The 71793-nt window shown below is 31.9% G+C and overlaps 8 protein-coding genes and 1 pseudogene across 13 annotated transcripts in view; all 9 read right to left on the reverse strand.

The window, feature by feature from the left end:
* The window catches only part of LOC114749114 (phosphatidylinositol-3-phosphatase myotubularin-1), a gene marked incomplete at its 3' end in the record, with an annotated part of 10528 nt that extends 3935 nt beyond the window's left edge, over positions 1-6593 (reverse strand). Inside the window, exons 1-8 of the mRNA XM_028937592.1 lie at positions 6356-6593; positions 6176-6244; positions 4278-4352; positions 3097-3168; positions 2669-2738; positions 1096-1145; positions 161-450; positions 1-70 (exon numbers count right to left, since the gene is read on the reverse strand). The exon at positions 1-70 is cut by the window's left edge and continues 4 nt beyond it. Coding sequence (XP_028793425.1) covers positions 1-70; positions 161-450; positions 1096-1145; positions 2669-2738; positions 3097-3168; positions 4278-4352; positions 6176-6244; positions 6356-6469 — 810 coding nt within the window. The remainder of the gene's footprint in view (positions 71-160; positions 451-1095; positions 1146-2668; positions 2739-3096; positions 3169-4277; positions 4353-6175; positions 6245-6355) is intronic.
* A 2237-nt stretch (positions 6594-8830) lies between these two features.
* On the reverse strand, positions 8831-12876 carry LOC114749121 (uncharacterized). Of its 3 annotated transcripts, XR_003740527.1 has the most exons (4): positions 12755-12876; positions 12466-12599; positions 9297-11452; positions 8831-9177 (listed from the first exon to the last, which is right to left on the reverse strand). XR_003740527.1 is itself a non-coding variant. In XM_028937600.1 (3 exons), the coding sequence occupies exon 3, from the start codon at positions 11392-11394 to the stop codon at positions 9595-9597; it is 1800 nt and encodes a 599-aa protein (XP_028793433.1). In that variant the 5' UTR covers positions 11395-11452; positions 12466-12599; positions 12755-12876; the 3' UTR covers positions 8831-9594. The 3 variants fall into 3 exon arrangements, 2 of the variants coding, with proteins under 2 accessions (XP_028793433.1, XP_028793434.1); XM_028937600.1 differs by having other exon boundaries at positions 8831-11452; XM_028937601.1 differs by lacking the exon at positions 12466-12599 and having other exon boundaries at positions 8831-11452; positions 12755-12865.
* A 6392-nt stretch (positions 12877-19268) lies between these two features.
* LOC114749115 (mRNA cap guanine-N7 methyltransferase 2) lies at positions 19269-25130 on the reverse strand. 2 transcript variants are annotated; one of them, XM_028937593.1, is made up of 11 exons: positions 24922-25128; positions 24716-24794; positions 24535-24629; positions 22965-23036; positions 21952-22061; positions 21195-21317; positions 21006-21098; positions 20550-20618; positions 20311-20399; positions 20110-20207; positions 19269-19800 (listed from the first exon to the last, which is right to left on the reverse strand). In XM_028937593.1, the coding sequence occupies exons 1-11, from the start codon at positions 25021-25023 to the stop codon at positions 19549-19551; spliced, it is 1182 nt and encodes a 393-aa protein (XP_028793426.1). In that variant the 5' UTR covers positions 25024-25128; the 3' UTR covers positions 19269-19548. The 2 variants fall into 2 exon arrangements, with proteins under 2 accessions (XP_028793426.1, XP_028793427.1); XM_028937594.1 differs by lacking the exon at positions 19269-19800 and having other exon boundaries at positions 20121-20207; positions 20311-20436; positions 24922-25130.
* Positions 25131-29097: 3967 nt separating this feature from the next.
* Positions 29098-34387, reverse strand: LOC114749117 (uncharacterized). Its single transcript, XM_028937597.1, has 6 exons — positions 34282-34387; positions 34084-34151; positions 33483-33656; positions 30972-33026; positions 30513-30603; positions 29098-29534 (listed from the first exon to the last, which is right to left on the reverse strand). Exons 1-6 carry the CDS (start codon positions 34385-34387, stop codon positions 29341-29343), a joined length of 2688 nt encoding a protein of 895 aa, XP_028793430.1. The 3' UTR covers positions 29098-29340.
* A 436-nt stretch (positions 34388-34823) lies between these two features.
* Positions 34824-39047, reverse strand: LOC114749116 (bark storage protein A-like). The gene is made up of 6 exons (XM_028937595.1): positions 38771-39047; positions 38321-38388; positions 36579-36734; positions 35961-36176; positions 35673-35852; positions 34824-35079 (listed from the first exon to the last, which is right to left on the reverse strand). Exons 1-6 carry the CDS (start codon positions 39009-39011, stop codon positions 34900-34902), a joined length of 1041 nt encoding a protein of 346 aa, XP_028793428.1. The 5' UTR covers positions 39012-39047; the 3' UTR covers positions 34824-34899.
* A 2149-nt stretch (positions 39048-41196) lies between these two features.
* Positions 41197-43205, reverse strand: LOC114749118 (bark storage protein A-like; annotated as a pseudogene).
* Positions 43206-45740: 2535 nt separating this feature from the next.
* Positions 45741-47399, reverse strand: LOC114749120 (glucan endo-1,3-beta-glucosidase-like). The gene is made up of 2 exons (XM_028937599.1): positions 47298-47399; positions 45741-46841 (listed from the first exon to the last, which is right to left on the reverse strand). The coding sequence occupies exons 1-2, from the start codon at positions 47353-47355 to the stop codon at positions 45901-45903; spliced, it is 999 nt and encodes a 332-aa protein (XP_028793432.1). The 5' UTR covers positions 47356-47399; the 3' UTR covers positions 45741-45900.
* Positions 47400-62970: 15571 nt separating this feature from the next.
* LOC114749119 (glucan endo-1,3-beta-glucosidase-like) lies at positions 62971-68178 on the reverse strand. Its single transcript, XM_028937598.1, has 3 exons — positions 68162-68178; positions 64561-64640; positions 62971-64088 (listed from the first exon to the last, which is right to left on the reverse strand). Exons 1-3 carry the CDS (start codon positions 68176-68178, stop codon positions 63148-63150), a joined length of 1038 nt encoding a protein of 345 aa, XP_028793431.1. The 3' UTR covers positions 62971-63147.
* A 2357-nt stretch (positions 68179-70535) lies between these two features.
* Positions 70536-71793, reverse strand: part of LOC114749122 (bark storage protein A-like) — a 4272-nt gene continuing 3014 nt past the window's right edge. For all 3 annotated transcript variants that reach the window (XM_028937602.1, XM_028937605.1, XM_028937604.1), the window contains 2 exons: positions 71513-71692; positions 70536-70814 (listed from right to left, as the gene is read on the reverse strand). In XM_028937602.1, coding sequence (XP_028793435.1) covers positions 70557-70814; positions 71513-71692 — 438 coding nt within the window. In that variant the 3' untranslated portion in view covers positions 70536-70556. The remainder of the gene's footprint in view (positions 70815-71512; positions 71693-71793) is intronic.

Here is a 71793-nt window from a genome sequence, read left to right on the forward strand (position 1 = left end):
GTGGCACCATGAAACTACAGGAACCCGACATCTACCACGAAAGCTGGAAGCTTGTTGCACTTCATCATCACTAGCATCAAGATCATGTAAAGTTGTCGAACAAATGGTTCAGCAAAATAAATCTTGGAAAAAATAGAACATTTGTATATTAGTGATATACCTTATGGTCTTTGGTACAATCAAAGCGAAAGGATAACTCTGGCACACGTTGTAGTTAGAGTTCACTTTACTTATTCTCCACAAGTCATTTGACAAGGTAAAGGATCCACTTTCAATCATATTGCTTGAAGCACGGTAAAAGCGTTTTCCAAGAAGCCGGAAATACTCATCTAGTAGGCGCACCTTTGGGTTAGAGTTAGTAAACTTAGAAGGTCCACATATAAATGCATAAAGATCCCATAGTACAGCTGGCTTTGTACTTCTTAGTAAGGCATCAAATATGACACGCCTCTGTAAAATTTAATAACAAAAATTAAAACCTTCACATCAAGGAAGAACGTGACAGCATCCACTCGTAGTTCACAACACAATCTCAGCAACTAAAAACAATTTACCAATGTAAGATCATGTAACTATTTCTTGAGGAATCCTTTTATGTTAACCATAACAAGTAACCTTACCATAAGAGTTCAGTTAGACTATTAAGAAACGGAAATTATTGACTATTTGAGCAAAAATGCCACTCATGCATGATGGTTAGCTGTTTCATGCTTCAAAACTCAAAACAAATGTTTAGGGGATGTAACTCATTCAACTCATTTGAGGTCAGGAACTGGGGCTTTATAATGCTAGCATTTTGAAACACCATCCGTACTTTCAGAAGCATCTAAGATGGGCCAAGCGCGTGTTGCAGTGGCACATTTTGAGGCACAAAAAGCTAACCGTTTGGCTTGTGATGACAGAAGATGACATAGGTAATCCTATGGTTTAAAATTTGCATGCAGAGCCAAGCAGGGGAAAGCATAATTGTACTTCTACACGAAAAATATGCGCCATTTGTAGAGAATAAGGGCTACAAAGAATGCCTTCAGGATTTAAAAAAAAAAAGAAAAAGAATCTGTTATGAATGCCATGATTACTGTCCAGTAGAATTACCTGCTTTGTACGAGGCCTGAAACCAAAAACGATAATTCTCATATCTTTTCCTACACAGAAGAGAAAATATAAATAATCAGACAAAGCTAACAAAGAATAAAGCAAAACATTAAATAGAGAACAGAATATAATAGGAAGACGAATGGTAAGGATGTTGCAAGGATTTACAAAGTAGTGCATTATTTGCAGTATTATGGTAGCTTATACTAGAGATCAATGACCAGAGTTCTACATCAAAGATTTTAAGCCATGGAAGTTCTGGAGGATAAGTCAGTTTTTCTAGGTTTGTCCTGGGCCCCTACAAGATTAAGATTTTTTAAGGGTTATATCTGTTTCCATAGTAAAAAATTGGAAGGCTCTTTGGGCTGATGTATTGTTTCATTTTGTTTTTTTCCCAGTTTGTCATGTGCTTTTTACTTCTATCCTCCTCTAATCAATATTTTTTTTTTTTAATTATAAGCAACATTAAGATAACAAACCAAAACTGGCAGAAGTTCAGGGATAAATAACCACCTTTGTTCTGCATTATGAAGTGGCTCAGCAGATTTTGAATAAGCCGTTTGATTGAAGAAGCAGACAAGAAGGAGGAGGAGGAGGAGGAGGAGACTTAAACTAATTGGGAACTTAAGATGAGTGGTGGAAAAATAAACTATCCAATTATAAATACCCTAACAAATAATATTTCTTATTCAAACACCATTATAATAAAATTCCCTCCACTCATTGTCAAAGTTCTAACTCTGGGCATATTGTAAATCTCATTGATGTCAGCTTATTTTTAGCTGTTTAACGATCATGTAGATTATTTGTTGTTGGGAGAGAGAATTTCAAGGATTGCATTGAAAACATCATCTCTACACCAAGAACCATTCTCTTGACAAGGAAATAATCTCATAAAAGAATAAAATCTATAATAACTTGTCATTCATTGTTAGCCGCCACCACATTCGTCCATCAAACTAACTTTAACTGCAACAAAACGTAATCAGATTGGAAATAAATATGAATTTGTAGCATGCCATAACTTATAACACCCCCAAATTCCAATTAATTAAAAGATCATTCTTCCATTTTATCATTTTGATAAACCTACAAGCATTATATTGCGCCAATCTAATCCATAAACATCATGTAAGTTTATTTGCTTCAACACTTTAAAGCAGCAACTTCTTGATGGAATAATAATTCTCAGTTCTTGTTATGCATTGGGTCAGTACTAACTTCCACAGCAATTTCACATGGAATGTGATTTTCATCACAATGAAGAGGCCCAATTTGATGGTGTTGTGCATGCTTAGAAATCCTTTAGCATATTAGGTTTAAAGGAAATGCTCAAATTTTCAAGGACTCTCATAGGGTATAACTATATAATTTCTCAAGATCTCAGCCAATGCTTTTCTTATAATGTTACTATCTCCAACATACAAAGGGATTCATTGACTTTGTTGTATTTTTACCCTCTTCAGCAGTAGTCTTTCTCTATGCTCACTTGGAGGAGATTTTGCATAGTGGTCTCAATAATTCGAGAATGTAAAGGAAACTTTTATTTAGAGAAACTTATTTGAGATCATACCAATAACCTGGAGCAGTCTTTGTGGGGGTGTCTTGTCTAATTGACGATTGGCTGACTGCATCTTTACAGCCTACAGGTAAAGGACAGCGAAAAGCTTTAAATCAAGTAAAAGTAGAATGCAAACACGATAAAAGAGGAAAACAACATGGAATTCGATGCATAAATAGATCACCTGGTTGAAATTTGAAAAATACATCATAGATAATGATTAATAATATTACACAAATCAATATGGAAAAAAAAGATAATATGAACATCCATTCCCTGTGGCTCTGCTTATATGAACATACAAAACCAGTAGCAAAAATAATGTACTTAGCATATGTGAAATAGGCTAAAAAGGAAAGATGGTTATGCTTAATATAACTGAGCACATGCAGAATAAAGAAATCTACAGCATAAATTGTACATTTGATTTGAAAACTTACTATCTTGTTAAACTTCTCAATTGTTGCAAGTGCAATCGTTCCAAGGGCAATAATATTTCTAGTTCGATCACTCTAGAAAAAGTAAGAGCACATCAGAGGACATTACTCAGTAAAGTAAACATGCAGATGGAAAAAAAAAAAAAAATCTAGCACCTCAGACATGGATTACAAAAATATAAAAGCTAATATATTCAGCAACAAATGCTCAGAAACTGAATATTTTTATTTTATCAGGACTCATGCGCTTCAATAAAGGCGAATGCAATGATATTAACAGGAACACAATAAAAGTTAGTGTCAGAATCAGATCAGATCAGATCAGATCAAATCAAATCAAATCTCTTCTAGCCGTTAGAATCAGATCCCCAATTACCTGTTGTTTCTATTTTTAATCCCTAGAATCACGGTCCCATATCAATGGGATTTCTCTCCCTTAATTTTCATTTAATGTGATCAGAATTCCAAATATATTATGAGGAAATCTGATCCTATTTATGTACTGCTCTCCTATTGGAATCATCTATCAATTACATTCGAATTATTCACAATAGTTAGGAAAATAGAATCGAAAGTCAGAGATGAGTTGTAGAATTGTGTGACATAGTGACTAAATGACAGAGGAAAACACGCCAGAAAATAGAGCACAGGAGAATTCTGTCATAATGGGTTTGGCCCATGGGGAAGCAATCAGGGAACAGCATAATCATTATTAATGGTAGGTCAAACCATATCACTATGGTGTGTTAATCAGAATGAGTCGGTTGTAAAATACAAGGCTTATTTATGATGCATATAGATGTATATAAATACCTAGGCTACTGTGTATTGTTCAGAGTGGAAATTCAATTCATTTATAGTTAACAGGAGTTCTGCAATCATCCTTCATTGCAGCTTCATTTCTGAATCTCCACAGAGGTTCCTTCTTCTGTTTTCTTGCTAATAAAGGAAAAAAAAGTCTCAGGTACTAACATAATAGTCCTGTTTTCATATTTGTTCTTGGTCTTCGAAGCTTTTCATTCTCCCAAAATTACTAAGCAAGAATTTCAGACAAACATTATTATGTTTATCACCTTACTGGGGGGTGGGTGATTCTAAGTCACACCTCTAGGTCCTGTCCTAACATCATAATGCCTAATCAAAATCTAAATTTCAGATGACGAAATATTATCTGAAGGACTTACCAGAAAAACAAGACGAAAATTTGTGACCACCAATGTGCCTGCATCATCTGAATTAATAAGAACAACGCCATGTCCCTGAACATAAACATCATATGCAGATAATTTTCGTCTAGAATAGATTCACTTATAATAAATGTAAATTAAAACACTGGGACTTGAATTTCTAATGACGATAGATGTTAATAGTCCCTTGAGAAGTTCTAGATACAAGCTGAGATAAACCATCATATTAGCTGACTTATATTGACTTAGTATAATCCTTTGGCTGGATTTTTTAGGGTCAGAAAGTTAAAGTAATGAATAAGTATATAATTCAATCTATTTTTCAGTTGAGTCACCAATATTGAGGATGAGGTATTTGTTTAAAACATGCTAGTAACTAATTAATAATGATGGTCGAATGCATGTGTGCTTTGTCAGTCTCAAGAATTCTTTCAAAACTCGAGAGCACACTGGTTGCTGCAGTATCCCCATAACCCTACATCTAACTTATACAGAGAATGAGAAGAAATAACCAGAAGAGGAGAGATAAATAACAGGTAAGGGCAGAGGGGGTGAGATAGAAAAAGTAAACACTCGAGGACACAAACAGGACGCGTAGCCACAAAGGATGCAAGAAAGAATGAATGAAGTGAATGAGGCGTTGAAAGGCAGGGAGTGTGCAAACAGAAGTTAAAATGACTCCCAAAAGTGGCCCTTATTGTATTGACACATGGCGTGCACGTCACACCACTAGACACCCTTAACAGCCATGCTAATAAATTAGCAGCAGTGTTATCAAAATTGGATATAAACAAACAGTTCAACAGGAGAAAAAAAATGTTTCGGAATGTCCACACCAAGAAGTCATTTCGGGAATCCATAGCTTAGATAATCTCCAAAAATAGAAAGTCTTTCTCTTTTCTGGGGAGAGCAGCAAGAAGAAAACAAATGAATAATGAATATGCTTTCCCTACAGCAAAAGGGGGAAAAATGAGCAGGTTAGGCTCCAGCTGTTCGATGCTTCTTTTTTTCATTTTTTGGTTGTTGGTTCAAAAACACATAATTTTCCCAGGCTAAACATTTTCTTCCTGTATTCTAATGTTACATAGGTAGTTAGGATGGAATCTGACAATGGTGATGGTTTTCCTGAAATATGGATTTAATCTCAACAAATGTTACAATATATTATCGGTTGTTTGTTTAGAGTTGAAGTTGTATATGACATGTTTGGATTTGAATAAAAACTATAAAATGTTTTTTTTTTTTGCTTCCTCATATAATATTTTAATATACAGAATAAAAATATAATAATGTAATTATGACTTGTTTGACAAGATTCAACCATGATCAACCAAGGAATCTTGAACCAGAACTTCATGTCAATGACCAGCCAATTATAAAATTTATAATATTGCTAAGACATGAATTACAGGGGACGTTCGCTAAGCATTTGTTTACTTGGGTATATCTTCATCCTAATTCTTACAAGATAAGGGTTTTGAAAACTGCTTAAAAATATTTATCCACACACTAATAACTTGTGATTTCTTTGTCATTTTCTTCAAACTTGATATATTAGTCCATCTTGGTCGTACACTTGCACTGCTTTGTATGCATCCTGTCCAAGGAGCGCAAGCATTAGTACTTCAAGTTTGACTTGTTATGTGTCCAAGAGGAGACGGTTACTTGGGTAATTCAATCATGTTATTGAGTTTGTATGATTCATAATATGGTATGAGAGTATCCAAAGTCATCCTGCCACTCTTTTTACTACCCTTAAATTCCACATATTATGCAGATTCTGCTCGGTGATCACGTTACACAGAGCAAAGAAAGTAGTGCAACAAACAGCGAGCGAGCAGAAAAAGGAAAAAAGGTAATGCAATTGCGGCGTAAAGAGTAAAAGCACTGCATACCTGGGCTATGATGTTTTCTTCCTCCAGCAAGAAATCTAAATTGGCATGCGAAACGTTGCGTGAACCAGGCTGCAGATAAATTCACACACCAAAAAAAAAAAAAGGCAAACAAATGGATTGAGAACGTAGAGAAGAAACAGAAAGAAGTGAATTGAAAATTCAATTCAAATAGGAGGAAACCTGAAACTTGGTCCATTGGAGGGCATCCCATGTACCCGTGCCCTCCATCTTGGAGGAGTCAGAGGCGTCCCTGAGAGACGTTGATCGAGTGTTGCGTGGCTTCGGCGCGGCCATGACGGCGAAGAGGGAACCACCACCACCACTAGTTTGCAATGCGACACGGGGACACCGTCCTGGAGAAAGAGCGCGCGGCGAAGGCTCACCTGCCGTTCAAAGAAGGGGTCCTCTTTTCATGGGCTGCTTAGCCCCCCTGGTAGGCTGGTAGCAAATGTTGGCCAACATGGAGAGAAACATATCTTAAAATTTTTTAAGTTGTATAATTTTTTTCCCAAATATAGTTATTTTAGAAATCAAAATTAAATAATATATAAACATTACTTAGAATAAATTGTATTTTTTTAATTATAACAAGGGCAATTAGAGATGGCCTTTTTGTATTCATATAGAGTTACAAACATTATGTTTAAATGGCCATAACACCTTTCATTAAGATCAATAATGGTTGGGTTTTTAAATTAAAATCTCTCAATATATTGTTTTTAAAAGAATTTCTTTTTTTTTAAATGTATAAGAGAGTTTAATACTTTAATAAGTGTACTGTAAATATGAGAAATTAAACTTACCGAATCAACAAATGATTACCTCCGGTCCTAATCATAAGAGCTAGTTGATTTATTTAAGAAGATTAAAAAAATAAGTTAAGTTAAGTATTTGTAATAAATATATGCTTTCTTTTCTAAAATATTATTATTAATCAAATGTATTGGCTAGAACTATTATTATTAGAAAGACTTCAATAGAAAAAAAAATACATAAATATGATAAACAAAATGAATTGGGGTCTGATATTTAAGAACAAAACAAAATAAAGGACTAAAGTAGTATTAGATAAGGAATGTTATGGTGTTATAGGAACAAGAGAAATTCATTTCGATGGTAGAAAAGTAGGAGAGTCCATTTTATTTACAAATGAGAAAATATTTTAAAACTATTTTATTTAAGAGAACATTTTCCTTAAGCTTAGACTAATTTTTTTTAAAAAAAATCCGTGCATAAATAGATAAGAGTTCTTTTCGGCCCCAAAAAATAGTGTTTTTTTGGTTAAATAAGAATTTAAAAAACAAAGTGGAAATCCTGGAGAACTGTACACACGTGATATGTTGTATTTGCATGAGAAGATCAAAATATCTTCATAGGGGTTGCATGTACTTTTCTACCCTATCACTGTTTTCCTGTCCTCTCTCAACATTTTAGTTTTAAATTTTTAATCAATATAAATAATAAATTAATCAATATAGAATATTAAAATTGCAGCTTATTTTGAGATAAGTGCAAATTCAAAAGTTCATTCTAATTATTATATTTGATGTTATTGCACCAAATGGTATGGCTTAATTTTTTTTTTTTTAAATACCGGGACTACAAAATCTGATATATTTTACTTTGAAATTTTAAATATTTTTAGAAATATAGTCTCTTCATTATATATATATTTCATAAACTTATAACTAGAAGTGATATTTACAAATTCCAAATGATACAGTTCCTCTTTCTTTCTTTTTTTTGGGTGATATATAGCTCCTTTTTTTTTTTCTGATAGCGAGTTCCTTTTTTGGTAATAGCAGTTAGCAGACAACGCACAGTGCTTGTTTTGTTTTGTTTTAGTGTTATTGTCTTTTACTTAATTTGTCATCCTGCAGTTGGCCGAGATTTGTTAATTATTTATTCTTCTAGTTCTTAATATAAGATCTATTTAACTAATTTGATTAGATTAAAGAAGTTAAGTAAGTTAATTAATTATAAAAAACGTGACATGTTTTAGCTAAAACACTATAGTCATCTTTTTAACACCAATTCTCCTTCTTCTACTTGATTATGGTTGAAAGAGTATTCAAAGAGGTAATTTAGATAAAATTGATAAATATGAAATATTAGTCTTATATTTAGGACCAAAACCAATTTAACAATTAGGCTCTATATTAAGAACAGAAGGAGTATATAATATATTATATCTAACCAAGATCCCAATTGGAGTAATTGACTGTACTTTGAACAGAGTTAAAAACGATTTACACGTCATCCCTCGCCTAGAGAGTAAATTTTAAGCAAATGACACAGCTATATTTCTTCTTTCCTGTGTTCTAATCATAGAAAAATCATGACTTTTAGCTGAAAAGGAGAGGAGAGGAAATGGGCAAAGAAAATTTCACGTGGCATCTTCTTCCTTATTTGCTTCAAGGGTCACAACAAAACTATAAATTTTTAAGAGCATAGATTTATCACTATTTCTTTTTTTGAATAAACTCGCAAGTTTAAACATTATGACATCTTTTGTCATCACATTTGAGATAACTTACAATCATGTTCTGTGTAAGTTATAACAGAACTCCTTTATAATTCCTTTGTATACTTATCTGGTATTTCGTAAATCATGATTGAAAAACTACTTGTAAGTCATTTCAAACAGCCTTTGTATAAAGCAGGGAACAACATGGTTCATTGATTGATGAGATTATCCAAACAATGATTATGATGGTGACAAACTAGGAGTAAACGTGAGATTTATAGAGCACCATGTTTTATATAATGTACTAGGTACAAATATCGTGTCAAGCTTCCATGCTTGGCCAGCAATAAGATCATATAGAAAGTAACCATGATAGCTATACAATTAGGTAATATGCAGATGTTCCTAAATAAACACGCCCTAAACATGATGCAGCAACTCACCACTGAAACAGAAAGGCTGGGGTAATTTGAATATCTCAAGCTTCAAGCAAAGAGAAATTTATGGATACTTCCTTGTTCGGTTGCTCCTATATCTGATACGAAATCACCAACATGGGTACATTAAAATTTTCAATATATATATATATATATATATATCATATCCAAATATCTTGTAAATTTCAAATTACTTGAAAACTAAGTTATTACATACCACACATCCACCAAAAGATCAACTCCTCTTTGCAAGATGAGACCAGCTATACAAGTTTTGGCAGCTAGGAACTCGGCAAAGAAAAAGAATGATAAATGTCCATGAAACTCATCTCACCAGGAATTCATTCTGCTACTACAATTTCTATAGTAGGGGCATTACTCTCAGCTTCACCCAGCATTTTAACTTTTGATCTGCGAGTGTTGAGATTTAAGAAGCCACATTGTTGATGTTTGTCCAACGTGTTTCCCCATCGAACCGGAATTTTGTTGGAGACAGCAACGAGCTAAGTACATGCTTACCCTTTCAGATCAAGATACTCACGGAACATTCTGCTACTGGCACACTCCGCCAGAGCTTTTGTGTTAAGTTCCTGACCATATCTCCAGACATAATTCAGTCCAACAAGAAGCTCAGTTATTGTTGCTTCAGTCTTTTCTTGATTTGCGAAGTAAAGCGTTTGTACCAGCAGCACATTTGTCCGAGAAACAAAGCTCTGCTGCTCAAAACTTCTCTCAGACTGCCATCTAATCATGTTATGAGCAAGTGGAGCCAACCATTCCAATATTCTTGACATAGCTTCAGTCCATTCTTCTGCTAGAGCCGTATCATAGACTGATGACGCCATGGTCTTCGCATATGGCTTTAGCTTGTCCCTAAGGGCAGTTCTCACAGTTGTCGGTAACATATTGTACAGGTCTTCTCTTGCATCAGGGCCAATCAAGTGCGGAGTAGCTGCCAACTTCTCAATGACAATGATAACATTTGCATAGTGTAGTGCCAAAGCAGCAGCACCAAGTGTATCAAGCGGAGGATTTAACAGCTTGCCCTTAGAACTCAAGACTGATTGATCATAATGAACTGCTTTTCCACGACCAGCTAGGCTTGGATTAGCATCATAGACATTCTGCGTCCCCATTTGAACATCACTGGAGCTTAAGTAGCACTCGCTGACAGAGGAACTGTCTGCAGCCATTATACAGCCTTTGAAAGGCCCCACTTGAGTTAACCGACTGGCTCTTGTATGAGTTTTTTTGGCGTAGCCGGGAAACTTCCAAATCTTGCCAATTTTATTTTTTTGATTGACTGGGGCAGATCTCTGCAAATTCGTCCCCAAGGGACCAGAATAAAAATTGACACTTCTATTATTTCCTGAAATTGGGCCCGATTTTGTGGATGAGTCACCAAGAGGACCTGAATGAAAAATGCTGGTTTTATTTGTTTTTGACATTGGACCTGATTTAGCAGTAATACCCACAAGGGGTCCTGACGCAAATCTGGGAAGACTATTCTCAGACGGGTGGACTGAAGGTTGCTGCAACAATGCAGAAACAGATTGGCTATGGTAGATATAGTCGGAATTCAAGTTTCTTGAATCATTGGTTTCACTACCATCCACTATGTCTTGAATTCCAAACACATGGTTGATCCTACTAAAAATTGTGAATAAGGATCGAGCTAAAAGAAGTACAGTGTAATCATATGTCCTGTTCCACAGAGAAATATCCTGTAGGTTCTTCACCTCATGCCTCTTCCATGCAACCTTTTTCTGAAAGTCAATTAAATTTACACCATCTGACTCACCATTAGACTTGATTCTTCGAAGAGTTTGCTCAAAATCAGCAAGCACTTCCATCTCCTGATAAAGACTTGCATTAGTTGATATAAACTTCTCCATCTTCTTAACTTTCTTTTCCATCTTCTTCCAAGTGAGTTGCCAGCCGTATGGATCAACGCCTATGTTCATAAACTCATCAAAGGCACTCCCAAAACCTTTCAAACTTGGGTCGCTGCATTTCTTCCCAAGCCTAGCCACAGATTTAGCCACTTGTGACAAGGACTCAAGCATCTCTGCACTAATTAAACCTACAATAAAATTCTCATCATCTGAAACGAGCTTTTTTATGCCTACTGAATTTGAAATCTCTTCTCTCAGTTTGGCAACCCGCTTATCACTCAAACATTGCCACAAATTAACCAGCTTGGACATCAAGCTCGCCACTTCAAATGCTAATACTCCAATTGCCACCTTCTCATTATTAGCATGATGCTTCCGTGGTGTCTTCCACAGATTTCGAAACCATGACTCGGCAACCATCTCTTACCTTGGAAAGCACAAGAAATATGCTTTCTAAGATCAGTTTTCCATCAAAGCTCTGTTGTGCACAACAAATAAAAGACAAGTTAGACTAGTTACCAGATCAGTTTCAAAATAGTGAAAGGAAAATGCAAGTTTAGCATAGCATATCATCCAAAGTGGTATACTATCGCCAACAACAATATGCTCCACCGATCAAACATCTTCCAGTGTTCATGAACTACACACTGTGAAACCACAAGTACATTCAATAGCTAGACTTCACAAGAATTTAGAAAACGCAAGTCTTTCTTAGTGAAGCATATTGAAGCTTCAGTAGCTAGACATTCACAAGAGTTTAGTAAGCTGAAACTTCTTTTGTGGAGCATATTAAAGCCAGATCACCGAAGCTTAGATCAGCTACTTTGTCATCTTTTTATTTACACATTGAGTGACTACTCACTTCTATAATCTGAAACATGTTGTGAATCAATTAAATTTAATTAAAATTCTCTGGTTGATATGACTATGTTTTGATTTTGGGGTTTGTAAATAAATAGATATTTATAAATTATTCAGTTGAGGATATTGAATGATGCTATACTGCTCTGTAAATCCGTGATTTTGGCTTGAATTATTGTGTATCTAACTTTGAATTGAACATATATATTGTTCTTTTAAGTCTGCAGTGAAAAAAAGAAATTTAACTTAATCTGAGGTGCAAAACCAGACATTACAGTACGACTAAGTAATTTTCATGTCCCGTTCCTTTGGTACTTTGGCTGTCTGTCACTGCTTCTTCTTTTCTTTTTCTTTTGATAGACAGAAAGACTAAATTGAGAACCATATAGGCTAATATCGCTTTCTTTTCTGGTAAATATTGATAGTTGACATATACCGGACCTTAAAAATTCGCATCGCCTACATCCAAGCAAAATCTGAAGATTCCATATGTTATTTTCTGTTCTCTCGTTCACGGAAAAAAAAAATCCACAAAAACGACCAAAGAACAAAAAGTACAATTTTCCGGCAAAGGATTTCATGCCAAATTGTATGAGACAGTAAAGGAAAAATAAAACACCCAAATCTTACCAAAGAGGCAAGAAATCACTTGGCACAGATTCCAACACCTTTATTCTGTAGGTTGGAAAAACATAATAACCACTTGACTTCTTCTTTGGTAGTGAAAATCTACTAAACATCACTTCACCAGTTTGTTCTCTCATCTGGTAAAACATTATCAATTCGAAGTTCAAACTCAAATTCTAGCCCCTAAATAATTCGATTACATCAATGGTAAAGCAAACAAGACCAATCCAGTAGGATCAAAGAGGAATATAGCAACAACTATAATGGAAGAATAATAGACCGAGAAACTTACCGATCACCCCTTAGTTGAGAGCTTCAGTGGAAGACGGAACTCAGAGAGAGAGAGAGAGAGAGATGGGAAATGGGAAGAAGCTGGGAAGTTGCAGTGAGGAAATTGGCCACATGGAAGGAAGCAGAAAATGGTAGAAAGAGAAAGCGAGTGAAATAAAGGATATGTTTAATTATTGGTTATTTAAATTTTGACCCCTGCTCTTTCTATTATTTGAAATTCTTGATATTCAATTTTCCATATTGCATATTTAAACATTTTCTAAAATTTTCAACTATCCATAATTTATAAACTTACTAGACTATGGTATTTCTATGACATTTATATAGCACTCCTTCGGTCATTAATATAAGACTCATTTAACTAATTTGATTAGATTAAAAAAATTAGGTAAGTTAGTTAATTATAAGAAATGTGACACATTTTTCCTAAAATACCATAATCATCTTTATTAATGCCTCATCTCCCTCTTTTACTTGACTATAGTTGAAAGAGTATCTATAGGGATAATTTAGAAAAAATTAATAAATATGAGAAATTGGTTTTATATTTAGGATCAAAACCAATTTAATAATTGGATCCTATATTAAGGACAGGAGGAGTATGTTATTGTATAATATCTAGACAATTTAGATGCTTTTGACAGTAACTTTCTCTTCCTATGCAATTTTTTTATTAGATTATACTCCTCCGGTTCTTAATATAAGACTCATTTAACTAATTTGATTAGATTAAGGAAGTTAGATAAGTTGGTTAATTATAAGAAATGTAACACGCTTTTCCTAAAATACTATAATCATCTTTCTTAATACCCCATCTTCTTCTTCTACTTGATTATGGTTGAGGGAGTATCTATAGGGGTAATTTAGAAAAAATTGATAAATATAAGAAATGAGTCTTATATTTGGAATCAAAACTAACTCAACAAATAGGTTCTATATTAAGTACAGGAGGAGTACTATTATTACGCATTTTAAGTTAAGAAAAACAATGAATGTATTGTAAAATGTGGGTGGAGATGTGAGATTCAAACTCTTACATTGTTAGCCAAAAAAAAAATATGATCACTTAATCACAAAAAAACTAAGCCTTCTATCCATATATACCAATGGTATTATTTATAATAATCCAAATCTTGAAATATGTACATGGGCATATTATGTATGCCATTTTATGAATTAAATGATTGGTTCATAATATATTAATAAGTTTTCCATGTTAATGATATTAATCCATGATCCACAATGTAAAGTTTTAAATCTTTATTTGAAATAAGAATATTTTAGTTAATAACGGAGACTAGGGCTTGTTTGGATTGACTTATAAGTAGCTTTTCAAACGTGATTTACGGAATACGAGATAAGTATGTGAGGAGAGTTTTGTCTCGGCTTACGTGAACTTGCTTAAAAGCCCGTTTTGAACGGAGCTCCAAACAAGCCCTAGTTCTCCTATGTAACAAATGATATAGAAAATATTACTTTCTATTAAGCTTGTTACATCCCAAAGCTTTTATTTTTTTGCTATATGCTACGTTTACTTCTTAATATAAAACTCAGTTAACTAATTTAAAAAATTAAAAAATTATTAAATTATTTTAAAATATTTATATTTATTATTTTTTTCAAACTAATTTTTCTCACTTACAAATTGATATATAATCTAATGATATACATAAATATTTTATCGAGATCGTGTAACATTAATTAATTTAGTAACTTTTCTAATCGTATCTAATTGGGGAATTGGGTTTTATATTAAAAAACGTTTTTTCCCCCCTAAATCAACTTCAATTGTGTAATCTATCATTTCAATTGTAATACTTTGTTTTAAAGTCATACAATAATTACCAAATAACAATTCAATGTGGATAAAAATAAATTTATTTTTATACCAATTATTTTGTAATTTCAAATATCAATTATTTGCTTAATTTAATTATATGTTAATTTGACTAATAGCTAATCAAATAAAAATTGGTATGTATGTTTGACTTATATGCTTTTTAAAAGGAAAAATAAAAATGCATCTTTTAACATTTTAAAGTGTTTAATATCCAAGTTAATGGTCCAAAAAAATCTAAGTTAAACTCATCAAATTATAATTATAATAAATTCAAGAATTTTTTTCTTGCCAAAAAAATTCAAGTATTCTATTAATGTCGTATTTAATGAAACAATCATAAGTAAGGATTAAATTGTGAAAAGAGATAAAACGGAGGAACATAGTGGAAATAAGAATAAAATGAAGGACTTAATATGACCGCACAAAGAAAAAAGACAGTTCCGTCACGATCATTAATGGCAGCCACGCGGAAATATGTGCGTTTACTAATATAGCCCCACTTTCACTCCACAGACCTTAGTTCACACCACACAGCTGGTTGTTGTGACCCTCCCTCGCTTCGAGACAACATTATAATTTAAATTTTAAATTTTAAATTCAACCCCCGCATATTTATTCCGAAGACATCAAAAAACTAATTAAAACTATATATGTAAATTATTTTTCATTTTAATCGGAATATCTAATTATATATAAATCAAAATTGATAAAATGCTGGGGGATTAATGAAAAGATAGAACTTTTTTTCATTTTTATGTTGGATCTAATTTACTACCGATGTTTAATATAAGATCTAATTTGAAATTAAATTTGATTCTAAATATAAAATATTAATTTTTTTAAAAAAATTTTATAATATTTTTAAAAAATATTTCTATTGATTGTAAAGGTTTCCACCAAAAAAAATAGTTTTAATGCATATGATTAAATAAGTTAGTTAAGAGAAACAAACATATATTTGTTACAATTAACTACTACCTCGAGTCCTAATTATAAGAACTAGTTGACTAATTTAAGAAGATTAAAGAAAGAAGTTAAGTTAGTTATTTATAATAAATATGCGTTGTCATTCCTAAAATATCCTTGCTAATCAAGCGTATTAGCTAGAATTACCATTGTTAGAAGGATTATCTTGGGAAAAAATACATAAATATGAGAAACAAAGTGGATTGGGGTGTTATATTTAGGACCAAAATAAAAGTTAAACAATACCTTATATTAAAAACTGGAAGTAATAATTTACATTACAAAATAGATTTTATATTGAAGACCGAAAGAGTAATTTTTTTAAATTTTTCTTCATTTCTTCATATTAATAATCTAGTTTTTATATTTGCATTGAGTTATGATTAAAACATGGTATTAAAATTAGGAGCGATTTGATAGAAAATTTATTCTTGAAAGAAATATTATAGTCAAGATTGCACGTTTGAATTTTAATTATACAATTACCGTTGAGACTTGAGATTGTTAGCATGATAGAAACTCGTAGAAGTATTATGCTTATATATCTAGGGGGAACATTAAGGGATAAAGTTATACTATACTTAAGTTACAGAAAATTATCCATATGTTTTAGGTAAGAAAATTAAGTATAAAAATTCTATAAAATTTAATCATTTTACAAGTTGCACTTATAAATAAATATGTTTAGCTTGTAAATATGAAGTTTTTGCCCTCTCTATATTTAATTTTCTTGCAAACTTCTTGGATGACTTTTCCGATATGCATGAATTTTTAAGCATTATTTTATGTGCCATTAATTTAAATTGTAACTTTAAATATAAGTCATAATTACAAATTTCTAAGTATAATTAATACTTATTTTAAAAAAAATTAAAAAAAATCTTCTTCAACATGAGTGGGGTTTCCTCAACAAATTACATTATTATTGTGCATTAAAAAGCGAGAAATGCATCATGAAGGGGGTCATTTGGAATGAGACGCAAATGTTCGGGACATGAAATTGAAATTAACATTAAAATATAAAATCACGACTTTACAGATATTTTTTCAAAAAATACTACTCCTGGTCTTTAATATAAAAACTAATTAATTAATTTGAGTATATTAAGAAAGTTTGTTAAATTAGTTATTTATAATAATTAGATGTTATTTTTCTAAAATATTCTTATTTATCATATGTACTAGTTAGAACTACTATTTGATGAAATATTTAACGTGTGTAACTATGTAAAGATTATTTTAGAAAACATGGATAAACATAAAAAAAAATAGATTGAGATATTATATTTAAAAATAAATTAAATATCAAAATAGCTTTTATATTAATAACAATGATACAAAGACTCTTATCATCAAAGTAAGGTTTCAGTCTTTTGAAAATGACAAAAGACTCCACAAAATACGATGACCCCGAAGTGTCCTTCTCATTGTCGACTATAGATTAGAAAGACCAAATGGGATTATTATCAACACAAATAGTAGTACTTGCTTACTACTCCATCCCTTATTATAAAATCTTTTAACTAAATTATACGATTTAAGAAAACAGTTAAATTAGTTAAAAGCAATTACTCCTCCGGTCTTTATTATAAGACCCAATTTGACTTTTTATTTGGTCCTAATTATAAGACCCAATCCATTTTCTCTCTTATATTTATGCATTTTTTTCCAAGATAATCCTTCTAATAATGATAGTTTTAGCCAATATACTTAATTAGCAAGGATATTTTAGGAATAACAACACTTATTTATTATAAATAACCAACTTAACTTACTTCCTTAATCTCCTCAAATAAGTCAATTGGGTCTTATAATTAGGACCGGAGGAGTAATATGCAGTAAATACAGTTTTTTTTCCAAATATACCCATGTGTATAAATAGATAAATGTGAGAGAGTAATAGTGAGATAAATGAAGAAAGAGAATGTATTAAATACATTAAATTAGGGATAAAATAGGTAATACTGTATTAAATGCTCAGACAAACTCAAAAAAGATCTTATAATAAGAAACGGAGGGAGTATTTTGTTTTCTGGTGGTCACGTACTAATTAATTATTAATTACTACTTCTTAAGACATGCTTAGTTCATAATTAGAGGATTTATTATCTTAATTAACTTTCATGATTCAGTTCAAGAGGCTTTATTTTAGTGCTTAAGAAATACACTGAGGAAGTTGATTAGGGTACTTCCTTTTCTTTGGCCTTTCGTTAGGGGACTTCCTTGATCATTACCATCACATGCTTTTTGTTTAAGAAATTCAAATATTCCGTGTGCTTCAATTTTTGCTTTTAATTATGATTATTTCTAATCATTACTTTTATGGCTGCCCAGTGACAATGCTTCATCAGTTTTGTACAATTAGGTAGTTTTTTTTTTTTTTTCTATAGTTCAATATTTTGGTTTTTATTATATGACTATTTGATTAGGTTGTATTTAAGTATTATAATTATTTTATTTTCTGCATTCGCATAAACTCAAACTTAAGATCCCGTGCTTAAGTAACTAATGACCAACATATAGGCCATATTTTATTTTTCTTTGTGGTAAAGCAATATTATATTTCCATGCAATTATTAAACTACAATTAATATTGCATTAATTGATTTTATTTAATACACCTATTATGCTAATATATCGCCCATTATATCAACCAACAATAAAAAAGCAAATCCAAATAATTAATTAGTTATAATGATGAGATCTACGAATTAAATTATTATCACATTCAAACAAAAATAAAATGATCATTCACATTTCATAGTATCATTATTAAGTACCTATTTTTGGAACAGAAAAGCTTCCCCCCCCCCCCAATTTTCGACGGATATATGATGTTAAAAATAATTTTAATTCGTTACTTTCACAAAGTATACATATAATACACTTAAAAAAAAGATAAATAACGTCTGTAAATATGAAATGTAAAGCTGCATAAATATGATAACAAACTAAAAGCAAATTGTCTCGAACAATTGAAAAGTTTCTAAAAAATCCTTTACCAAAAGACCTTTAAAAGAAGACTTGACTATAAATGATTAAATCTTATCTACCAAACTAAAGAAAAAGAAAGATTTGACTTCTTGTCCCTCCACTTTTTTTTCTTTTTGGGTAGCCAATTGTAATTACTAACAACCACCATTTTTAAGCTCAATCGATTGGGAATAAACAAACAAATACACATCCCAGCTTTTACGCAAAAGGAGGGGGCAAAAACAGCTAGTGCTAACCTGTTTTTATGTCCCTGTATTAAATTCAATTCAATTCAATTCTACTACTTGCAATCCTAAATATAAAAGTTAGACAAGAAATTTATTTTAATCCTAAATATAAAATCTTAATATACTTTATCTTTCAAATTTATAATTTTCCCCTCAAAATATCCTATTGATTGCACATAGAGGTTTCTATCAAAAGGTAGTTACAATGCACATAATTATAAATGTTATTCTGAAAAATCAACACACATCTTTTACAACTAATATCCAGAAATTAGTTATTTAGCTGAGGATGAGGTATTTTATTTTTACTTTATGATCCAGGAAAAAATTGCAGTTGATTTATTAAGGGAAGGATTGACATGGAGTCATGAGTGCTTTATGTAAAGGAGAGGAAAGAAAAGGAAGGGTGGGGGTGACTGGTGATGCACCCTCAAAGAAAGTAGAACTTTTGAACAAAAGATTTCCTTAAGGAGGGGCCTACACAGGAATTTGGACGCCAAATGCCTTTAAAATAAACACTGAATCAGAGTGCATGAACAGCCACTTGTCTATTTCCTCTAACAGACCCCATATACAACGGAAGAGTTGTGTCAAACTATTCATAAAATAAACAGTAAACATATAAAATATAGTCCTCCTGAAAGAGGGTGCTTAAGCTACTACGTGTCTATTTATGACTAGTTTCACATACCTATTTTCTATACATGGAATCTAGTTGAGAGCAATCTTCGCTTCTAAATGGGATACGTTTTTTCCTCTCCTAAAGAATCAGAGTGCCTCTGGGAATCGTAAATCAGCAGGGCCAGGACCCAAAATCCCTTTTTGCTCGCTTATCTTGCCCAACCCAAGAGGAGGCTCCACTACTATAACTGGGAGTGGGACTTGGACTGGGACTTGGACTTGGACTGGGACTGGGACTGGGAGTGGGACTGGGACCGGGGCTTGAACAGGGACTGGGGCTTGTACAGGGACTGGCACTGGCACTGGAACATTAATTTCCTCATCTCGCCAACTGGTTCCCTGCCACAAACATTACATGCAGTCGGGAGATGAATATATAATATTAGCACGATGCTCATTTTCCACTAGATGAACATTGAATCCAAACACAAATATATAACGCATGAAAAAGCATATTCAAACTTTTTCTTTATATAGAATATGCATTTCTACAAAGTAATTACAATAGAACTGAAAAACATTTGCTGACTGAAAGGATGAAATACGCTTATCATTTGCTCTTTGATGGCTTAAACAATGTCTAAAGAATCATCAGGATAAGAACATAGGATGTAGCAAAAGATCACTATTAATACTGGAAATGCTTACCTCATCGTGACTGTAAGTTGGCTCCTGCATTAATGGAGTTGATATCGGGGGTGTGACATCTGGGTCAGGCTTTTGAAATATAAATGTGGCATAGAGACCTGTATCAGAGAATATATTGATAACTAAAATCCCCCTTTAATGAGATCAAAGCCTGAATCTTAAAGGAAATAGCATGTTACAAAGAAATAATAAATAAATTACCTAGTGCATCATATGATCGAGGAAAAAGTCTCCCTCTAGGATCCAACAGGTTTGGAACAGATTTCATTAGCAAGCCTGCAAATTGTGCTCTTCCAGCATCCACAAAAATTAGGGTGAATAAACAGCCTGACAAACTCCAAATATGATAATAATGAAGATTCAATTGAAGGATGCAAAAGGCTCAGCCTCTGATCATGCAATTCTAAAATGTTTAATTTTCTAGCAAAATGAGGTAGTACCTATTGTCATCATAAAACTCAGTCAAGTTTTGAATCTCCACATACTCAAGGCCAGCTTCTCTTGCCAACCTGAGTTGCACAAACATAAGTAATAAGTTGTTAAAAGTAAATCAGAAGTATGAAAAAAGCATGGGCCAATAAATAAGCATGCAGGCAACATGGCAGTGATATTCAGACATCCCACCCATCATTGCTTGTTATCAGGCTCAAATATTCATAATACATTTATCCTTACAAAGATTTCAATCTCCCATCCAGCTATTACAAAGTCAACTTTAACATGATTGTTGTTCTTTATATCTGTAGCCTAAATGAACAGCGTAAAAAAAAAAGGCAACTAAGCCTTCACATTTGAAATCAGTAAATGTTCAGTAACAACAGAAACCAGCATCAACATAATACTAACTAACATAACAACTTGTTCACTGTCAATTATATATGGAATAAGGTAACAACCTGATGAAGCTCGGAAAGTGAACTAAGCAATGGGTTTCTGCAGAGGCATCATTAGAGAATTTCAGCTGATATTTCTTTCCAAATAGTGGAAACCTAGTAACAAAACACATTCAAATGGAATGACTTCTTACTAAATTAAATCAAAGAAGAACAGGCAGCAAGCAGTTGATTAGTGGAAAAGAGATGTACTTTTCTTCTTCAACTTCGAAAGTAATCATGTAATTCTCCGTCCGAATACAGTTGGGAACGATGTTTGGCTTCATGCTGCTGCTTTTGTTGTGATAAGCTTCAACATTCTTCTGGTACTTAGCCCTAGATAGCCATTTATAGGAAGAAAGAACTGCTGATTTAACATTATCCGGTTTATTTGTTCTAATGATCCCACACAAAATTCATGTTAATTTCAGATTAATCATCTAAAAAACAGTAATGATGACCAAACCAATGCTGAATTACAATTGATGACAGTGAAACTCATATGCAGATAGAAACAACTAAAACCAAACAGGGCAATAAGAAATAAAAAGAAAATACAATTTGCACTTCATGAAATGCAAAGATTACTGCTGGTCAGGAAGGGAGCGAACCTTCAGCTTGGTAATTAGGCAGAAAAGGTTCTAAATGAAGAAAATGGTTAACCAGGAAAGAGGACTAGCATATATATAAGTCTTAAAACCCAAATTAAGCATTAAAAAATAAAAATAAAAATTATAGCACATAATAAGAAACCAGACAAAGGCATGTAAAAGGACATATATAAGGATTAAAAAATCAGCGAAATAGTAATCATAATAACAGATATCAAGCACATGGTTGAACAAGCATATTAAATGACAGACAAGCACAGAAACCTCCCTAGTAAATGAATGATATGCTTTAATAAAACCAAAAGAATGGTACATGCAACTAAATCCAAGAAGGGGCCTTTGGCAATCACGTCTCATACCATATGGTAGATGAGTCAGGAGTAATACCAAAAAAGTAACCCCCGGGTTTCAGCAAAGATGATACATTATGCAGAAGTCTCTGTGCTTTCTCTTCACTCTCAAAACACAACTGCGTGCAGATAAGTTATTCAGGACAAAAAAGGCAAAAAAAAAAAAAAAAACAAAAACAAAAGAAAAGAAATCCTAAAAGACCAAAAAAATAAAATTAAACAAAATAAAAGTTCCAGATAGAAATGTAGTGATTGCGAACACATTTCTTAGGACCTGCCTCCTCAACCATTTTCTAAATTTTACTTCAAGAGAATGATTACAAAGACATGGATAATGTTTCTGAAAGAATACCGCTTATTTTGGGATAATGGTTGATTTGGGGGAGTTCGAGAAATATTAGGAATAAATATTTATTTAAATTATTTTAGATATTTTCGATTTCATTTAGGTTATTTTCTAATTTGTTGAGTAATCCTCAAGTTTAGGAGCAGTGAGTTATGATATTTGAAGATTAGGTTAATAATTTAATTTATTTATCTATTATCTAGGGAGTTGTTTCTCATTATCTGAGTTGTGGGTTATGGGAGTATTTTTAGGAGAGACTAGTTATCTTTCTGTCTATAAATGTTAAGTTTCACCTCATGTAAAAATGATCTGGAAATATATCAGTTCTTTTGGACTTCTAGGGATTCTCCTAAAGCAGTTGGCTAGTAAAGAAGGATTGAGCGAGATACTTGCTCTCTTTTTCTTGTTAGGGTTTGGCTGTATTGGTGATATGAGTTTAAGATCCTTGCTCATATTCTAATAGAGATTTTTTTTTTCCTTCCCTCCTTTATTAATTTATGTCGTTAGATTCTGACTTCATATTTTAATAAAGATCTTTTCCTTCCTTATTTCTCACAACCAATTTGGGATCCTATCAGTTTCTTCTAAGGGCAGCAAAAAGAGGCTCTTATATTACAATACTAAGGGGGGAAAGTAAAATATTGCAACAAAACATGATTAGAAAGTAAATGGAAACCTGCAAATGCTGCAAACAGCAGACAAGATCAGCCTTATTAATCTTCTCCTGCAGATGCATTTCTATGTTCTCCTGTCAAAAAATCATGAATGAAAGGAGAAGTTAATAATAAATTATAATATTAAATATAGTTACTCTTCCCCACAATTTTTTGGGCACAATTAACATGATCCAATCTTGCAGTGACATATAGGTGTTCATGTTATGATATACCATACGCTTCATCAACTCTGATAACGTATTCAGAACAACTAATAAAATAACCAACTTACATTTCTTCCCTTTTTATTTTTTCCTTTTTAATGGGAGGTGAATGAAGGTAAAATTGAATTCACGTCAAAGGTGTAATAGACACTCCCTTGCCTTCTCATCTATAAATGTTACTGAAGAAATTGGAAACGGAGACAGTGACAAATATCTCTGGCTAGTTTAAATGTTGATCCAGTACATGCTTCATGGCAATGTTGTAATTGATGAGGAAATGAAAACCTCATAGTCATAAGGATAAAACCATATTAATGGATAGAAAAAGAAATTAGGGGAAGAACTGGAGAAATACAATAACACTTAGACATTGCAAGCTTTGCCACCAAACATGAGATTAATTCTATCCCAACTCTCCCAGCCCATTCGATCCTATAGAGGTCTATATTCATCCTTAGTCATTCTCTCTCATGATTCCCCGAGTCTTTCCTTTATTTTCTACTTGATGACGTTCACTTTTCTTTGTTAAGGAGCCAGGTTCTTCACAAGCTATTTACCGTCGATTTCATTGCCTACCCTTGCTTTCTCGTGACCTGACAGGCATCAAATCTACCAAAATATATTGCATGTCAGAAATAAAAGGAAACAAAACAGTACACGCATAGCTGCTGCCTTAAGATTATGGACAATCAAAATTTCCAACTATTACCACCAATGACCTAAGAATGTTCCTCAACTAACATTTGGAAATCATGACTCCAGCCACACAACTGAAATATTAATTGTTTCTCCAAGCGATATCACAACTACATTCCCCGTCCTCACTTCCCAACCCAGCATGGGGATAAAATATTACAAGTCAACTGACACTTATCAGAGTCGCCTTTCCCCAAAAATCAATAAATAACATAGTCATCAATTGTTCAGCATTAGATAAACAAGAAAACTGTCTCAGAAAATATTAGTTTCCCCCTAACATTTCGATGACACAGCAATAGTGAGTAATCTTCTTTGCATATTTTACTTTTGCATAACAATAGTGGGCCAGCAAATGTCAGCATCTTCTGCATGAGGCGACACTTCCAAGCACCTCAGGCATGCAATACTGAAACAAGAGGTATCTCTTGCTCGTGAACAGTGACTGCTCAAAAAATGAAATGACGGCTACAACAATCTCTTGCACCAAAGATAAATGACATATTCTAAGAACATAATTATAAAGAATAACAATTACTCCTTCTCAAAGAAAACAATTAGAAGCGAAAAGTGATCGAAGGATAAAAAAGGCTAAATCGAGAACAAAATCCAAGCCAACTTTATGGGAAATGCACGGCTAAAATTTCGAAGGAAATTGAGAAAAACTCACCGTGCAGGGATCAATCTCGAAGAACTCTGTAGTGTAAGCCTTCCTCTGGCTCTCCCACGCTTCTCGCATCTGGCTTATACCAGACGAAGCCGCATCTATAGCAACAATCCACGGTCAATATACTGAAACTTATAGTAGAAACAACCACAACCAACAGAAGATAAAAGTCAGAATTTGATACCAATTCCAATAAAGTGACCGATTTGAGCTTCGTCCCACTTATCAGCATCTGCTCCGCCTCCACAATACAAGTCACACACCTTCAGGGAGCAAAGGTCAAGACAAGATACATGAATGGAAGAATTCTTCAAAGCGAGGGAGGCGAAATCAACGCGGGAAAAAAAATAAAAGAGAGAAGGGAATTTATTGGCGCCGGGAGGCCAATACCGTGGCGTAAGGGTGAGCGAAAATCTTGATGAGAGCCAACTTGGCAAAGTCGTAGAGGCGATGAGGAGTAGATTCAGTTCTCGGGCATGCAATTTGACTCATGGTTTGCTTCAGAATTCGGCGTGAAGAGCATCCAGAGCGCCGATTTCAGAAATTCTAACGACGCAGAGCACTATAACCAGAAGGAGGACCACCGTTGGAATCTGGAAGCTGCAACCCAACGCAATTCTAGTTCCATTTTTATTTTTACAGGCCGTACTAACATAACAAATAATAAAATATTTAATTTAAAAAATATAGATACTAAATTAAAAATTAAAAATTGACAACAAATATATAAGTTAATGGAGTTTTCTTACTTTGATTTGAACCCTTCAATATGAAAACAGAATATAAAAGAGATTTACAATATGAACCCACCATGAAAATTTTTTCATCATTTAAGTTAAATAAATCATATATTTCTTTTCTTTCTTTTTTTTGCCAAAGACTACATCATATGTTTCTAGCTCATATAATTAGAGGAATTCGAAAGAAATTAGATGTATTTGTTCATTGAATATGAGAAAAATACATTAATTTATTTATTCATTAGATAAAATACATAGGAGATGGTAAAAGAAAATTATGAGTAAAATAATAAATTCATGCATCTTCAATTTTAGAGAACGAATTATGCACCATGGATCATAATTTAGTGACATAAAGGTCACGGATTTAATCTTAGTCGTAATCTCAAACTGTTAGTATTTGTTCTTTTGATATGTTCATTTTAATTTAACTTATGCTCTGACTAAAACTATGGTGTACAATCACAAAGTTATCCAACTCAATAAAGAAACATGATCATGGAAAATCATTGGTTTGAATCATAAACTATAAATTGGTGGCAAAAGAATGGACATTTAGTCCATTGGTGTGTGTGTGTGTATATATAAAAGCGAATGTTGCACATTTATCGGAAATTATTATATGCAATTAATAATAATGCAGCTATATTGGCTTGTTCATATCCTTCACCTTTGAATGAGAGCAAAAAAACTGGGGAAGCATGACAATCACTGGATGGTACTAAAGATGTTTCAATCCTGCTGCCTTTGCTTCTTACTGTCTTCTCCATCCCATCCATAGGTATATAAGTTATTTCTGTGATACTGTACTCATTAAATAGGTCATGTTTACTGCTCTTGTAATGGTTTTGAGTACACTTATAAATTGTAATTATTTTTACTACTTAAAATCTGTTAAAATCGTCTATTTGTCATTTTGAAACTTAATCTTCTCTTGAGTTTTAACAAAATTACGATTTGAGCCCTATCTTACAATAGCTCTAAGTCTAAAGCTCTATCTATCTTTATAACAATTAATGTGTAAATAATCAAATAATTTGTGGATTTGATTTCAGGGGAAGAGAATAAGGAAGAGTGTAAAGTGAACTGAGATTGTGGTACATATGAGTGGTGCCACTCTATGTGTCCTCCTAGCACCAATACTTGTTACTTTGATCCCCAAATTGGTACCAATCATTATCATTGTTGTCCTCAGCCTCCTTCATTACACTGAAAGGATGTTTAGGTAGAAACAAAACTATAATTTTAAAAGTATTTTTACGGTATATAAAGTAAATATGTGGAAGAGTTTGTTACGATTTGTAAAAAAAAATGCTTTTAAAAAGCACTTTTTGAATTATCCAAACACTCCCCAAGGTTATGTGTTTAAACTTCATAACTTGGAAGAAGACTTTGTCATCCTATATATCCTATTCACTCCGATAAAACAAACTATATTGTATGGTTTGTGATTATTTATACTCTTCTTTTTAAACTGATCAACAATTTAAATTATATAAAATATTATAGGTCATGATCCCAATTTGTAACTTTATAGAATGCCATCAATATTTTCAAGAATTGGATCTCTCAAAATCCAATCAAATTAAACGATAATTTATAATTTAAAATTTGTTTGAGCATTGAGGTGCAACTTATTGTCTAACTTTTATTCAATCATGTACAATATATCTTTAATATTACATGAAAAGAAAAATATTTGTATGTAGCTGGAGATATATTACAACCGAGTTTACGGAATAAATTTTGCAATAGGAGAGTTTTTGGTAATTTTCTCTTCAATAATCACTTGCAACATTAGCCTCTCTCATGGTTCCCCCTTGAACTATTTGTGTCTTCAATTTCAAAACTCATGAAGCAATAGTTAAGACTCAAGATATCTATAATTATTAATATAAAATATAAACATTTATCACAAATCATTAATTTAATTTAAAAGGAAAAAATTTAAATTTTTTTAAAGTTGTTCAAATTCCATTTAAAACGTTAATTGGGGAAAAGAGCCTATCATTCTTCAAATATAAAAGAAGGTAATAATTATATCAAGTTTCTTAACTGAATCAATGAATCAAATTAAAGGGACATGCTTTCATTTTTTTCAATCAATAATACATGCACCTTAGCACATGAATCTTAACCCAAAAAAAAAATGCATGAATCGATTTTGAAATTGTTCATTAAAGTAAACTAATAAATCCTTATTTTTATTCTATTTTAATATTAAATATATAAATTAACCTTGTTAGATTATAGCCCAAAAAAACTTTTCATTAGATCAATATTCGGAAATTATAATTATAATTATAATTATATATGAATTATACAAATCAATTTTGTTGCATTGATTTTTTTCTATCTGCTTCATTCCATCCATTTAATTAGCTCAATAAATGGATGAATAGTATGTAAGAATGAATAAGAATAAAATATTCGTTGAATAAATCTAGGTAAATAAAAGCATTCATATTAAATTTATTCTATCCCACTTTAATTTGACAAGACACCGTTATCAAAATCAACAAAGAAATTAAAGATGCAAATAGGGAGTCACTCGTTTGAATTATATGCTATAAATCGGTTGCAAAAGAATGGTAACAAAAATTTTGGCAAAAAAAAAAAAGAATGGTAATAAAATCAATTAGTACTTAAACAGTAAGATATTATGCATTTTATTGGAAATCAATATACGTGATTAATTAAAAATGCAATTAATTAGTGTATGGCTTTGTTTATAAATTGGTCTGCCCTTTGCTTTGAATGGGCAAAATACATCACAAGATGGCTCTAAAGAAGTCTCAATTCTGCTCCATACTGCTGTTGCTTTTCACTGTCTTCGCCTTCCCACCCACAGGTATATCATAATTTACAGAGCAAATGACTCTTTTAAAAGGAATTGGTAAAATCATCTAAATTTTCTTTTAAATTTACATAATCTTCTTTTAAGAAATGTAAGCCATATAAATCTCCTCTGACAATATTTATTTCAATGAAAAAATGGCATATGAGAAGAATAATTATTTTTGTGCATTTGATTTCAGGACAAGAAGCTAGGAATGAGTGCGCGATGTGAACGAAGATTGTGATGCAAATACGTGCCATTATGGTCCGTTGTACGAAGCATTGAAAATGAGGGATTGGGATTGTGATTGCAATTGAAAAAATCATTAATAGTATTTAGTATGAATAATTATTTGTTATATGGGATTAGGGATACCATAAAGGTGGGATTGGGGAATACCACTTCCCCCCATGGTATTCTCTAATCTCACATACATGGCTTTGGCTAATCCCATATATCAAACAATCTCTTATACTAAACACTCTCTTAATAGATTTTTTCAATTGTAATCCCAATCTCAATCCCTCATTTTCAATGCTTTCTACCAAACATAACCTATATATGTCCTCCTGCAACCAACACATGTTACTATGATCCCAAAACCCAAACCAATCATTGTCGTTGTTGTCCTCAATCTTAATCTTGACCAATGTCCTGCTCATATCTCCCGCCCCCCCCCCCAAAAAAAACTATGTTTAAGCTTCGTCTCTTGGAAGACTTTGTGAAACTAGTACATCCTATTTGCCTCCAATAAAAGTTATTATGATTTATGATTATTCATACCTGTTTTCTTTTCATTAATAAACAATTTAAATTAAATAAAAACATTATAGACCGGTCATGTAAGTTTGGAACTTTGTCCTGTTCACTACAAATGTAGAAATGAGAATGAGATATAAGGAAAAGAAAAGAAAATAAATTTGGATTCAAGAAAAGGTGTTTAAAAAAAAAAAAACATGTTTCCTTTTTAACCTGCTTTAGACCTGGTCACAGGAATAAGACGCCTCCTTTGTTTTCATAGGCAAGCTCCTAGAGATGAAATTTTAAATTGAAAAAATCAATATCAAAAAAATAAAATACATGCTTGGAAGGAAGCATATTGATTTTTCCTTATTGACTCTTTTAATGAACAAGCAATCCTATTTAGTGGGATAAGGTTTATTGTTATTGACTCCATCAATAAACTGATTACAATTCAGGCAAAAAGAAAAAAATAATAATAATAACTTCTTATCGCAATTGCCTAAACTTGAGCTCAGTGACACATGTAGATAAGGCATCCCTCAGTTGGATGTTGTCGGAGTCCATGTAAAGAGCATCTTCGTATAACCTTTTAGCTTGTTGTAGCAATTTCACCTTCTCCTTGCTACTGGATGGCCTCAAGCGAGACCTTTGCTGCAATGCCACACCCCATCTGTACAAAGCTGCAAATTTTAACAAGTTCAAATCAAACTCCTACACAAAAATTATCTAGTAATGCTCTAACTAAACAAAGGAAATGGCTACAAGAATAAGAGCAGTTTGTGTTTGGCATTCAAGTGGAAGATAAACTTGTAATGAAGTTACTGTCTAGTGTCCCTTGGACTAAGATGTGTGTATCTATTTGAGATACCTGAATTAGTCTCCACAATGCAGTTGTTCCCACGAAAAGATGATCTATGTGCTATGTACATTACATCGTCCATTGAGGGCGATATACTTATGTCCCATTTGGTTGTTGCAAATGATTACTGTGGGAGAAGTTTCCTAGGAATCCTAAGCAATTAAAGCAAATGGGACTTTAACCCAATGTTTGGTATGAGAGAAATGGAGGGGAGGGAAGGGAAGAAAAATTTTTAATGAGCTCCATTTAAAATATTAGAGAAGTGGAGTTTTAAAATTTTATAAAAAGAAAATGTAAGATAAAAAAAATTAATAAAAATTAGTTAAAGGCTTTTAACTCCTATTTTTTCAATTTTTCAAATCGAGCTTATTAAGATTTTCCCTCTCCTTCCTCTTCCTCTGTTTTCCTCGTACAAAATGGACCATAAGGGGCCTCATGACAGCAAGAATGGAAATTGAATGGCCCATGGAAAGAACAATACAGATAAGCATTTTACAGTTGAAGAATGATACAATGAAATCCCTTTCTCCTTGTAGATATCAAACAGGGAAACTGTCAGAAAATTACTTTCCAGTTGTAGTTGTATGTCATGAATTCAAATGTAAAGAGGTGTTTGGTTTCCTGTGATCTTGACTCTGTCGTCTCACATAACATGAAACCTAGAATGTTAGGATTGGGAGACAGTGCTCGGTAAGTGACAATAGGGTGGCATCATAATAAGGACTTTTGATATCATATGCTAGGCAGAAAGGTGTAGAGTGTAGACAATTCCAAAATTTTAAGTACACGGAAATATTACCATCAGGAGCATAAACATTGCCTTTGGACAACATCGCATTAAATTTGTCAATTGCAGCTAAGAACACTCGGTCAGCCTCGTATGCTGCAGCCTGCAATATATGAAAAGAAATCAATTAAATTTAGAAACTAAGCATTAGGAGAAAAATTCAGCACGTCAAAATGGTAGAATTTCTTATGCCAGCCAAGGGCAAAATGACAAGATCTATTATATCAGAGTCTAACTAACGAATCATTTCTAGACCCAATTTAGCTATTCACTAAGCTTTACATAAGTCGTTGGCCAAAAAAACCAAAAAACTTTACTCAAGTCACTGTGTCTAAGTGGGGTTACGCATGATGAAAGTTAATAATACAAGACTGAATATAGTTCTCATACAACGTTTCCAGGAAACGATCAGAGAACTCTCAGTTGAATAACTGAATCATAAAATGTCATGATAGCGACTAAAGTGCATACCGGTCCAATATCTGATATCAATTGCCCACGGAAAAACAAAGCAAGACCCCAATTATACAGGGCTCTCACATCATTCCCATCAATTGACAATGCCAGCTTATATTTTCTGCCTGCCTCTATAAGTAGTTCCTCACACTCCTCACATATATCAATTAACGTAGGTGCAAGATTTTCTTTACTGGTGATTTTGTTTTGCAGTCTATTCAGTATTCTACTTTGTTTTCCGGATGATGAAGTGATGCTTCCGGAAAGAAGCATTCTAAGGTCGCGACTACTCTTTAACTTTAATTCTCCATGGAGAAGATATGTATTCCCTAGCTGGCCTACAGCCAATAAACTCATAGGCTTTAAGCCTACAGCTCTGGAAAGTAACTTGGCAGACTTATACAACATGATTTCAGCTTGATCTTCCTCACACCTACCCTTCATACACTCTTTGGCTTGCTTTAAAAGGTCTGTTGCTTCAGCAAGATACCCATCAAACACAATATCATTAGAAATCTTTGAAGACGAAGAGACATTCAATTCACTCTCATGCGTAAACAAGTCATTGGAAACATTGCAGTGATTATCGCTGCTCTCCCCGTTTTTTGTATATGGAGACCCATATGTTCCATATTCTCCCTTCTTATGAGAAGCCTTGTGAGTTTCATGAGCACTGTTGATCATCTGCTCATGCACAAAGGAAGATTCACTTTCCGTGCATTCAGAATCGAGCAGATTATCACGAGGTTCCCATATATCTCTAATGCTGCTGGAATTGAACTTCACAGAAAAGCTATGACTATCTGAGAATTGCAAGCTATTGTTCTGGCGGTGCCTGTATTCTTTTTTGTCAGGGAATCTTTTGGCGCTCCTGTCCTGACCATCGGAATCCAAAATTTCTTTCTCACAACTTGCATTTGTACTGCCTTTTCCTTCAGCTCCCAAATCGGACATACTCAAAGAATCATGAGACGAATCCAAATTGCCATATGTTTTATGCTCATGAACTGAATTTAAAGACTCACCTTTAACAAGAGGAGTACTATTATTCCCTCGAGTTTGTGAAAATTCTTTATTAGTTGTCTCCTGTGTGACATTTTCTCTAACTTTGGTTGAATTGGAGGTTAGCGAATTCTCTCCAATCAAATTACCAATAGACTGTAGCATCCAGTACCCAATTTCACCAACTTCTTTCTTTCTTCGAGCAGGCTTGTGTTTCCCAACCAAAACACCACTAGAATGTTCCTCACTTTCGATTAAATTAGTGACAATATTCCTAGCATTTAATGCTGATAGCCTGATGGAATCTGTAACTTTAACATAACCATCCAAATCTGCCACTTTAATTTTATTATTTCTGACAGCTCTTTGCACATCACTCTTCAAGTTATTAACTTGAGTATCAAGTTCATCAAAAAATTTCACCAAGCTCCTCAATTTCTCAGCAGACAAGTTCAAATTTTCGTCCTTTACCCGTTCCTTACTTCTATTTGTCCTTACATCATCAAAACTGAAGGCTACATCACGAAAAAACCCTACAGTAAAACCAGTGGCAAAAACCAACACAGAAGCCGGAAGCAGAATTATGGACGAAACCTTAACCCTAGAAATTGCCAGTGCACACACGAGGCCCAACAGGAAAACGAAAATGTTCTTCCTATCATCAAGTCCCACAGAATTGAGAAAATTACGAAGCACATCCGACTCACCGTTTCCCTCCGATGCACTAGCGATTTCCAGATCATCCCATCCGCCGTAAACAGCAGAGTTAGGAGCACAAGAAGCTCTTAAGGAACAAAATCTGGGAAATTTAGAGCCATGAGTGCATTTTCTACCAGAGAATAGGAGAAAACTATGGTTTCTTAGAGAAATCGAAGGAAGAAAATAGAGAGCAGCTGAAGATGATGACCGAGAGTTCAAGAGATTAATGGGACTTTTGACTAGAACGGTTTTCATCGAAGAATGCAGATAAAGACCACAGATTTTCGCGGCCACAGCCGCAATAGGAATGTTGGTGATCAGTTTGGTCTCGTCCTCGTTCGCATCCCATGCCCAAAGAGCTGTCCGATACTCATCGGATATATTCCCGTTACAGTGTTATAGATTACTTAAGCGACAGCGTTTTGACGAGTGATCTTAGCCGTTCGATGGAAGGCGAAGGATCCTATCCGTTCTAAACATCAAAACTCCCAGAAGAAGCGTTATAAATAAATAAAAATTCACTATCTTCTATCTTTAATATAAGATTTTATTTGATTTTATTGTCTTAAATATAATATTTTAATTTATTTTATCTTCCGTATTTATTTATTTTTTTAAAAATAATCATTCTAATAATAGTAGTTCTAATTAATAAACTTGATTAGTAAGAATATTTTAAGAAAAACAACACCTATTTATTATAAATAACTGATTTAACTTATTTAATTAATCTATTTAAATTAGCCAGTTAATTCTTATTTAAGACTAAAGGTAGTATCTTTAGGAAAGAAAAAGTTAGAATCTTATCCAACAAAAGAGAGAAACGCTTATATGGAGGTTGTTTTGTGTATAAATCTTCAAGAACTGAGCAGCAGTTTTGACAAAATTGGCTGATCCAAGAGATCCAAACAGATCGATGTGATTATCCCCTTCCTGTGCTCCTGCTAAATCCGACAGACCTCTTATCACTATCACCGCATAATCATTCGACAAGCTTGTCTGCAAAAACAAATCCAATCATCATCACTATCAAATCCATCTGCGTGTGAAATTAACTACTGAAAAAAGAGTATATAGGAGTGAATATATATATATATATATATCGGTGTTTAATATAAAACCTACTTAACTAATTTAGAAAGATTAAAAAAATTAATTAAGTTAGTTATTTGTAAGAAATAGGTGTTGTATTTCTTAGAATACCCTTGCTAATCATGTATATTAGCTAGAACTACCATTTAAAAGAATATTTAATATATGTAACTACTACAAGGACTACCTTGAAAAAAATAAATAAATATAAGAGACAAAGTGGATTAGAATCTTATATTTAAGACTAAATTAAAATTCAAACAAACTCTTATATTAAGAATATGAGGTAGCATGACGAAAGAAATTAAATATGAGGCGAAAGGCTTATGCGTACCAGTCCAACCCCACATCTGACATAGATAGCTTTGCCATCGGGCACCTTTCCCGCCCTGAATCTTCTTACTGCATCATTTTATATTCATACAAACATCCAATATACTCATTCTTCTCTCATATGTGTGTGTATATACATGTATAATGTTGTAATTCAGAACTTGAAACTATGTATTATATGATCACTTTATTATTCGACCTGCAAGATCCACGAAGGGATGTTTGGGATGAGATTTGAAGGCTTTGGTGGCGAAGAAGGCATTCTCTTCTGGTGCATACACTGCGATGAGCCCCACGCACGGCATGTTCCGGTTTATCTCTTTGATCACGTATTTCAATTAGTATTAATATTCCTAATAACGATGGTGACAATTGACCACGTTTTACTATTCTTACTCATTCTCTGAAATTTTCTCCTAAAAAGTATTTACAAATAAGAGATTCTCTTCCAACCTTGTGTGTGTGTATCAAACTTCACTATTTATGAGCTATATTTGAATTATACCACTTATTTTATAAGTACAATTTTTTTATCTGCATAATAGTTAATATTATTTACAGTCTATGTAATTATAGTGTGATCTTATGGATGGCATAAACTAATGTTTTAAATTTGTTGTTGATGGCACTATTATTGAAGTTTTACCAATTAATTACAATGATAACGTACTGAATTATGAACGAAATTTGAACAAGAAATTAAGGGGCAAAACGAAAATCATGAATAATTAGTAATCCGCAGACAGAGGAACCAATCAAGAATTTAGGAAACAACACGATTTTTTTTTAATGACGTGTTAATTAATTGAAAAAGCAATTAACTGGAATGGAGGTTGTTTTGTTGCTGAGAAATCTTCAAGAATTGAATAACAGCTTTGGCAGTGTTGGTAGCTGCAAGAGGTCCAAACAGCTTGATGTGGTTATCTCCTTGCTGTGCTCCTGCTAAGTCCGACAGACCTCTTATCACTATCACCGCATAATCATTCGACAAGCTTGTCTGCAAAAATCCAACCATATCATTCCCTATCAAATCCATGTGTTTGTGAACGAAGCAAACCAAAGAGAAAGCAATCTACTCTTTCCCATGTTTTAACATAAGAGCTACATATGTTAACTAATTTGGGGTAGATTAAAAGTTACAAGTAAATTAGTTAATGTGAAATGATCTGCAAAAAATATTCCTATATAATTATACCCTGTTGGTCTCATTTAGATGGCATTTCTAGTGTGTTTCAAAATATAACAACTTTTTAACTTTACTCTATTTAATATATACGATTTTTCAAAAAAAAAAAAAAATAACAATCTACACTATAATAAATAAAAGACAAGATAATATATTTACGCTATGACGAAATAAAATAAATAAAGGACAAGATAATACATTTACGCTATGACCAAATAAAATCTTTTCTCTCTTCCTTATAACTAGAATTGGATATCAATTTATAAGTTAAATAAATTACTTTTGACAAAAAAATGATAAATATAAGCAATTAAATAGATTATAGTCTTATATTTAGAGTAAAATCTAAATCCTAACCGGTTCTTGTATTTAGAATAAGAGATAGTATATAATGGATATGTTACCATGACGATGGCAGAACTCTCCATATCAAGAGAGGAGACGTGAAATGTGTTGAAGAGGAAGTCCCTGTAAGCTGCATTGTCCACGAAAGCGTCTGCTGTTGAGCCGTTGAGTCCCACAACCAGCTTTGGTTCCGTTTCTAAGCACAGGCTTGCGTTCACACATCTCTCTAGTTTCATTCCCTAAATATATACATATAAATGTTGGAACTTGTATTAATTTAAGACGACCATATATATGTGTGCGTGTGTGTGCAAGTGTGTCTATGTGATGATGAATTAATGAATCACCTGTAGTTTTTGGGAAGCAAGGTGAAGCCAGTGAGGAGTGGTGGGGAACCAGATCAAACGTTGGGGTTGGTTGGGTTTGCCAGTTTCAGAGTAGAACTGCTCTGTGAAGTATCCTATTTTGCCCAGCACGTTCATTCCTTTGCCTTTGCCTTTCACGTTGTACTCTCCTATGTCCATTTCCCCAAAGTCACTTGAATCTACTGTCGCATTCGGCTTCTGTTATGTATATATGTGTTCCCACATATCGTGCAACAACAAACATGTACAAGTTAATGTGTACCTCTTCAAATCATTCCCTTCTAATTTCACCCAAAACAACAACAACAACAAGTATTATTTCATTAGAAACCAGTTTTGGTGCTCATTAGTTTTTACCGAACATTATGGTGCTCATCACTGTGATGAGTATCGAAATTGATTCCATTCCATTACATGGAGTTGATTATACATATTGCATTATGCAATAGCTGGACTGAATCGGACCGGATTAGTAGTCATCAGCCTAAACATATGTGTATGTATATGTATATGTATATGTATATGATTGGAGTGAGTGATTGAAATTTGTAAATCAAGAGGCTGGGGAAATTGAAGAAAAGTGAAGTGGGTGGAACATACCAGCCAATCCCAGAGACCAGTTTGGACAAATTGTTTGGGGATGACGACATCTCCAATGGACATGGAACTGTTGGCGTTGCCAGCAATCCCAAAATGAACAATCCCACTTATCTCAAACACATCTACCATCTGTTGTGTGGTTGCTGCTGCATTCACCTGTTTAAACAATCACTTCATACTCATGGTATCCTCTCCATATATAACCAAGGAAGCACACTTCCTTTCCTTTTTTCCTTCTCAAAATTTCCCATGGTTCATGTTTAATATTAGGAGAATTACTATGAGGTCTCAAGGGGAAACAGTAGCTACCAAAAGGTCCAATAACAATAAGTGAGAAATTATCATTTCCTACACTAAAATTTATCATTATATTACAGGCTACTTTGTTGTTATTGGAGCTTTTGAGTAATTATGTTTATTTCTTGGGATTTTATAACAATAATTCTCCTTTTAACATCTTATGAATTAATTTCTTTTATTTTTTCTATAATGCAGTTATGAGCCGTGCTAGTCAAATTTTAATTTACTTATTTATGTTTGTAATAATAATTTTATAAAATATTAATCATAACCAGTTGCTAATTATTTTGATTTATGGGAGAATATGAAATTTTCAAAAGAAGAGAAGAAAGAGAGGATTTGAAGCCCATAATCAGCGCGAGTCTGAAGTCTGTGATTACATTTGTCTCCACCTATCTGTGTGGGATCCTCGATTTCTATGGCTTTGTCTTAAATTATATGTACAGAGTATATCATAATTATTATATCTACAATTCAAAAAAAATATTCGTATTTATTTTCAGGTACGTTTCAATGAGTAACTAGAAGACAAGAATTTTTTTTACCCTTTCCCATTCAGATACCATGAACCAACCGCGTTTGGCTTCTCTCCGCTGCCTCCCTTTTTCTGCTTCCCTCTCCCAAAACTACGTCGTTTTGGTGGGAAATGGGGTTCAACATTTTTTTAATATAAGATTATTTTAAAGTATTTTCAATAACACCCAATCATTTAAAATAATTTTTTTATACACTCAACACCGTAAAATTTTTTTTTCAGTAATCAAAAATACACTCAGCACTTAGTGTCATCGGAACCCAGAATTATTTTAGGATACTACGAGAAAAATGTTTTAGGGTGCTTACTATAGAAAAATTATTTTAAGATTCTTGGTGCTCCTAAAAGAAATATTTAAGAGTGTTGAGTATATCTTTACGATATTGAGTATTATTGAAAAATAATTTATGGTACTGACAAAAATTATTTTAAGATGTTCTTAAGAAATAATTTAAAGTGCTGACTATAATTTAGAATAGGATATTGACTGCTACTAAAAAAATATTTTAGTGTGTTGAGTATGCCAACAACTATTTTAGGATATTGGATACCCCTAAAAAAAAATTTGAGGGTGTTGAGTGTATTTTAAGATATCAGATGTTATTAGAAAAATATTTTAGGATATTTAATATATCAACAAAATTATTTTAAAATATTGGATGCTCTTAAAAAAAAATATTTTAAGATGTGGAGTATTACTGGAAAAATATCACAAATCCCCCCACCCAAAACTACACAGAAACTGTCACAAAAGGAGGGAAAAAAAGAAAAAAACTACATGGAAAACGACGTAGTTATGAATACAGGAGGGCAGCGAAGAGAAGCCAAACGCGAACGAACTACACGCACAAACCACATTAGTTTGTCGGGCGACACACTAACACATGAGAATGAAAAAGATAAGTACCAGTCCAATCCCACATCTGACGTAGATGACTTTGCTACCCTCCACCTCTCCCACCCTGTACCTTCTCCCTGCATATGCTCATCACATGTCAACCACTAACACCAAACATTGGAACTGGAATCAAAACCACAACCTTAAATCAACTACTAACACCAAACATTAGGGGGTGTTTGAGAAACCCAAAACCATGGTTTCAGAAGCACTTTTCCGTAAAACAAGGTAATCTCCTCTACATATTTATTTCGTAATCCGTAAAAGCACTTCTGAAACCATGGTTTGGTTTTTATCCAAACACCCCCTAAAACTGGAATCAAAACCACAACCTTAGATAAGTTTTGGCCATAAGGCTGTTGACACGCTCATTTTTCTCTTATATGCACACACACACACAAATATATAGATAATCTTGTGATTCGAGGCTTGAAACTATGTATCAGTTTATTATGTGACCTGCGAGATCCACGAAGGGGTGCTTGGGATGAGATTTGAAAGCCTTGGAGGCGAAGAAGGCATTTTCTTCTGGGGCATACACTGTGATGAGCCCCACGTACGGCCCGTTCCGGTTTATCTCTTTGATCGTCGCTGACTTTCTCGATCTCGCCAGTGAACCACAAGTGGAAGAGACAAGAATGGCGAACAAGAAAAGCACAGCCAAACACTGCCTTACGAGTGTCGTCGCCGGGGCAGCCATGGCCGTTCAATTATTGAGCTCACCCAAAGTAGCCGGCTTCCCTCCCCATCTATTTTGGCGTTCTTTTATAATTACGGTCCTACTCTTTAATTAATTTATCTCGATATATAATATTATTTTACTTTCATTCTTTACTAATTTGTTTGTTGTCATTACATGCTTGTTGGGATTCAATTATTGACCACATGTTGCACGTTTTTCCATATATTTGAGCTTTTCTTGAGATTCGATATATCGTGCACGTACCCACTTGTTCATAAACCAATATCTGAGGAATTACAATCAAGTCCCACAAAAAAGAAATAATTACTAAAAATTTCTAATAACAACCTCAACAATCTATAATGACAAGTCCTATAGTGAGAATGACAACTTGTAGGACTTATTTTTCAATTATTTTTCTTGCTTGGGACCTCATTATAATTCTCCTATCTTTTTAAGCAAGCTGCTGTGTCCTACAGTATGAATAAAATTAAATTTTAAATTTTAATGTTAGGTGTTTCCACAAGCATGGATCCTTGCAATAATCACAAGTAAAGATAATATTGTTGTCTTTGGTGGAAGAGATTATAGATACTTCAACCATGCTTGCCTACGATTCGATGCCATAGAATATCAGATATCATATAAAAATGAACATAAAATTGACTTAAGTTATAGGTCGAATCAGCAGATTGTCTTAATAACAACACCACCCGTCATATATGAATGAGGTCTCGTACTTGAAGCTTACTAACCTCATCATGTTTAGATGTGGTCGTAGACTCGAAACTTAAGATTGACATATTGACATGTGTAAATGTATTTAATTGTACAAAATCTAATTTAAACCATGCCGCCCCAACTATTCATCATTGTATAGTATCCAAACTATATAAGTTTCAAAGTTTCACCATAGATTTTCTAAGTAAAATTAATGCATGTTTTTGAAAATACTCCTGATGAAAAAAATCTAAATTATATACTTTTGATGTTTTAAAAATGCACTCTTTGCTATGATGATATATAATTGAGGGAAGATAGAATGAAAAGCAAAAACTGATTTTAAAGTGATATGTTTTTACCTTTTTTTTTTGTTTATCAACGTAGGTGTGTTTATTAATATTATATTAAGTGATATGGAGGAAGTACTATATAAAGAGAAAACTATTTGTTACTGTTCCAAAGCTTTTACTTCTCTATAACTTGGTGAGGGAAACATGTCTCTCATGAAGGATAAAAGAAAAGCCAAAAATTTGGACCTACACTGACAAAGGAAATATATTATAACTAACAATTTTGAATATCATAAATGTTTCAGTATATTTTGCTTTAATGTACATGTGCAGCATAAATGACAGAGGCAACCGCCCTCGTGACTTAAGTGACACAAACAATAATATCTGACATCTTTCCCACATATGGTCACATGGATTTTTTTTTTTGGCCAAAATATGGTCACATGGATCAACTAAAGTTTATTTTGATCATTAATATCAATCCTATGAAATTATATAATTATTCCTTTTTTTTTTGGTAAAATGTTCTTACCAGATTCAAAAAAACAGTTGTAGGTTATTATATCAGTCAATAGTAAATTACAAAGGATCAGTGTCTACCTTTAAAAATTTCACACTAACTTTTCACTTATAGGTAAAAAAATTTGCAACTGATTTTCCAAATTTTACCATAAAAGAATTTAACTTATACATATCAGTATAAGAATTTCATGTTGAGTTTTCAAAATTTGACACTAGCAAATCACAATTTGTCATTAATTTTCCAACTATTAATATATAATATTGGGAAACTTGACGCAAATACAGCACTCGACGCTCATATTTTGCAATTTACCATTGACTGTATAACAAAATGCAATTGATCTTTGAAAATTTAAGGAAAAACAAATTTGTTAGTCCTTACAGTCTCATGATTTTTAATCAGGTTTTTGTAAATTTTCTTTATATTAAGTACTTATAGTTTTCTCAATTATAAATAATAGTCATCATGCTCATAATCTATTAATTACAATTGTGGATGCTGGCATATGTAGGTTGTCACAAATTAAAAATAAATAATTTTTTTAAGAAAAAAATGATGGGATAAAATTTATTTATTATCTTGCATCTATATTTGCTGATACAAAAGAAAGAACAATAAGATTAAAATTAAAGTGATGTAAGAAGCAAAGCATTGTTGGAAGAAGTTATAAAAATGAAATGTAATGATGGAGTGAGAAAGGCAAAATGTTGAGAAGGCGAAGCAAAACTGTGACTGCATTGGTAGCAGCAAGAGCTCCAAATGTGCTAATGGCTTCTTCTCCACTCTTTCCCACCATATCTGATATCCCTCTTATCACTACCACAGGAATCCCATTCGACAAGCTTGTCTGCAATCAAACACATTCATTATATTCTCCAATAATTATATACCACCTTTAATCCTTAATATAAAACCCAACTAATTAATTTGAAGATATTAAGAAAATTAATAAAGTATTTTAAAGTATTTATATTCACCGACAATTATATAGATTAGAGGGTGTGTTTGGAAGCAACTGTAATATTGCTCCTATGTAAGGTCACAGGTTCAAATCCTAAAAATAGCTTCTTTGCTTACTTGCAAGACTAAGTACATCCATCCCTTTCTAGACCCTCTACTTGGTAGGAGTCTTGTGCACTATTACATTATATATATACACCCACTACCTCCGGTACTTAATATAAGACCTTGTTTGACTTTTATTTTGGTCTTAAATATAAAATCCCAATCTATTTTATCTCTCATATCTGTACTTTTTTCCAAGGTAATCATTTTCATAATGATAATTCTAGCCAATACATTTGATCAGCAAGTATATTTTAGGAAAGACTACAAATATTAATTACAAATAACTAACTTAACTTATTTTTAATCTCTTCAAATTAGTCAATTAGCTTTATATTTAGAATTGGAGGTAGTATATATATATTCCCTCACACCAAATATATGCATGTGTTTGAAAAGTTTACATATGTATGTATATGCATGAAGATTGAGGTGGATGAAAGTGGTGAAGAATACTGACCATGACTATGGCGAAACTCTCCATATCAACAGAAGAAACTTGAAATGTTTGGAACAGGAAATCTCTGTAAGCTTCATTGTCGACATATATGTCGGCTGATGTGCCATTCACACCAACCACTAACTTGGTACTATGCGGAAGACAAAAGCTCGAGTTTATACAACGTTCTAGTTGTATCCCCTGTCACAAATTACACTATCAGCTTCTCACTTCCGTATACATCTGTTATCAAGAGGGTTGAAAAGGGTAATGAGACTTATAAAGGTAGTATTTTACAAATACATAGTAATCCTTCTAGTCCTAAATGTAAGAATTTGTATAAAGGGGTTTGTTTTGGTTATAAATATAAGATCTCAGTTTACTCCAAGTTTATTGTTTTTTCACCCTAAGCTCCCCATATTGATCACACATATTAGTGGAGTTTCCCATCAAATGAGTACTTTCTAACATAAATGATTAAAAAGAGTATTTTAGGAAAATAACACATATTTTTTACATATAACTAACTTAACTAATTAATTTAATTTATATAAATTAGTTATCTAGCTCTTGTATTTAGGAAATTTGGACTGGCATCCTTATGGTTTATTGGTGCATATATGGCCAAGTTCTTAATAGTGAGTAGCATCATGTTTTGTTCTAACCTCCAAAGTAGCAGCAAGTTGAAGCCACTGAGAAGTAACTTTAGCCCAGATCAAACGCTGTGCTAATTAAGTTGGGTTTTCCAGTGACAGAAAAGAATTCTTCAGAACTGTAGCCAACAGTCCCAACAAATTGTTACCTCTTGGAACATCGAAGTTACTAAAATCCAAGTGAGCAAAGTCACTACTTTCAAGTGTCCCATTCGGCTTCTGCCATTATCAAACACAAACCATAAATTCAAGACTCAAGAGTTTCTTTAGTACTATTTGCAAGCGTTAGGTACTTGAAAAATTGACAAGTTTTACAGAAAGAAAATTGAAGTACCAGCCAGTCCCATAGGCCAGGATGAACAAACTGTTGGGAATGGTGACATCTCCAAAGGAAATGGAGTCATTTGCACTTCCAGCAATTCCAAAATGCAGAATCCCAATTATGTCTAACACATCAATCATTTGTTGTGCCACTGCTGCTGCGTTCAGCTGTAATGGAGACAACACGAACCTCATTTTTTTTATCTCAAAAATATTCCAAGACCACAATGAGAAAAAGAAACTCGAATCCCCATCAAAAATGATTTTGAAGAATAGATTTTCTCAAAAGCTCATCAATCCAACTTCTCCTCAAACCATGGTTAATTTCTAGTTCATTAATCACTCGTTGACTTTTTTTTTCTTAGTGTGTGGATGAAATCACACAAAACCTTGGTTTATGCTTAATATTGCAAGAATTACTATGAAATCTCAAGAGAAAACAATAACTACCAAAAAGTCCAACGACAACCATTGAGAAGTTATTATTTTCTTATTGAAGCTTTTGAGTAATTATGTTTATTCCTCGGAATTTTATAGCAATAATTCTCCTTTTAATATCTTATAAATTAACTTTTCTTTTTTTTTTTATAATGCAGTTATGGACCGTGCTAGTCAAATTTTAATACTTTAAATTTACTTATTTATGTTTATAATAATCATTTTATAAAATATTAAATATCAACCAGTTATTAATTATTTTGATTTAAGGGAGAATATGAAATTTTCGAAAGTAAGAGAAAAAAGAGAGGACTTGAAGCCCACAAGGCCACAATCAACACAAGTCTGAAGTCTGCGATTATACATAAGGTATAATATATACTAAATAGAGATAAAGTTGGAAAGTTGTTAAATTTTAAATGAGAATTAATGAAGTTAAAATTTTTTTTTGTCTATACTAAAAGTGACTTATAAATAGGACCAAAGAAATATTTTGCAGCTTGTGCAAAGAATGAGATGGTACGCGGTGAAATGATTGTTAAAGCACCATCTTGTTTTCAGCAAATTCTGGACTCTGATACTTTAAATTCGGGTGTTAAGCATTGTAATGTTAATATGTGCAAGGCCAGCTCCATGGGCGAGTTGGCATAGGCTGATCTTTGTGGACTTGTTATGCATGTAATTTGCTCTTGTTTCATTCAATAATACGTACTTTTGTTTTAAAAAATTATAATCAATTTGTAACACATTTTCTAATTAATATTTGCAATTATTTTCCAATATTTTACAACTATATAATCTCTTAAAATTTACGAAAATTTCATAGTTTACAACTAATTTGTAACTTATTCTTCAAGATTTACAAGTAAGCTTCAAGATTTGCATCTAAGCTTTTGAAATTCATATATGAGATATGCTTTACCATATGCACAAGTGCATTTTTGTTGATTTATTTTTAAAAAAATTGATTTTTCTTTATATTTCATAAATTGGAGATCCTTGAATGTAATTAATTTCCTAAAACGATATCTAAATGTCATCTTTCCTTTCATTATTTAATGACCAATACTTTTAGGTCCGTCAAATATCACTACAGCTCCAAGGAATTCATTGTTCATCTGCAAGTAGGCCACAGGAAAGGAAACGTACCAAGTTGTTAAGAAAAAGACACTAATAGTCACAACTTAAAGTCAATAATACGGTGGGGCCTTAATTTGTTTTCTACTCACAATTTGTGTGTAGATCTAAAATAATTTATTGGATGCATTCTATTCTGCAATTAGGATTCAGGGGCCTCTATAAATCACAGAATTTTTGAAGAAACATCATCAAGATATGCATTGCCTCTGGTTCTTATTATAAGACCCTTCTAGGAAAAAAAATGTAGTCCTTTTTATGGTATCCTATGGTGGTTTTAACGAGTATTTAAAATCTACATTTAATAAAGGTGGTGAGAGAGTCGAAATTAATATGATATTAAAATTTAGTATAGTTAATGAGTTGAAAATTATTTAAATTTTATGACAAATTTAATATGTTTGACTATTTTTATTAGTATATGTAAATTAGTTAGCGGTCTCTTATAATATAATAAAAACCAAAGGGAGTATGAGTTATAAAATAACTTTATTATTATTTTAAGTTAAGAAAAGAAAAAAGCATTGGACTTTAATACTTTTTGTCTCCTTTTTACTGATTTTTTATACGTTTTTCTCATCAATTTTTTATCTTTCAAAATGTAAAATAAAAAAAAAGAATTAATGTTTAAATTTTAGTCTATCATATTTTAAAAGACGGCTAAAAACTTAAAAAAAAAAAAAAAGAAGAATACAAATACGAATCTCTTTAATTTTTAGTTAGTATAGGAGCAGATGTAATAAAGTGTATAAGTTTTGTGAAAGATTCTCTAATAAATTCTAAATAGTCGAGTTATATAGGCTTCTAATTAAACCATATAAAAATATGGCAAAATGGTATGCACTCAAAAAGTCGTCATACTCCTTCTTGTCAATGGCGGATCAAAACTTTTTGGCTATTGATTAGAGCGGTGCCTCAAATATCCTGAAAAGTTAATTACTTGGACATTTCACGAGGGATGACCAAATAAATTTCCTTTAAGTTAATTCTTAAACTTTCCTCTAAATTGAGCTACTAGCTATCAAACCACAAATGAAACTAAAGTAAATATAAAAGAAAGCCGAAATTCATTTTTTTAACAAACATTTGCAGCAAAAGATCAACTAACTAGAAATACAAAAATAACATTGCACACAAGTTTTATTAGAGCTTCTGTAACTAAGAAAATGTTTTATTAGAATTAACTCTGAACATTGAAACCTCGATACATTAATCAAGAAGAAACATGAGCATGCTCATGGCACACTTATTCCAAGGAAAACAAAGAGTACAAATTATTAGTATTATTATTATTGTTCTTCTTTTCTAAGCAGTATTAATTGAAACTAATTCCATATTTGGGCGACTTATCAGGATTGAACAAACCAAAATGCCTCTCAGTTGGTGGATCTGGCTTTTTGTTTTCATCAAACATGGCAAACAAGTACGTCTTAATAGGCGCATTATGTTTTGGAGTCCGGATCCCTCCCTTGACGTGTTTAATCAAATTCTGATAGTAAGTGCTCGCATTATTGACGTTGGCCCCTTTAGCTCCTCCATCCGAAGGCCACCCACTTTCAGAAACAACAACCTGCAAATTTGGTGCTCCTATCTTCTCAAGAGCATAATATATAGAATCCAACATTGCATCAAACAAGTTTTGATAACCTGCTGGGTCATTTGTTCCTTGTTTGAACAAAGCAAAGTCAAGATGAATGGGGCTACTTGGCGGACTGTAGGCAAAATAGGGATACGCATTAGCGAGAAGTGGTGATCCATTGTTGACAAGGAAATCGATGATGGGCTTTATGTATGTAGTTGCAGGATCCTTAAACTTGCCATTCCTGGGTGGGTAAGTGTTTTCAAGTAGATCCATTTTGATTGCTGTAGAGACCTTAACTTTGCCTTGCAAATTTGCTGCAGAAATTGCCTTCTGAATGTTTTGCATTCCACGTAGAATATACTTTGCTTCTCCGTCACTAGGACTAATCTCATTTCCCACAGCAATGTACCTGATGTTCACATCTGAGTAGGCTACTACAAAATTTTTAACCCAACGATTGGCATATGCAGGATCAGATAGTGAGGAAAGATTTTCCTTAGCCACATCAAGCAACACTTCAATGTTCGAACGTCTTAGGGCTTGAAGGGCTTGTTCATCTGGATAGTATATGCGCATCCCTCCAATGCCATGGGATTTGTACAAGTCTATCACTTCTTGCCCGCTTGGTAGATGATCTCCATTTACGCCATAACACACTCCAATGGATTTCACAGCTGCATATAATATATAGAACATATTAAACTGGCAATTCTCAAATTGTAAAGGGTCATAAGAGTTTTAAAAAAAAAAATTCTTGAATATAGATTTTCTATTCAAATTTTCATACTCCCGACATATATATGTGAAGTATCGAATATGAGCGAAGAAAAAAAAAATCAATGAGAACGTCAATATCCCATCTGTGATATATTCTTTTAATGAATGCCTCAACCGCTTTTGAACGTTTGATAGTTCTGTAAGAGAAATATTTAGCCAGGTCTAACAATGACCTTTCTATAAGTTAGTACAGAATGATGATTAATTATAGTGCCGCGACAGAAAGAAATGTTGTTTTGGTACATCAGAATAAAGGTCCAAAGAATAGATTTTAGGAATACTTGAACAGAATTTGTTAGAATATATGCATCAGTATATAGATAGATAGAGAGAGAGAGAGAGAGAGAACGGACCTGTAAATTGCAGTGCAATGGACGATAGTATCAGAAGAAGCAGTACTATGGAAGACATGATTTTGCTTAACTTTCGTATTCCGTCGAAGTTATTTATGGTATATTTTGTGCACTTCAAGGCAGCATTTATACATAGCGAAAGAGTCTGGCAGGTCCCACTTCAATTAATGGCAAAGACTAAACTACACATCCGTCAATTACGTCTCAAAGGGAAAATGTATGGCATTTCACTTTGAATTCCCTCAATTATACGTTTCTGAATTAATTGTTCTTCTGCAACTAGCTAGGCTGCTTGACGGAGGAAGAGGTCAAAGTCAGTGATGAGTGGTGAATTTCTTTGTTTTCTTCCTCCCAAGTTGCATGCATAATATAAACTAAAATAAATTGTTGGTTGTTCTCTATTCGGCAATTGCAAACCAGGAGCAAGGTATTAAAAATATCTATATTTGATTCATTGTTTAATAGTAGTTAAACTTGGGGACTGGGGTTGAGCAGTGGTTGAAACAATAGTGATTAAATTAATATATTTTAATTATACATTAACTATTTTGAATAATAAATATAAAAAATAATAAAAATTGATTTCGAACAAAAAGGCTATAAGACTGAAATATATAGAGTAAAAATAATTAATAAACATATCAACTAGTTGAACTTTTCAAATTATCAATAATAAAATAAAAATTTTTAAATTTAAATAAAAAACGTCAACGGCTAAAACATTTATTTTTAAGGAAAAAAAAATCCTTATGTCTTTTTTAATGATTTCTTCATATTGGCATTTTGACAAGTGTTTGTGATTTAATTACAAGAGCATGATGATAAACTCAATGTTGGTTTCTACTTTCCGTGGTATAAGAAAAAGAAATTTAATACTGGTTTCCCAAAAATAAAATACCATTCAATTCAGTTCAAAATATAACATAAACTTTATCAATTTATGTTTATTAAAAAATTGGTTAAAATCAATTTAACAATAAATATGTAAGGCCTGTATTTTTTTAAATATGCTCTTATTAATGAAGAGAACAAGTAAAAGATGTAATAAATGAAATAAAAAAGAAAGAGAATATATGTTAGGGATAAAATTTAAAAAAAAAAAAACTCATTAACCACTTAGACAAAAAGTGAATGTTATCTTATAAAAAAAAGTCACTCTAACAAAATTTATCTTATATTTCAAACCGAAGGAAATATATATGTATATAAACAACTTCTACCACTTTTAGAACAACATTGGACGTATCCAAAAAGTCATTTCGTACATGCTTCGGTGGCAACCATTGATCGCCAGCATGTGTCATACCTGTGACTGCCACCTCATCACCAGTTGCCACCTCACATTCTCCTTTCTCTCCCATGCCGTCATGTCATCCCCTCATCCACATCATCGCCACATGTCCGTCACTATGACCCACCACATCATCAACAGCTGCCACCTCACCAACTCCTCTCTCTCATGTTGCCACATCTCTTCTTCTACGTTATCACCACGTGTCCATCATTGTGATCTACCATGTCATCACTGGAAACCACCTCAACTCCTCCTCTCTCCCACGCAGACACATCATCCTAGCATCCACGTCATCATCACGTGTCCATCATTATGAGCCACCATGTCGTCGCCTTGTCCACATCATCGCCATGTCACAAATTGAGCCAACTTGTGAAGAAGTGTTAGTTGAAACCTAAGACCTAGTGCGCACGTGCTGAAACCTTTGCCAGTTGAGCTGAGAAACACTTGCAAAATTTTTATGCAAAAATAAATAAATATATAATATTTCTAATAACAACTACAAATATATATAATAAATATTATATACATAATTTAATATATTATTATTTATTTGAATTTAATTTTTATATTTTAGTAAAAAATTTCTAATAATTTATATTTCTAATTCTAATATTTAGCAAAATAATAAGTATATTATATACTTTTATTTTTATTTTCTTTTATAATATTTGTATTTTTAAGTTCTTATATAATATATTATCTAAAAACTATCATATATTGTATTTTTATTTACATTTAAATAATAAGTTTAAAAAATAATTATTATATACTTATATTATATTTTTTTATGGATTAGTGCTGGAATTACGACGAAAATTAGTGATAGAAAAATTCCATCACTAATTTCTGTCACAAAATGAGAGTTAGTGATGGAAATTAGTGACAGAAATAGTGATGGACTTGTAACAGAATTTAGTAACAGAAAAAAATTTCGCACTAATCCGCCTCTAATTTAGTAACAAAATTTTATTCCTTTACTAATTTAGTGACAAATTTTCCGTCACTAATTTTAGTGATGGAATTTGTGAGGGATTAGTGATGGAAAAAAATTTTGTCTCTAAATTCCATCACTAATCCTTTGTTTTCTTGCAGTGATGATGACAGTTTCATTTTTAAAATTTCATTTGTTTTTTTTTTATTTGAACATACAATATAATTTGAATTTGAGAGGTATATAATTTTGTGGTGTGTTTGGACTAAAGACAATGAATGAATGCTTTCTACAATATTTTTTTTTGGCCAATCTACATTATTTGTACGTCAGTTAAATATTTGGAAAAATCCCAAAAAAGGTCATCGGAATATGGAAAATGCCAGATTGGGTCCTTAAATTTCGAAAATGACAATGGGTCATTGACCCAATCTGTCATTTGTGAAATTCAGGCGAATTGACAATTTTGCCCTCATTTATTCATTCACTATAATGATTCAAGGAATCACTATAAGAGTTTAGGTGTTATCTAGATTCGTGTAGCGAATAACTACTCACTTTTTCATAGTCAGGTGTCTTGTTATTAACTATAACTAATTCTGTAATCACTAGAACAATGTAAGCATTACCTAGATTTGTGTAGAGAATAACTACTCATTTTTTCATAGTCAGGTATCTTATTATTGTCAGGTACCTTATTATTAACTACAACGAATCTTGTAATCACTAGAACTGTGTAAGCATTACCTAGATTTGTTTAGAGAATAATTACTCACTTTTGTTCAGGGGCAAAAATGTCAATTCGCCTGAATTTCACAAATGACAGATTGGGTCAATGACCCATTCTGTCATTTTCGAAATTTAAGGATCCAATCTGGGATTTGGTATATTCCAGGAGCTTTTTCTGGGATTTTCCCTAAATATTTTGTATATAAGATCAATTTTCCTTTGGACCTATAAAAGCCAGAATGTATAGTAAATTTTAAAGGTAAGGTATTTAATTATATATATATATTTATACATATCCACTCACGTGTATTTGGAAGGCACGTGAATAGGAAAGGAAAGGAGAAATAATTAGCAATAAGTAAGCTAAAAAGGAAAAAGAAAATTTGGAGCTCAAAGAGCCATATGTAGTTTTATTGAATTTCACGCGCAATTTTTATGATTTTTTAGTTTATACTCCTCCGATCCTTATTATAGGACCCAATTTGACTTTTTATTTGGTCCTAATTATAAGACCCAATCCATTTTCTCTCTTATATTTATGCATTTTTTCAAAGATAATCCTTCTAATAATGATAGTTTTAGCCAATATACTTAATTAGCAAGGATATTTTAGGAATAACAACACTTATTTATTATAAATAACCAACTTAACTTACTTCCTTAATCTCCTCAAATAAGTCAATTGGGTCTTATAATTAGGACCGGAGGAGTATTAAATTTGATAAGAAATCGCATATGGGGTTTACAATTCTAGGTTCATACTAAAATTTTGTCCGACGTCTTGTGCGTAAAAGTCAAACTTCAGAGCAACAAATATCTATTCCAATTTCAATTATCAGAATTAAGTTATTCATTTCTGGGCTAAGAAAAATAAATGAAATTAATTTACTTTGACTGCGTGAGTGAGTGTGTCTGTGTATACTCCTTCAATGATTAACAATGATATAAAATAAATTATAATAAGTTATTTTATTTATAAGTCATAGCATAGGATTGGTTTGTTGGGGAAAACATTTTTAAAATAAAAAATCGCTGAGCTCTTGGCGTTCAATATTACTTCACTCCTAATTATAAGAGCTAGTTGACTAATTTGAGAAAATTAAAGAAAGAAATTAAGTTAGTTATTTGTAATAAATAAGTATTATCTTTCTTAAAATATCCTTGCTAATCAAGTGTATTGACTAGAACTACTATTATCAGAGGGACTACCTTGAAAAAAATGCATAAATATGAGAGACAAAGTAGATTATGGTCTTATATTTAGGATCAAAATAAAAGTCAAACAAGGTATTATATTAAAAATCGGAAGTAGTATTTTTATAGTAATAGCCTCGTGTCTTCCCTAGCACGTACCAAATTTAAAAGGATCTAAGCACATAACAGCTTATACCTGTGGCATTTTCTTATTCACAATGTTAAAAGAAAAGATGTAGTGAAAAATATCCAGTAATTCAACTTGGTTTTGGAAATTGAAAAAGATAAGAATGAGAAAAAAATTGGACAAAAAGAAACAAAGTGACTTAGAGAAATCTTTTTTGTCGATAACTTCAAACCAACCAATCAAATATTGATTAATACGTCGATCGAATGCTACTTGAAAACAGCTATTCTGCTCAGAAATGTAAGGCAGGTAACATGATGTGGAGAAATTGGATTCATGACACGATTTCTATTGAAAAGACTGCAGGAAGATTTGGAAATATTAGTAGTAGACTTGACAATAAGAAATATCATGTGTGGTTATCAATTTTTCAAGGCATTTAAATTATTGCTTGCTTCATAGATCAACGTATGATATATAATTGATGTTGTTATAGTATGAACTGAACATAGAAGGTCTAAATGATAATTTATAGGATATTTTTCTTAATTTTAAAATTGCATTCCCAGAAAACATCTAATTGAATGAAAAAAAAATCGTTTGATTTATTCTGATCTTTACAATTGAATTGGTTGTAGAAATTGGAAAAGAAGATAAGAATGGAAAATGATATGAAAATAAATGCATTAATATTCCAGTTTTTCCTCTAAAAGATGGAAGACTTGGAAGTATTAGAAGACTTAACCATAGAAAAAAATATATGGTTATACTAAAAGATGGAAGACTTGACCATAGAAAAAAAATATATGGTTATAGATTTTTTAGACATTTAAATGTTTGTGCAATGGAAAATGATATAACAATGAATGCATTAATATTCCAATTTTTCCTCTAAAAGAAGGGAAGACTTGGAAGTATTAGAAGACTTGACTATAAAAAAAAAAATATGGTTATAGATTGTTTAGACATTTAAATCTTTGTGTCATGGAAAATGATATGACAATGAATAATGCATTAATATTCCAATTTTTCCTCTAAAAGAAGGGATGACTTAGAAGTATTAGAAGACTTGACCATAAAAAAAAAATATGGTTATAAATTTTTTAGACATTTAAATCTTTGTGTTTGGACTAGTTAATGCAATTTGGTAGAAAATGATGTTCGGAAAAATTGGCAAAATCTCTTCCACCAAAAGAAATGCAAAGGGATGATAACAACGGAAGTTGCTCCTTGGTGGGTTTCATTAATGAGCAGAGACTGAAATTGAATATAATTTGGGACGAAGACTTTATAAGCTTTCTGGGTTGGGCATTAATAAAATCTAGTTGACTAACTTGAAAAAAATTAAAGAAGTTACAAAAAACATCTAAGACTTTTGTTTCAAGATTTATATATGATTGTTTGCAGTTTCTCTGTAACACCACATATCATTGATGTTGTTATAAATCATAATATGAACTGAATATAAAAGGTTTAAATAATAATTCATACAATATTTTCCTTATTTTGAAAGCTAAAAGTCGTATTCACATAAATCCTTTAATTGAATGAAAAAAAATCATTAATTTGTTACTTAAGCAACTTTTATCTTTTGAAACATTCAAACGATGTGGTTGTGAAAATGGAAAAAGAGAATACGAATAGAAAATGATATGAAAATGAATGTATTAATATTAAAATTTTCATTTGTTTTGTTAGTTCAACATCTAATATAATCTGAATTTGAGTGGCATGATTTTGTGGTATGTTAAATTTGGAGTGAAGATAATGAATGAATGCCAACTTTCTACGATAAATTTTTATTTTTTTGCCAACCTACATTAATGCATTAGAATTAAAGAGAGTTGAAGAAAACATAAATGATTAAATTTAAAGGTCAGCTAAATATTTTGTATATAAGATCAATTTTCCTTTGAACCTATAAAACCCTGAATGCATAGTATATTTTAAAGGTAATGTATTTAATTTTGTTATACACACACCCAGAAACACATCAACTCAAGTTTATTTGGAAGGAATGTGAATAGGAAAGGAAATTAAAGGAGAAATTCGCAAGCAATAAATAAGCTAAAAATAAAAGAGAAAAGTTGGAGTTCGAAGAGGCCATATGTAATTTTATGGAGTTCACACGCAATTTTTTTTTCTTTTTCTGGTTATATTAAATTTTAGAAGAAATTGTACATAAGACTTATTATTTCGGGTCATACTAAAATTTTGTGCAAATTTTTATACATAAAAGTCAAACTTCAGAGCGCGAATGTTTATTCAAATTTCAATTATATCAATTAATTTATTCATTTCTGGACCAAAACAAAAATGAATAAAATTAATTCACTCTGACTCAATATCTGAGTAAGTGTACTCCTTAATTAAAAATAAAATTTATAATAATTTATTTTATTTTAAGTCATAAAATAGTATTGATTATTCTATTATAAGTTGCCACTCAAGGAGCCCATATAGGATTTGTTTTGTTTGCAAACATTTTTAAAATAAAAAAAAATCACCGAGCTATTGGCCTTCAATATTTTTATATATAATTGTCTTCAGTTTTTCTCTAACACCCACTAACTTTAGAAGGATTTGAATATATGATAGATGATAAGAGATGATAAAAAAATCTTTTACCAAAGAAAATTGAAAGAGATGATAAGAATGAAACCTCTGGTGAAATTATTAATGAGTAAAGGACTGAAACTGTGTATAATTTGAAGCGAAGACTTTTAAAAGCGTTATGTGGACAATCTCTTCAATATGTTACATACATTCTATTTTTCTTTAATTTTTCAATCACCTTTTTTACCGGGAAAAAAATTAAATAAAAGTAAAATACAATGACATCCTTTCTCTAATTTATTAAAGATCACCTCTATTTTCAAAAGAAACACTATACAGTCGGACTTTTAATGCCGTCAAGAACATTTCATTAAAGATTCCAAAATACTTAATTTTACTATTTGTCATTATGTGAACATTTTAAATTTATTAATCTGACCCTACAATCTTTTGTTTTGTACAGATAAGTATCTTTTTATTAGAGATAATTCTATTTGAAGTACTGTAAAGCATTAAATGTGGACCTTCTTCCAGTGGAGATTTGAACATTAATTTATTATATTATGAAAAACTAGCATCTTCTGTTGGATATAACCCCGTTGGTTGACCTTATAATCTAATTGTCTCCTATCTATTGTATTTTTTTAAAATCTTTGATGTTTTGAAAAGTTATATGCAAGTTTTTTTTTTTTAAAGTAGATGTAAACTTAAATTTGAGGCCACACTCAAAGATTTGTAAATTTTCTATCCGCGTCTTGGCTTCAAAAACTTTCTACTTGAAAAAGACTTTGTGATGCAAAAATGAATTTTTATTTCAAGATATTATATATAAATATATAGCTGAAATCAAAATATAGAGAATACATTAATTTGCTCATTTTATAGCTAAAATAAAAAATTTGATTTATGTGTGAATTATTTGTAAACACTCTAATTCGAAATTAAAAACATCCCCAAAACGATTGTTTCAAGATTTATATGATTGTGTACAGTTTTTCTATAACACCACATGTCATGTTGTTATAGCATGAATTGAATATAAAAGTTGGAAAAGTTATTTTATTTATAAGTAATAAAAGGAAATGAGTAATCATCAAGCAATAAATAAGCTAAATAGAATTATGGCAAAAAAAAAAAGCTAAAAATAATAAAATGGAAAAGTTGGCGTCCGAACGGAATTATTATGATTTTTTTGGGTTATGTTAAATTTTATAAGAAAAGGTTTATTATTTTCGGGTCATACTAAAATTTTGTCCAATTTCTTATCCAAGAAAACCAAACTTCAGAGCAAAATATTTATTCAAATTTCGATTATCTGAATTAATTTATTCACTTCTGGACTAAAACAAAAATAAATAAAATTAATTCACTTTGACTTCACTACGTGAGTGCGTATTTGTATACTCCTTATATTCCTTTTATAATCAATAACAATATACAATATAAAATTTGTCATAAGTTATTTTATTTATAAGTAATAAAATAGTGATGATTATTTTTTAAGCTCCATACCATTCATGGAGCCCATACAGGATTTGTTTTGTTTGAAAACATTTTAAAAATAAAATAAAATCACTGAGCTATTATTAGCCTTCAATATTTTTACAAATAATAGTCTCCAGTTTTTCCCTAACACCTGCTAACTTCAAAAGGATTTAAATATATAATATCTGTGGTATTTTCTTATTCATGGCACGACTTTCTATTGAGAAGACCGGAAGACTTGGAAATATTAGTGGACTTGATAATAAGAAATACTATGCCGTCATCAATTTTTTGAGGCATTTAAGTTTTGGTTTATCTTAGATTTTCCAATGTATGTGTGTCAGTGCGTGTGTCTATATACAATCACATGCACGCGCGCGCATATATAATTTAAAGACTTCATTGAGGCCGTCATACTCAAACTCACTTGCTACAATGGCTAGGTTCGTCATTGTGACAGATTAATTATGGAATTGTAATAGAAATTAGTGACAGGACAATTCCGTCACTACTTCTGTTACAAAATGTTCTGTGATGATAGTTAGTGACGAAAATTAATATCAGAATTTTTTCGTCACTAATCATTTAAAATAGAATTAACAATAGATTTATGATAAAATTCTAATTTGTTACTAATTTAATGATAGAAATTTTCTGTCACTAAATTCTGTTACTAATTTTAGTGATGGAATTTGTAACAGAATAAAATTTCGTTACTAAATTTCGTCATTAATCCTCTGTTTTTTTTGTAGTGCTAAGATTTTATATTTAGAACCAAATTTAATTTTCAGCTAACTCTTATATTAAATATGAGAGGTATTGCATTATAAATCTTTTAATGCTTGTTGTGAAAATTTAGAAGAACATTTAAAGGAAACTTCGTCTAAAAAGGACTAAAGAGGGGAGAGACCCAAAACGCACATGAGCAGGCTGGATTCTCTCCGCTTTTCATGCTAACCATTAGATTAAAATATGAATAGTCCATATTTTATATTTTATAAAATTATTTAAAAAATGTTACATGTTCATAAAACAAATAATAAAATTAAACTAAATTTAGCCATGGTAATTTTAAACAGTAATAAAAAATTTATAAAATTAGTTTATGAAATATGAAATTTGCAGCATTTGAACTTTAATGATGAAAATAAGGGTGAAGGGAATTGGAGAGAAACTAAAATCCCATTTGAGACTAACAAGGTTGGGTTTAGCGGGATGGGCTAGTTTCTCACAATATGACGAATTAAGGTTCGAATCCCTGTTATGATGGATGCCCACATTTAGTACTTGATAATACCTTAAATAAAATTGCCTCTAATAGAAAAATGCTTATACTTTAGGGGGAAAAAAATCCCATTTGAGGATCAGCCAAGAGATATATTCGGACTCATCAACACCTACCAGACTTATTAACGGGACTGAGTCTAGCGGAAGGGAATGATCTCTTATAACGCGGCAAACCAAGATTTAAATCGCTATTGAAAAAGATGTCCATATTTAATATCCTATAATGTCTCAAATAAGACTGTCTTTAATAAGAAGATACCTATACCCAAAAAAAAAAAAGGACCAAACTCCAACTAACATCATCATCACCATTTTGCTGGCTGGCTTTCAGTCGAACTAACAGGGATTACACAGTCAAGAGTCAAGCTCAGATTTTCCCCTCAATCTCACCCACTGCACTGTACTGTTACTCTCTCGAATTTCATCTTGATCTCTCTGTCTCACCCAATCTCTCTCCATCTCGCAACATCCCTCAGCATCCTAATTCATCTATCACATTTTCTTCTTGATTTCTCTTCTCTCATAGTTGTGTTGATGGCTTGGTTCTTGGATGTAGCTTGGTGAACTGTACTGAAAACCATGACCAGCTAAATCTTCCAGCTCTCTTCAGAGTTTAGACTGAAGCTCGAGCCTCTGCTATGAAAAGGAATCCTTTAGTTTATCTTCTATTCCTTGATATATGTTTCACAATTATTTGTCCAGGTTATATATAGATGATTAGTTGTGACTCTAAAGGCAGATTTGTGATTTCATATATGAAACGGTTGATGAACATTTGATTCAGACTTGTGATTGTATTAGAATTGTGGCTGAGCCTTTATTGTTTTTGTAGATTCCATTGTTCATTTTATTTTTGTTGGAATTTATTTATATGATTGAGTTTACTGGAACAGAGCAACACATTATTTTATTTTGCTGGGATATGAATCCGAATGCATCACTTTGTCTAAGCAAGCCGGGGAATTGAGCATGTGGTGCTATTGATTTGTTGTAGTATTACAGGTAGTTTGGTGCAGTAAATTGGTTGCACTATAGTCTGAATAGTACTCAGATGAAGCAGAGTGAGCCATTGCATATTGTTTGATTTATTTCATTATTTTACACTCATTTATACTTAAAATTCGTAAAGAAAAATCAAATAAACAACTAGAAAAGTTTGATAGTTTGGCTTGGATAGTATAATCACATGCATCCTCCTAGTTGACTTGTGCTTGTCATTTTTAACTAATATCCTAAATAAATAATTAAGCTCCTCAAGAGCTCAAGAGATTCAATACCTAGATTGGCATTGCTCTATCGCATTTTCTAGTGACGAGTGACATCAGTGTCCTTATTACATGGATTGCTATTTACTATATATGATGTTGTATGGAATTTTGCTTTGGATTCGGCTATGTACTTGTAATTGGATATGTATTACCCATAGTCCTTAATATAAGAGTTAAACAACTAATTGGCGAATATTAAAAAAAATTAGTTAAGTTAGTTATTTGTAATAAATGAGGGTTATCTTCCCTAAAATAGCCAATGAAAACCCTTTAATATGTGTGATTATCATAGGAACTATTTTGAAAAATGAATAAATATGAGAGACAAAGTGAGTTAAGGTCTTATATTTAATGACAAATCAAATCTTCAACTAGTTTATACTACTTCCGGTTTTTAATATAAAAGCTAGTTGACTAATTTGAGTAGATTAAGAAAACTAGTTAAGTTAATTATTTATAATAAATAAATACTCCTCCGGTCCTAAATATAAGACCCTAATATAAAGGTCTTATATTTAGGATCGGAGGAGTATTATCTTTCTTAAAATATCTTTGCTAATTATGTTTATTAGCTAGCACCGCCATTTGATAAAACATCTATATATGCAATTACTACAAGAACTATCTTAGAAAAATAAATAACTATGAAAAGCAACGTGAATTGAAATCTTATATTTAGAATCAAATTAAATGTCAAACTAATTCTTATATTAAGAACAGATGTAGTATTTAGGACTCAAAATAGTATTTTACATGACACTGTCGTTGTTCTTTGGGAGGGACTTATAACATCCCGGATTTTGAGTATAAACGTGTAAGAATTAGCTTGAAATGGATAAGATATTGGACTCCAGTCAGCAACAGTCCCATAAATGCACAAGTTGAAGGGACAAGAATGGCGGACAAGAAAAGCACAGCCAAACACTGCCTTGCGAGTGTCCTCGCCGGGGTAGCCATGGCCGTTCAATTATTGAGCTCACCCGAAGCAGCATGGCTTCCTTCCCCAACTAGTTTGGCGTTCTTTTATAATTACGGTCCCTACTCTTTAATTAATGTATCTCCATCTATAATATTATTTTACTTTTATTATTCTTTACTAATCTGTTTGGTATTATTACGTGATTGTTGGGATTCAATTATTGACCACATGTTGCACATTTTTCCACATATTTGAGCTTTTCTTGAGATTTGATGTATCGTGTCTCCCCACTTGCTCACAAACCTACAGTCTGAATAAAATTAAGTTTTAAATTTTAATATTAGGTGTTTCGACAAGCAGGGATCCTTACAATAATCACAATTCAAGATAATTATTCTTCCAGTCCTAATTATTAAATCGATTTTGATCCTAAATATAAGACTTATTTATTATATTTATTAATTTTTTCTAAATTATCTCCATAGATATTTCCTCAAAAGAGAGGTTATTATGAAAGATGATTATTGTATTTGTTACTGTTTCAAAGGTTTTACTTCTCTATCACTCGGTGAGGGAAACAAGTCTCTCATGAAGGATAAAAGAAAAGCTAAAAGTTTGGACCTACACTGACAGAGAAAATATATTATAATTAACAATATTCAGCATAAATGACAGGGGCAACCGCCCTCGTGGTTCAAATGACACATGCAATAATATCTGACATCTTCATCGCATATGGTCACATGGATCAATTAAAGTTTATTTTGATCATTAATATCAATCCTCTGAAATTATATAATTATTCCTTTTTTTGTAAAATGTTCTTACCAAGTTCAAAAAGAGTTGTAAGTTATTACATCAGTCAATAGTAAATTACAGAGGATAAGTGTCAAATTATTGCATCATATACCTTTAAAAATTTCATACTGGCTTTTCGCTTATATGGAAAAAACATTTGCAACTGATGTTCCAGCTTTTACCATAAAAAAAAAAAAATTAACTTATACATATCAGTATGAGAGTTTCATGTTGAGTTTTCAAAATTTGACGCTAGCAAATCGCAATTTGTCATTAATTTTCTAACTATTAATATATAATATTGGAAAACTTGATGCAAATACGGCACTCCACACTTATATTTTGCAGTTTATCATTGACTGTATGATAAAATGCAATTGATCTCTGAAAATTTAAAAAAAAAACAAACTTGTTAGTCCTTACAGTTTCATATGATTTTTAATCAGGCTTTTGTAAAAACAATTTTATATTGAGTACTTATAGTTTTTTCAATTATAAATAATAGTCATTATGCTCATAATCTATTAATTACAACGATCACAAATTAAAAATAAATAATTTTTTTTAAAAAATAAAATGATGGGATAAAATTTATTTATTATATTTGCGGATAAAAAAAGAAAGAAAACAATACGATTAAAGTGATGAAAGAAGTGAGGAAGGCAGAATGTTGCGAAGGCGAAGCAAAACTGTGAGTGCATTGGTAGCAGCAAGAGCTCCAAATGTGTCAATGACTTCTTCTCCGCTCTTTCCCGCCATATCTGATATCCCTCTTATCACTGCCACTGGAATCGCATTCGACAAGCTTGTCTGCAATCAAACACATCCATTATATTCTCTACTAATTATATACTATCCCAAGTCCTTAATATAAGATCCAACTGACTAATTTGTAGAGATTAAAAAAATTACTAAATTATTTTAAAGTATTTATATTCACCAAAAAAATCAAAGGGTGAGTTTGGGAGCAACTGTAACATTGCTGCAATGTAAGGTCACAGGTTGAAATCCTAAAAATAGCTTCTTTGCTTGGTTGCAAGAATAAGACTGTGTACATCCATCCCTTTCTAGACCCACCACTTAGTAGAGTCTTGTGCACTATTATGTTATACTGTCTCCGGTCCTTAATATAAGATTTCGTTTGACTTTTATTTTGGTCCTAAACATAAGACCTCAATTTATTTTATCTCTCATATTTATCCACTTTTTTTGAGATAGTCACTGTAGTAATGGTAGCTCTAACTAATACGCGTGATTAGCAAGAGTATTCTAGGAAAAAAATACCTATTTGTTATAAATAACTAACTTAACAAACTTTTTTAATCTACTGAAATTAGTCAACTAGCTCTTATATTAAACCGGAGGTAGTATATATATAATCCCTCACACCAAGTATATGCATGTGTTTGAAAAGTGTGTGTGCATGTATACACACTCACACACGTATATGTATGTATATTCATGAAGATTGTAGGGGATGAAAGTGGTGAAGAATACTGACCATGACTATGGCGAAACTCTCCATATCAACAGAAGAAACTTGAAATGTTTGGAACAGGAAATCTCTGTAAGCTTCATTGTCGACATATACGTCGGCTGATGTGCCATTCACACCAACCACTAACTTGGTACTACGCGGAAGACAAAAGCTCGAGTTTATACAACGTTCTAGCTGTATTCCCTGTCACAAATTACACTAGCTATCAGTTTCTCACTTCCGTATGCATCTGTTATCAAGAGGCTTGAAAAGGGTAATGAGACTTATAAAGGTAATATTTTACGAATACACAGTAATCCTTCTAGTCCTAAATGTAAGAATTTGTATAAAAGAGTTTGTTTTGACTATAAATATAAGATCTCAATCCACTTTATTTTATTATTTAATGACCAATACTTTTATGTCCGTTAAATATAATATCACTACAGCTCCAAGGAATTCATTGTTCATCTGCAAGTAGGCCAACGGAAAGGAAACGTGCCAAGTTGTTAAGAAAAAGACACGAATAGTCACAGCTTAAAGTCAATAATAGGTGGGGCCTTACTTTGTTTTCTTCTCACCATTTGCGTGTAGATCTAAAATGATTTCTCGGATCCATTCTGTTCTGCAATTAGGATTCATGGGCCTCTATAAATCACAGAATTTTTGAAGAAACATCATCAAGATATGCATTGCTTCCGGTTCTTATTATAAGATCTTTTTAGAAAAAAAAATGTAGTCCTTTTTATGGTATCCTATGGTGGTTTTAACGAGTATTTAAATATTTTTTTCATATATATATCTACATTTAATAAAGGTGGTGAGAGAGTCGAAATTAATATGATATTAAAATTTAGCATAGTTAATGAGTTGAAAATTATTTAAATTTTATGACAAATTTAATATTTTTGACTATTTTTATTAGTTTATGTAAATTAGTCAGCGGTCTCTTATAATATAATAAAAACATATAATAAAAACCAAAAGGAGTATGAGTCATAGAATAACTTTATTATTATTTTAAGTTAAGAAAAGAAAAAAGCATTGGGCTTTAATACTTTTTGTTTCTTTTTAACTGATTTTTTAGACGTTTTCCTCATCAATTTTTTTATCTTTTAAAATGTAAAATAAAAAAATGAGAATTAATGTTTAAATTTTAATCATATTTTAAAAGACGAGTAAAAACTTAAAAATAACAAAAAAGAAAGAATACAAATATGAATCTCTTTAATTTTTAGTTAGCATAGGAGCAGATGTAGTAAAGTGTACAAGTTTTGTGAAAAATTCTCTGATAAATTCTAGATAGTCGAGTTATATAGGCTTCTAATTAAACCATATAAAATGTGGCAAAATGGTATGCACTCGAAAAGTCGTCATACTCCTTCTTGTCAATTGATTAGAGCGGTGCCTCAAATTTCGCGAGGGATGACCAAATAAATTTCCTTTAAGTTAATTCTTAAACTTTCCTCTAAATTGAGCTACTAGCTATCAATCCACAAATGAAACTAAAGTAAATATAAAACAAAGCCAAAATTCATTTTTCTAACAAACATTTGCAGCAAAAGATCAACTAACTAGAAATACAAAAATAACATTGCACACAACTTTTATTAGAGCTTCTGTAACTAAGAAGATGTTTTATTAGAATTAACTCGAAACATTGAAACCTCGATACATTAATCAAGAAGAAACATGAGCATGCTCATGGCACACTTATTCCAAGGAAAACAAAGAGTACAAATTATTAGTATTATTATTATTGTTCTTCTTTTCTAAGCAGTATTAATTGAAACTAATTCCATATTTGGGCGACTTATCAGGAGTGAACAAACCAAAATGCCTCTCAGTTGGTGGATCTGGCTTTTTGTTTTCATCAAACATGGCAAACAAGTACGTCTTAATAGGCCCATTATGTTTTGGAGTCCGGATCCCTCCCTTGACGTGTTTAATCAAATTCTGATAGTAAGTGCGCGCATTATTGACGTTGGCCCCTTTAGCTCCTCCATCCGAAGGCCACCCACTTTCAGAAACAACAACCTGCAAATTTGGTGCTCCTATCTTCTCAAGAGCATAATATATAGAATCCAACATTGCATCAAACAAGTTTTGATAACCTGCTGGGTCATTTGTTCCTTGTTTGAACAAAGCAAAGTCAAGATGAATGGGGCTACTTGGCGGACTGTAGGCAAAATAGGGATACACATTAGCGAGAAGTGGTGATCCATTGTTGACAAGGAAATCGATGATGGGCTTTATGTATGTAGTTGCAGGATCCTTAAACTTGCCATTCCTGGGTGGGTAAGTGTTTTCAAGTAGATCCATTTTGATTGCTGTAGAGACCTTAACTTTGCCTTGCAAATTTGCTGCAGAAATTGCCTTCTGAATGTTTTGCATTCCACGTAGAATATACTTTGCTTCTCCGTCACTAGGACTAATCTCATTTCCCACAGCAATGTACCTGATGTTCACATCTGAGTAGGCTACTACAAAATTTTTAACCCAACGATTGGCATATGCAGGATCAGATAGTGAGGAAAGATTTTCCTTAGCCACATCAAGCAACACTTCAATGTTCGAACGTCTTAGGGCTTTAAGGGCTTGTTCATCTGGATAGTATATGCGCATCCCTCCAATGCCATGGGATTTGTACAAGTCTATCACTTCTTGCCTGCTTGGTAGATTATCTCCTTTTACGCCATAACACACTCCAATGGATTTCACAGCTGCATATAATATATAGAACATATTAAACTGGCAATTCTCAAATTGTCAAGGGTCATAAGAGTTTTTTAAAAAAAAAAAATCTTGAATATAGATTTTCTATTCAAATTTTCATACTCCCGACATATATATGTGAAGTATCGAATATGAGCGAAGAAAAAAAAAATCAATGAGAACGTCAATATCCCATCTGTTATATCCTTTTAATGAATGCCTCAACCGCTTTTGAACGTTTGATAGTTCTGTAAGAGAAATATTTAGCCAGATCTAACAATGACCTTTCTTAACTTAGGACAGAATGATGATTAATTATAGTGCCGCAGAAAGAAATGTTGTTTTGGTACATCAGAATAAAGGTCCAAAGAATAGATTTTAGGAATACTTGAACAGAATTTGTTAGAATATATGCATCAGTATATAGATAGATAGATAGATAGATAGATAGATAGAGAGAGAGAGAGAGAGAGAGACGACCTGTAAATTGCAGTGCAATGGACGATAGTATCAGAAGAAGCAGTACTATGAAGACATGATTTTGCCTAACTTTCGTATTCCTTCGAAGTTATTTATGGTATATTTTGTGCACTTCAAGGCAGCATTTATACATAGCGAATAGGGTCTGGCAGGTCCCACTTCAATTAATGGCAAAGATTAAACTATACATCCGTCAATTACGTCTCAAAGGGAAAATGTATGGCATTTCACTTTGAATTCCCTCAACTATACATTTCTGAATTAATTGTTCTTCTGCAACTAGCTAGGCTGCTTGACGGAGGAAGAGGCAAAGTCAGTGATGAGTGGTGAATTTCTTTGTTTTCTTCCTCCCAAGTTGCATGCATAATATAAACTAAAATAAATTGTTGGTTGTTCTCTATTCGGCAATTGCAAACCAGGAGCAAGGTATTAAAAATATCTATATTTGATTCATTGTTTAATAGTAGTTAAACTTGGGGACTGGGGTTGAGCAGTGGTTGAAACGTAGTGATTAAATTAATATATTTTAATTATATATTAACTATTTTGAATAATAAATATAAAAAATAATAAAAATTGATTTCGAACAAAAAGACTATAAGACTGAAATATATAGAGTAAAAATAATTAGTAAATATATCAACTAGTTGAACTTTTTAAATTATCAATAATAAAATAAAATTTTTTAGACTTAACACTAAAAAATGTCAACAGCTAAAACATTTATTTTTAAGGAAAAAAAATCCTTATGTCTTTTTTAATGATTTCTTCATATTGGCATTTTGACAGGTGTTTGTGATTTAATTACAAGGGCATGATGATAAACTCAATATTGGTTTCTACTTTCCGTGGTATAAGAAAAAGAACTTTAATACTGGTTTCCCAAAATAAAATACCATTCAATTCAGTGCAAAATATAAGATAAATTTTATCAATTTGCTTTTATTAAAAAATTAGTTAAAATCAATTTAACAATAAATATGTAAGGCATGTATTTTTTTTAAAAAATATGCCCTTATTAATTAAGAGATTAAGTAAAAGATACAATAAATAAATTAAAGAAGAAAGAGAATATATGTTAGGGGTAAAATTAAAAAAACTTATTAAATGCTTAGACAAAAAATAAATATTATCTTATAAAAAAATCCAGTCCTCTAACAAAATTTATTTTATATTTCAAACCGGAGGAAATATATATAAAGAACTTCTACCACTTTAGGAACAACATTGGACGTATCCAAAAAGTCATTTCATACACGCTTGCGTGACAAGAACAAAAGTCTTTTTCTGTCTTTTCAGCATGAGATCTATTTTAATTTTTGAAGAACTCGGAAATTTCCATTTCTTGCACAAGATCATATTATATACTTTACAGGCGACTTCAATGTAAAGCGTATGAATTCTTTTGAGTGGCTGGCGGTGCTAAAATTCTTCGCTAATTGAGCTATCCCTTCCAAATCTTGAAGTTTCTTATACGTTTCAGTAGGAATGACCAATTTATTTTTCTCTTCCGCTATGACAAGAACTGCTTATCTCCTTCTTATTCTTAATATAAAAACTAGATAACTAATTCAGAACTATTAAAAAAATTAGTTAAATTGATTATTTGTAATATGTATTGGCTTTTCTAGACTATCCTATTTAATTATGTGTATTGTAACTTTTGCTGTCAATGGAGATCTTTTGGGGAAAAAAGTTACAAATTTGGGAGAGAATGTGTACACAGTACGAGAATTTTTTTACCCTTTCCCATTCAGACACCATGAACCAACTGCGTTGGGCTTCTCTCCGTTGCCCTCCTTTTCCTGGTGCCCTCCCCTCCCCACAACTACGCCGTTTTGGGTAGAAAATGGGCTTCAATGCTTTTTTTTAAAATAAGATTTATTATTTTAAAGTATTTTTCAATAACACCCCATAATTTAAAATAATTTTTTGATTTACTCGGCATCATAAAATTTTTTTTTAATAACATTCAGTTTCTCAAAAATACACTCAGCACTTGGTGTTAATGGAGCCCAGAATTATTTTAGGATACTACAAAGTGTTTTAGAGTACTTAATATATCAAAAATTATTTTAAGATTCTTGGTGCTCCTGAAAAAAATATTTAAGAGTGTTGAGTATATCTTTAGGATACTCTGTTATTAAGAAATAGTTCATGGTACTGCCAAAAATTATTTTTGGGATACAGGGTGCTTTTGAAAAAATAATTTAGATGCTTAAAATAGAATATTAAGTACTACTAAAAAAATATTTTTGTGTGTTGAGTATATTTCAGGATACCAGGTCGAGGTGTTAGTAGAAAAATACTTTATAATGCTTAGTATATCAAAAAATTATTTTAAGATATTGGATGTTGTTAAAAAATATTTTAAGATATTGAGTACTACCTCCGGTCCTTAATATAAGACTCTGTTTGACTTTTATTTTGGTCCTAAATATAAGACTCCAATCCACTTTGTCTCAAATATTTATACATTTTTTTCCAAAGTAGCCCTTCTAATAATGATAGTTCTAGTCAATGTACTTGATTAGTAAGGATTTTTTAGGAAAGACAACACTTATTTAAACAAATAACTAACTCAACTTACTTCTTTAATCTCCTCAAATTAGTCAACTGGTTCTTATAATTAGGACAGGAGGTAGTATTATTTAAAAAAATTTAAATTTTCCCACCAAAAACTTTCACAAAAAAAAAATCGAGAACGACATAGTTCTAGATAGAGGAGGGTAGGAGAGGAAAGAAGGCAACGTAGAGAAGCCAAACGCGAACGGACTACACGCACAAAGAGCATGTTTAGAATAGTTTATAAATAACTTTTTAATCATAATTTACGGAATATGAGATAAATATATGAGAAAGATTTCATCTCGATTTATGTAAAATAAGTTTATAAGTATTTTTAAATACTTTCACAAACAATCCAAAATCAAAAACCACAATATTAGAAAACTAGTTTTTTGGGCGACACAACGACACATGAGAATGAAACAGATATGTACCACTCCAATCCCAAATCTGACGCAGATAACTTTGCTACTCTGTTATTTATAAATAACTTTGTTTCTATACTCATGCTCTTCTGATTGTAAATGTAAGACTCTTAAGGTGCGTTTGTTATAAAGGATTTGGAGGAAAAGGAAAGGAGGGGGAAGGATTTTAATCATTGCCCTCTCCTCCCCTCCTCAACCTCCCCTCTAAAATTGGAAGGATTTGGAGAGAAAAAGCAATATTTTACTATATTGTGACCATTATGCCTATATTGTCATGTGATGACCATTATACTCATATCTTAAATAAAATAAGAATAAAATTGTCCATGTTAAAATATTTTTTCCTTCCCTCCCCTCATAAACCAAACAAGGTAATATTAAAACTCTTCCCCTCCCCTCTTTTTTTATAAATCCAAACAAAATAATATTAAAATCCTTCTACTCTCCTCCCCTCTCCTTCCTTTCCTCTTATTGAGCCAAACAGATCCTTATACATATTAGTATAAGGGTCTTACATTTAGGACCAGAAAGGTATCACATATCAAACACTAACAAGTATCATCCAAACCGCGACTTTAGAGAAATTTTGGCCATAATGCCATTGATACATGTCAGGCAAACCCATTTTTGTGTGCATGTGTATGACTAATAAGGGTTGAGTCTAATAATGAAAAAAGCTAGTTCTGACAAATTAAAATATGAATCTCTATTAAAAAATTTGTTCACATTTAGTATTTAACAGAGGATTGTTTCCAATAGAAACATACGCCCCCTTATCATTAAATATATATTTCTTCAATCCTTAATATAAGATATATTTAACTAACTTAATTAGATTAAAGAAGTTAGGTAAGTTAGTTAATTATAAGAAATATGACATGTTTTTTCTAAAATATCATAGTAATCTTTCTTAATATCCTTCCTCTCTTTCACTATCTTTTATAATTATGGTCCCTACTCTTTAATTAATTTATCTCGATGTATAATATTATTTTACTTTTATTATTCTTTACTGATCTGTTCGGTATTATTACGTGATTGTTGGGATTCAATTATTGACCACATGTTGCACATTTTCCCATGTATATATATATTTAAGCTTTTCTTCAGATTTGGTATATCGCATCTCCCCACTTGCTCACAAACCAATATCTTTTTAAGCAAGTTGCTGTGTCCTACAGTCTGAATAAAATTAAATTTTAAATTTTAATGTTAGGTGTTTCCACAAGCATGGATGGTTAAATAATCACAATTCAAGATAATACTGTCTTTGGTAGAAGAGATTATAGATACTTCAATCATGCTTGCGTGCCATCCGATGCCATTGAATATCAGATATCATATGAAAATTAATACTCCTCCTGTCCTAAATATAAAACCATTTTTATAGTATAAATTACACTACAAAAAAGGTCTTATATTTAGGATGGAAAGAAGTACTCTATAAAATTAGCTTAAGATATATGTTCAATCATATCAACAAATTATCCCAATAGTAATTACATTACAAAAAGAGTCTTATATTTAGGATCGAAAAAAATTCTCTATAAAATTAGCTTAAGATATATGTTCAATCATATCAGCAAATTATCCTAATAGCAGTACCACTTATCATGTGTAAATAAGGTTTTAAACTCAAAGCTTACTAACTTCACTATGTTTAGATGAGATCCTAGACTCAAAACTTAGAGCATTGATAAGTTGATGTGTGTAAATATATTTAATTGTATAAAATCTAATTTTAATCATGCTGCCCCAACTATTCATCATTGTATAGTATCCAAACTTCAAACCTTCACCATAGATTTCTAAGTATAATTAATGCATGTTTTTAAAAGTACTCCCTATGAAAAAAAATCTAAAGTACCCATTACACTTTTGATATGTTAAAAATGCACTCCTTATGAACCGGAGGGAGTATAATTGAGGGAAGATAGAATGAAAAGCAAAAACAGATTTTAAAGTGATATATTTTTATCTTTTTTTGTTTGTCTATCAACGTAAATGTGTTTATTAATATTATATTAAGTGATATAGAGGAAGTATTATGTAAAAAGAAAATTATTTTTTACTGTTTCAAAGTTTTTACTTGTCTATCACTTGGGGAGGGAAACAAGTCTGTCATGAAGGATAAAAGAAAAGCTAAAATTACACTGACAGAGGAAATTTATTATAATTAACAATATTTGAAATAGAAAAATGAGATATATTTTGAATACTATAAATGCTTCAATATATTTTGCTTTAACGTACATTTGCAGTATAAATGACAGAGGCAACCGCCCTCGTGATTCAAATGACACATACAATAATATCTGGCATCTTTCTCACATATGGTCACATGGATCAATTAAAGTTTATTTTGATCATTAATGTCAATCCTATGAAATTACATAGTTATTCCTTTTTTAATAAAATGTTCTTACCAAATTCAAAAACAGTTGTAAGTTATTACAGAGGATAAGTGTCAAATTATTGCATCATATACCTTTAAAAATTTCACACTGGCTTTTCGCTTATATGGAAAAAACATTTGCAACTGATGTTCTAACTTTTACCATAAAAAAATTTAACCTATACATATCAGTATGAGAGTTTCATGTTGAGTTTTCAAAATTTGACACTAGCAAATCGCAATTTGTCATTAATTTTCCAACTATTAATATATAAGATCCGAAAACTTGATGCAAATACAGCACTCCACACTTACATTTTGCAATTTATCATTGACTGTATGATAAAATGCAATTGATCTTTGAAATTTTAAGAAAAAACAAACTTGTTAGTCCTTACAGTTTCATGATTTTTAATCAGGTTTTTGTAAAAGAAATTTTACATTGAGTACTTATAGTTTTTTCAATCATAAATAATAGTCATTATGCACATAATCTATTAATTACAACGATTGTGGGTGATGGCATATGTAGGTTGTCACAAATTAAAAATAAATAATTTTTTTAGAAAAATAAAATGATGGGATAAAATTTATTTATCATCCTGCATTTATATTTGCGGATAAAAAAGAAAGAACAACAGTAAGATCAAAGTGATGAAAGAAGTAGACTGTTGTTGGAAGAAGTTAAAAAATGAAATGTAATGATGAAGTGAGGAAGGCAAAATGTTGAGAAGGCGAAGCAAAACTGTGACTGCATTGGTAGCAGCAAGAGCTCCAAATGTGTCAATGGCTTCTTCTCCGCTCTTTCCCGCCATATCTGATATTCCTCTTATCACTACCACTGGAATCCCATTCGACAAGCTTGTCTGCAATCAAACACATTCATTATATTCTCTAATAATTATATACTATCCCAAGTCTTAATATAAGACCCAACTAACTAATTTGTGAAAACTAAGAAAGTTACTAAATTATTTTAAAGTATTTATATTCACCAACAATTATATATATCAGGGGGTGAGTTTGGGAGCAACTGTAATATTGCTGCTATGCAAGGTCAAAGGTTCAAATCCTAAACATAGCTTCTTTGCTTACTTGCAAGAGTAAGGCTGTGTACATCCATCCCTTTCTAGACCCTCTACTTGGTAGGAGTCTTGTGCACTATTACGTTACACACACACACAACCTCCAGTTCTTAATATAAGACCTTGTTTGACTTTTATTTTGGTCCTAAATATAAAACCTCAACTTGCTTTGTCTCTCATATCTGTTGATTTTTTTCCAAGGTAATCCTTCTCATAATAATAGTTCTAGCCAATACACTTGATTAGCAAAAACATTTTAAAAAAGACAATACATATTTATTACAAATAACTAACTAAACTTATTTTTTAGTCTCATCAAATTAGTCTCATCAAATTAGTTAACTAGCTCCTATATTTAAGACCAGAGGCAGTGTGTGTGTGAGTTCTCCCGCGTCAAATATATGCATGTGTTTGAAAAGTTTATTATGTATGCATATGCATGAAGATTGAAGGGGATGAAAGTGGTGAAGAATACTGACCATGACTATGGCGAAACTCTCCATATCAACAGAAGAAACTTGAAATGTTTGGAACAGGAAATCTCTGTAAGCTTCATTGTCGACATATATGTCGGCTGATGTGCCATTCACACCAACCACTAACTTGGTACTATGCGGAAGACAAAAGCTCGAGTTTATACAACGTTCTAGCTGTATTCCCTGTCACAAATTACACGAGCTATCAGTTTCTCACTTCCGTATGCATCTGTTATCAAGAGGATTGAAAAGGGTAATGAGACTCGTAAAGGTAGTATGTTACG

This window comes from Neltuma alba, unplaced genomic scaffold (genome assembly GCF_004799145.2).
Source record: "Neltuma alba isolate B1F8T4 unplaced genomic scaffold, ASM479914v2 tig00005951_pilon, whole genome shotgun sequence".
Classification (NCBI taxonomy): domain Eukaryota; kingdom Viridiplantae; phylum Streptophyta; class Magnoliopsida; order Fabales; family Fabaceae; genus Neltuma; species Neltuma alba.

What these genes read in the sequence shown, in the direction of transcription:
- LOC114749119 (XM_028937598.1), bottom strand. An exon ending in CATTGCACTGCAATTTACAG is followed by an intron (nt 64,089 to 64,560) that starts GTCGTCTCTCTC and finishes TATTATATGCAG; the next exon opens with CTGTGAAATCCATTGGAGTG.
- LOC114749117 (XM_028937597.1), bottom strand. Translation starts at nt 34,387, where the DNA reads ATGCCGTGCGTGGGGCTCATCGCAGTGTATGCACCAGAAGAGAATGCC. An exon ending in AAAACAACCTCCATATAAGC is followed by an intron (nt 33,027 to 33,482) that starts GTTTCTCTCTTT and finishes ATATCCGATGAG; the next exon opens with TATCGGACAGCTCTTTGGGC. An exon ending in CAATGTTTATGCTCCTGATG is followed by an intron (nt 29,535 to 30,512) that starts GTAATATTTCCG and finishes TAAAATTTGCAG; the next exon opens with CTTTGTACAGATGGGGTGTG.
- LOC114749116 (XM_028937595.1), bottom strand. Translation starts at nt 39,011, where the DNA reads ATGGCTGCCCCGGCGACGACACTCGTAAGGCAGTGTTTGGCTGTGCTT. An exon ending in CTGGTCTCTGGGATTGGCTG is followed by an intron (nt 36,177 to 36,578) that starts GTATGTTCCACC and finishes TATACATAACAG; the next exon opens with AAGCCGAATGCGACAGTAGA. An exon ending in TTGCTTCCCAAAAACTACAG is followed by an intron (nt 35,853 to 35,960) that starts GTGATTCATTAA and finishes GTATATATTTAG; the next exon opens with GGAATGAAACTAGAGAGATG.
- LOC114749120 (XM_028937599.1), bottom strand. Translation starts at nt 47,355, where the DNA reads ATGTCTTCCATAGTACTGCTTCTTCTGATACTATCGTCCATTGCACTG. An exon ending in CATTGCACTGCAATTTACAG is followed by an intron (nt 46,842 to 47,297) that starts GTCCGTTCTCTC and finishes TATTATATGCAG; the next exon opens with CTGTGAAATCCATTGGAGTG.
- LOC114749121 (XM_028937600.1), bottom strand. Translation starts at nt 11,394, where the DNA reads ATGGTTGCCGAGTCATGGTTTCGAAATCTGTGGAAGACACCACGGAAG.
- LOC114749115 (XM_028937593.1), bottom strand. Translation starts at nt 25,023, where the DNA reads ATGAGTCAAATTGCATGCCCGAGAACTGAATCTACTCCTCATCGCCTC. An exon ending in TTCGAAGTTGAAGAAGAAAA is followed by an intron (nt 21,099 to 21,194) that starts GTACATCTCTTT and finishes TTTTGTTACTAG; the next exon opens with GTTTCCACTATTTGGAAAGA. An exon ending in CACTTTCCGAGCTTCATCAG is followed by an intron (nt 20,619 to 21,005) that starts GTTGTTACCTTA and finishes TGTGCAACTCAG; the next exon opens with GTTGGCAAGAGAAGCTGGCC.